Consider the following 72,089-nt stretch of genomic DNA (forward strand, 5'->3'; position numbering starts at 1 on the left):
CCTGTCATTGATTACCCCCCTGTAAAGCTCCATTCAGATGTCCGCATGATTTTTACGGATGCACTGATAGATGGATCCGATCCGCAAAACGCATCCGGACGTCTGAATAAAGCCTTACAGGGGCATGATCAATGACTGTGGTGATCACCCCCCTGTCATTGATTACCCCCCTGTAAAGCTCCATTCAGATGTCCGCATGATTTTTACGGATGCACTGATAGATGGATCCGATCCGCAAAACGCATCCGGACGTCTGAATGAAGCCTTACAGGGGCATGATCAATGACTGTGGTGATCACCCCCCTGTCATTGATCAACCCCCTGTAAAGCTCCATTCAGATGTCCGCATGATTTTTACGGATGCACTGATAGATGGATCCGATCCGCAAAACGCATCCGGACGTCTGAATGAAGCCTTACAGGGGCATGATCAATGACTGTGGTGATCACCCCATATAGACTCCCTGATCACCCCCCTGTAAAGCTCCATTCAGATGTCCGCATGATTTTTACGGATGCACTGATAGATGGATCGGATCCGCAAAACGCATCCGGACGTCTGAATGAAGCCTTACACGGGCGTGATCAATGACTGTGGTGATCACCCCATATAGACTCCCTGATCACCCCCCTGTCATTGATTACCCCCCTGTCATTGATTACCCCCCTGTAAAGCTCCATTCAGACGTCCGCATGATTTTTACGGATCCACTGATAGATGGATCGGATCCGCAAAACGCATCCGGACGTCTGAATGAAGCCTTACAGGGGCGTGATCAATGACTGTGGTGATCACCCCATATAGACTCCCTGATCACCCCCCTGTCATTGATTACCCCCCTGTAAAGCTCCATTCAGATGTCCGCATGATTTTTACGGATGCACTGATAGATGGATCGGATCCGCAAAACGCATCCGGACGTCTGAATGAAGCCTTACAGGGGCGTGATCAATGACTGTGGTGATCACCCCATATAGACTCCCTGATCACCCCCCTGTCATTGATTACAGGGGGGTAATCAATGACAGGGGGGTAATCAATGACAGGGGGGTGATCAGGGAGTCTATATGGGGTGATCACCACAGTCATTGATCACGCCCCTGTAAGGCTTCATTCAGACGTCCGGATGCGTTTTGCGGATCCGATCCATCTATCAGTGCATCCGTAAAAATCATGCGGACATCTGAATGGAGCTTTACAGGGGGTTGATCAATGACAGGGGGGTGATCACCACAGTCATTGATCATGCCCCTGTAAGGCTTCATTCAGACGTCCGGATGCGTTTTGCGGATCGGATCCATCTATCAGTGCATCCGTAAAAATCATGCGGACATCTGAATGGAGCTTTACAGGGGGGTAATCAATGACAGGGGGGTAAAGCTCCATTCAGACGTCCGCATGATTTTTACGGATGCACTGATAGATGGATCGGATCCGCAAAACGCATACGGACGTCTGAATGAAGCCTTACACGGGCGTGATCAATGACTGTGGTTATCACCCCATATAGACTCCCTGATCACCCCCCTGTCATTGATCACCCCCCTGTCATTGATCACCCCCCTGTCATTGATCACCCCTCTGTAAGGCTCCATTCAGACATTTTTTTGGCCCAAGTTAGCGGAATTTTTTTTTTTTTTTCTTACAAAGTCTCATATTCCACTAACTTGTGTCAAAAAATAAAATCTCACATGAACTCCCCATACCCCTCACGGAAACCAAATGCGTAAAATTTTTTAGACATTTATATTCCAGACTTCTTCTCACGCTTTAGGGCCCCTAGAATGCCAGGGCAGTATAAATACCCCACATGTGACCCCATTTCGGAAAGAAGACACCCCCAGGTATTCCGTGAGGGGCATATTGAGTCCATTAAAGATTGAAATTTTTGTCCCAAGTTAGCGGAACGGGAGACTTTGTGAGAAAAAAATTAAAAATATCAATTTCCGCTAACTTGTGCCAAAAAAAAAAAATTTCTATGAACTCGCCATGCCCCTCATTGAATACCTTGGGGTGTCTTCTTTCCAAAATGGGGTCACATGTGGGGTATTTATACTGCCCTGGCATTCTAGGGGCCCCAAAGCGTGAGAAGAAGTCTGTATCCAAATGTCTAAAAATGCCCTCCTAAAAGGAATTTGGGCCCCTTTGCGCATCTAGGCTGCAAAAAAGTGTCACACATCTGGTATCGCCGTACTCAGGAGAAGGTGGGGAATGTGTTTTGGGGTGTCATTTTACATATACCCATGCTGGGTGAGAGAAATATCTTGGTCAAATGCCAACTTTGTATAAAAAAAATGGGAAAAGTTGTCTTTTGCCAAGATATTTCTCTCACCCAGCAAGGGTATATGTAAAATGACACCCCAAAACACATTCCCCAACTTCTCCTGAATACGGCGATACCACATGTGTGACACTTTTTTGCAGCCTAGGTGGGCAAAGGGGCCCACATTCCAAAGAGCACCTTTAGGATTTCACAGGTCATTTACCTACTTACCACACATTAGGGCCCCTGGAAAATGCCAGGGCAGTATAACTACCCCACAAGTGACCCCATTTTGGAAAGAAGACACCCCAAGGTATTCCGTGAGGGGCATGGCGAGTTCCTAGAATTTTTTATTTTTTGTCACAAGTTAGTGGAAAATGCAGATTTTTTTTTTTTTTTTTTTTCATACAAAGTCTCATATTCCACTAACTTGTGACAAAAAATAAAAACTTCCATGAACTCACTATGCCCATCAGCGAATACCTTGGGGTCTCTTCTTTCCAAAATGGGGTCACTTGTGGGGTAGTTATACTGCCCTGGCATTCTAGGGGCCCAAATGTGTGGTAAGGAGTTTGAAATCAAATTCTGTAAAAAATGACCTGTGAAATCCGAAAGGTGCTCTTTGGAATATGGGCCCCTTTGCCCACCTAGGCTGCAAAAAAGTGTCACACATCTGGTATTGCCGTACTCAGGAGAAGGTGGGGAAGGTGTCATTTTACATATACCCATGCTGGGTGAGAGAAATATCTTGGCAAAAGACAACTTTTCCCATTTTTTTATACAAAGTTGGCATTTGACCAAGATATTTATCTCACCCAGCATGGGTATATGTAAAAAGACACCCCAAAACACATTCCCCACCTTCTCCTGAGTACGGAGATACCAGATGTGTGACACTTTTTTGCAGCCTAGGTGGGCAAAGGGGCCCATATTCCAAAGAGCACCTTTCGGATTTCACAGGTCATTTTTTACAGAATTTGATTTCAAACTCCTTACCACACATTTGGGCCCCTAAAATGCCAGGGCAGTATAACTACCCCACAAGTGACCCCATTTTGGAAAGAAGAGACCCCAAGGTATTTCGTGATGGGCATAGTGAGTTCATAGAAGTTTTTATTTTTTGTCACAAGTTAGTGGAATATGAGACTTTGTAAGAAAAAAAAAAAATCATCATTTTCCGCTAACTTGTGACAAAAAATAAAAAGTTCTATGAACTCACTATGCCCATCAGCGAATACCTTAGGGTGTGTACTTTCCGAAATGGGGTCATTTGTGGGGTGTTTGTACTGTCTGGCCATTGTAGAACCTCAGGAAACATGACAGGTGCTCAGAAAGTCAGAGCTGCTTCAAAAAGCGGAAATTCACATTTTTGTACCATAGTTTGTAAACGCTATAACTTTTACCCAAACCATTTTTTTTTTTACCCAAACATTTTTTTTTTATCAAAGACATGTAGAACTATAAATTTAGAGCAAAATTTCTATATGGATCTCGTTTTTTTTGCAAAATTTTACAACTGAAAGTGAAAAATGTCATTTTTTTGCAAAAAAAATCGTTAAATTTCGATTAATAACAAAAAAAGTAAAAATGTCAGCAGCAATGAAATACCACTAAATGAAAGCTCTATTAGTGAGAAGAAAAGGAGGTAAAATTCATTTGGGTGGTAAGTTGCATGACCGAGCAATAAACGGTGAAAGTAGTGTAGGTCAGAAGTGTAAAAAGTGGCCTGGTCTTTCAGGGTGTTTAAGCACTGGGGGCTGAGGTGGTTAATGATGTGCATATTTTTCGTAATACGTGCAACTTGTGACATCACAGCACTATGTCTGTAGCATGTATGTATGGACAGCAGAACCTATCACACTGCCTAACACCCTGCATTGGAACCAGAGGCGTAGCTAGAGTTTTATGGGCCCCGGGGCAAACTTTGAATTGGGCCCCCCCCCCCACCAGTCATACACAGGGGACTGGCATGGCATCAAATCCTTCATAGAGGCCCGGCCTCGGGGGCAAAATCATGAAATATATACAGAGCGGGCCAAAATTTTTATATATACACAGGAGACAAATGTAATATATACAGAGGGGGCAAAATGTATATATATACCCTCTGCGCCTGCGATCGTTACGCCCCTGCCTTTATATAAATCCATTTTGCCCCCTCTGTATATATTACATTTGTCCTCTGTGTATATATTTAATTTTTTGCCCGCTCTGTATATATTTAATTTTTTTTCACTTTGCCCCTATATATGTCATTATTTTGTCCCCCAGGCTGGGCCCCTATAAAGGATTTGCTGCCATGCCAGTCCCCTGTGTATTACCACTGTGCCATGCTGCCAGGTGCCCCTCTGTGAGTTATGAAGCCAGCGGTGTGTGCACATTTACACACCTTCTCTGAGGAGACTGCTCCACTCCCGTCATCCGGCGTGCGCCGCGGGCCCGAGGGATCCGGCGAGATCACAGCAAGAAAGCAGTGCCGGATTGGTGGAGGCGGGGCCGGGGGTGGGGTGGCATGTAATTCACTGAGAGCGCAGTGCTGTGCCGCCGGTCAGGCATGACCTGACTGGCCATTTTTAAAGTAAGATTAAAAAATGTTAAATCACTTGCGTGCGGGGCTGTGGAGACCGCGATCATTAGGACTTGCAAGGGGGGCCCTCTGGGCCCCCCTGGCTTAGGGGCCCGGTCGCAACTTTGACCGCTGCGACCCCTATAGTTACGCCACTGATTGGAACCTATCAGCTACACTATAGATCAATCTAACCTACACTGACTATCTCCACCTAACTATCTGAATTATATATATGTTAACTATCTAATGTAATACAACAAAGCACAGAGCATAGCAATGACACTGCTGTCTCTTTCATAACTGCAATAAACTTTGGAAAATAGCTGCTGGGGAGGTTCTTATATAGTAAGGGGTAGGCAACTTTCCTATTGGTTGCTAGGGATGTTTCTAAGCTGTGACAAAGCCTTCTCATTGGCCCACAAGCTAGAAGAAGGGAGGGATGATCACCTGATGTGTACTGTGTTAAAAAAAACAAAAAAAAAGAATATTTGATTTTACGGATTTATAGCACTATATTCTAAATATTCGCTAATTCTCGAAGTGCCGATATTCGCCATTAAAATTCGCTATTCGAATATTCGCACTCAACACTAATCTTCAGTGTTGTCCCATAAAAAGATATAATAAAGAATTTACAAAAATGTGAGGGGTGTACTCACTTTTGTGAGATACTGTGGATGATGCAATTGAAAGGCTTTTCTGGAGCCGCAAGGAGGAGAAGCAGAAGGAATACTTTGACTCTTGGCTCCAAAGCACATTGTCAGACTCAGAGAGGAGTGATCCATCCAGTCCACAATGTCATCATCTTTGTCCTCATTAAAAATGTGTCAGAAGTCAGTGAGAACTGTGGCCTACTCCTACTATTACTACTATTACTGGCCAGATGTCTGGTGCTGCTACTACCCAGATTATGACTGGCATCAGATGATGAGGCAAGGGTCTTTCTTTTTCCACTATAAATGAAAAGTCACATGTTTGGTACTCAGATTATCAAATGATAATAGCAAAATTGCAAGTCTTCTTTCTGTAATTTAAAGACAGAACAAACACATTGCACAGTGGTATTGACAATTTTGTTTAGTAATAATGTAAAAATTTGTTTAAAGTACTCAGTCTGAACCAGTAATGTGTTTACTAACATGGGTGTAGCAATGTAATGTTTGAGGTAGAACTATGTGTTCACCAACATTAGTATAAGAATACAATTTTTGCAGTGAAATGTCTTTGAACAACACGGTGTAATGCAGTAATGTGTTCACTAACACAGGTATAACTGCAATTAGGGACAAGCGAATCGATCCGAAGTCTATTCGCATAAAACTTCGTTCTAATACTGTATGATCCGGAGCTCCGTACAGTATTAGAATGTATTGGCTCTGATGAGCCAAAGTTATTGCTTCGCGAAGTCTCACGAGACTTCGCGCAATAACTTCATAAATTAATTTGTACTGTAAAAAAACATTTCCCAAACTTGGGTTCGGTTCGGAACTGAATCCGAGTTCGGGAAATGTTTTTTTACATTACAAATTAATTTCATGAAGTTATTGCGTGAAGTCTCGCGAGAAGCAATAACTTTGGCTCATTGGAGCGAATACATTCTAATACTGTATTAATATGAAGTTTTATGCGAATTGACTTCGGATGTTTCATACGAAATTGATTCGCTCATCCCTAACTGCAATATTTGTGGTAAAGTCTTTGAACTATGCATTCACTAACATTAGTACAACAATGCAATTTTTTCAGTGAAATGTCTTTGAACTAGATGGTCTGATGCAGTAATGCATTCACTAACAATGGTATAACAATGCACTGTTTGCGTTAGAATGTATTTGAACTATGCATTCACTAACATGGGTATAACAATGCAATTTTTAAAGTAAAATGTCTTTGGACTACACAATCTGATGCTGCAATTGGAGATGAGTGAAGCTTTAAAAAATTCAATTTGGCAACTTCGCCGAAGTTCACAGAGAAATTTTATTTGTTCCGAATTAATTTGTCAAGAATGGCTATAAATCATGTATACCCAGGCCACTCTGCCTTAGGCCCCTTTCACACGGGCGAGAATTCCATGCGGGTTCAATGCGTGAGGGGAACGCATTGCACCCGCACTGAATCCGGACCCATTCACTTCAATGGGGTTGTGCAGATGAGCAGCGATTTTCAAGCATCACTTTTACGTTGTGTGAAAATCGCAGCATGCTCTATATTGTGCGTTTTTCGCGCAATGCAGGCCCCATAGAAGTGAATGGGGCTGCGTGAAAATCACAAGCATCCGCAAGCAAGTGCGGATGCGGTGCGATTTTTCACGCATGGTTGCTAGGTGACGATCGGGATGGGGACCCGATCTATATTATTTTCCCTTAGAACATGGTTATAAGGGAAAATAATAGCATTCTTAATGCAGAATGCTAAATAAATTAGGGATGGAAGGGTTAAAAAATTATTAAACTCACCTCATCCACTTGTTCGGGCAGCCCGGCTCGTCTTCTTTCTTCTTCTTTGAGGACCTGGGAGGAAAAGGACCTTTGGTGACGTCACTGCGCTCATTACATGGTCCATCACCATGGTCATTGCGCATTTTCCCTCAACGCAACCGCATCTTTTCCCGCAACGCACCCGCAACGCCTGTGTGAACCCAGCCTTAGGGTATGGCCATATAGTCGTTCTTCATTGTTAATGGTCGCACAGACCCTTTAATGCACCTTTAAGGCCTTGTTCACACTCCAGTTATGTGATCAGTTATTTCCATCAGTTATTGTGAACCAAAACCAGGTGCAGGTCAAAAACACAGAACAGTTGCAGATCTTTTCATTATACCTTATCTATGTGTAGCCTCCACTCCTGGTTTTGGCTCACAAAAACTGATGGAAATAACTGATCAAATAACGGACGTGCGAACAACTGTTGCTGGTATGTGGATTGGCTGGTTAGGTGGGGGCGCAATATGCAAATTTTTGATGTTCTGGCCTGCAATCTCCTGCAGGTTATTTGACAGTAAACACAGAATATTAATCAGCTCTGGCATTCCCACTTCTCCAATCCCAGCGCTCTCCTGCCGTTCTCCCGCCATCTGCTTTACCTCCTTTTCCACATCATCTAATATCGATGAGAATATGTCATCTGCAATATCCAGCTCCTCCTATCTGTGCATCTTGCTGACTTTTCTAGGACATGGAAACTTTGAAGGATGATTAGAAGAAGATAAGCTAGCAAAAGATGAGGATGGTCATTATTGAGACCTGGCCCCCCTACAGGGGTGCAGACTGGATGGTATTGGTTGGCACACGCATTGGAATAATAAAAGCATCCATCTTGTTGGTATTGAATTACATATCCTAGTTTACTGATGTCGGAATAAGTAAATATAGGGATCAACAAATAAAACTGATGCAGAATAAGTCTCCCTGCACTCTCCCTCTCCAATATTCTTCTATTAATCGTTTTCAGCAACACTGTCTCTAGCGCATGAGTGCTTGCCACATCTCCCCCTATGCTCAGCTGACAGGACAATGGCAGAGACTGCACGGGATGAGGGTTTTATAGGGCTGTGACATCACAGGGGATGGCTATCTGCAGATTGGCTGGCTGTACGGCATTATGGTTGATCTTGCGTTCCAGGGCTTGTCTTCTCTACACTTAGTTTCACTTTGTAACACCTGCAGCCATCATTTTAGGAAAACCTGATTCATTACCACGAAACGTGATTAAATTTGGATTCATTTCGCTCAACACTAGCTGTAATGCAATGTGGATTTTTTCAATAAAAATTAAATGCTTTCAATAACATGAGTATAAAAATTTCTTTATTGCAGTATTGCTATTTCTGTAACTACCTGTTAAGGCCTCTTTCACACGACCGTATGGCTTTTTCAGTGTTTTGCGGTCCGTTTTAAACGGATCCGTTGTTCCGTTTTTTGTTTCCGTTGTGTTTCCATTCCGTTTTTCCATATGGCATATACAGTATACAGTAATTTCATAGAAAAAAATTGGGCTGGGCATAACATTTTCAATAGATGGTTCCGCAAAAGACGGAACGGATACGGAAGACATACGGATGCATTTCCGTATGTGTTCCGTTTTTTTGCGGACCCATTGACTTGAATGGAGCCACGGAACGTAATTTGCGGGCAATAATAGGACATGTTCTATCTTTTAACGGAACGGAAAAACGCAAACGGAATGCATACGGAGTACATTCCGTTTTTTTTGCGGAACCATTGAAATGAATGGTTCCGTATATGGACCGCAAAAAACGGCCCGCAAAACGGAAAAAAAAAACGGTTGTGTGAAAGAGGCCTAACTTGCACACATAGGCAAAGTGTTTAATAACAAGGGTATACTAATGCTGTTACTGCCATAAAATGCTTGTCACACTCAAGTTTTAGTGGACATGTGTTATTCTATGAAAAAAGCTTTCAATAATTCTACAGCATGTCATATTCGTGATGAAAATTATAACTGTGTTAGTGAAGGCATGCTGCATCACAGCCTCTAGTTGAAAAGACATGTATCATTAGTGCAAAAATATTGCATTGTTACAATCAAGTTTTAGTAAACCATGTTATTCTGTGAAAAAAGCGTTCAATCATTTTACTGCAATTATACTTACAGCAGTCAGTCATAATGCCATTTTCATAGCTGTGTTACTGAATGTGTTGAACATTGCTGCAAAATAACGGGTGGGTTGAAAAACAAAAAAACAAGTTTGTGAAGACATACTGCATCACAGCGTAGTTGAATAGATGTTTATCATCACTGCCTAAAAATTGCATTGTGAAGGGCCTGCATTAGAGCGTTTAGTTCAAAAACGTTTCACTGCAAAAACTGCTGTGAAATTCTCAATATCAGAATGCAATGTGTTTGTGGAAGGGAAGGAAAGGCACCTCTGTCTTATATTTAGAGCATTTTTTTTTTTGCTAGTACCATTTAAAAATCTGAAACCGGTAAATTTTCATAGACATCATAAAAAAATGTCTGGAAAATGGAAGAGTGCAAAATGAAAGACTCATGTTTCGTCCTCCCAGAGTGAGAAAGTGGGCAGCACCAGCCATCCAGCCAGTAGTTGTAGTAGTAGCACTTTTAGCTACAGTGGTGGAGTTAGGGGCAGTAGTAGCAACAGTGGCACTTGAAGCAAATGCAGAGCAGGGAATCGGGCAGGAGGAAGCCCACAATGGCATATACAGTCTATAAAGTGAGGGAGCTGGATTAGTGTGCTGAGGAGGAGGTAACATCAGAGGAGAAGGGTGATGGGAGAGGCAGCAATAAAAAGCAAAGGAAGTGTACAGCAAGAACCTCCTAAAAACTAGAAGGGCCAGATTTGCTTTAATTGTTGTCAGTTTGGGAACTGTGGGGTTAGCTTGTATGCTAGTGGTGCAGTTGCTGCTGTAAAACAGCTGTGGAAATTGTAGTGCACTGCACTTCAGCGCCTTTACCAAAATTATATTTTTCTGGCCCATGCAGTGTATGGACTTCTGGCCAGGCAAGCAAAATTTTATTTTGCTGTATAATATTTGTTTTTATGGCTAGCTGTCCATTTTTTTAAATTTAAAAAACTGTTTAAAATTACAGCATCTTGTCCTCTAAGTGACTGTGTGGCCTTTCCCCATTGCATACCGTGTTCCCTGACCCCATCGGCTTCTGGGCAGGCATACTAGAACAGTGGCCCGAACTGGCCCTGTAGGCTCTCTGTTCTCTCTTGCTCAGCCTCCAGTGTCATTTTAGAGAGTTTTCAGTGCAGCAGGGGGTGTTTTGACACCTAAACTGACCAAATTGTTCTCTGCCAGTGTTCAAAATATCACATGTGAAAAGAAACAAGGCAAGGGTCCATGGGGATTTTCACACTGCTATGGTTGAGGTCAATGAATAGATCTGCCCTTGCTGATGGTGCCACATCTTGACACTGACACTGTCTGCCTGCCTACCATCATGTTTTGCACATATGGCTGCTGCTGCCGCCATCATGCCATTGTGCTGTCTGCCTGCTAACCATCATGTTTTGTATCATATGGATGCTGCTGCCATTATGCCACTGTGCTCTCTGCCTGTCTACCATCAGGTTTCATACCATATTGCTGCTGCTGTTACCACCATCGCAGCTACTATTTTCTGCTGCTAATCCCCTACTTCCTCTTCCGTTACTCCTACTGCCATTACCATTACCGCTACACAGTCTCCACTACTACTGCTACACTAATCTACTACTACAAACATCTACTGCCTGTTCCATGCTGTGCTGCTACTGCTGCCACTACTATTGCTGCCACATGCCATGATTGCTCTATTAATGGCCAATGTTCAGAACAAGCCACTCTTTTTTTTGACCATTACCGTATTTTTCGCTTTATAAAAGACGCACTTTCCGCCCCCCAAAAGTGGGGGAAAATGGCAGTGTATCTTATAAAGCGAATGCTGCCATTTTTATTTTTCGGACACTGATACATCGCCGGCCGCTATGCTGCACAGAGCAGCCTGCGATGTATCAGCGGGGAGGGATAAGGGGCTGGAGGCCGGCAACTCGCAGTGGGGCCCGGTGCAGTCACTGTACTCTATTACACCGGGTCCCACACAGCAATCTTCATATGTAAAGTGTAGTCATGTAATCCTAATTAAAGTAGCACAATCCTCTGCAGTAGTACTTACTATCAAACTACGGCAGTCCGGCTGGCAGCATAACGTCACTCGCTCCGTCACGTGCCTGCTCCTCCTGCTTCATTAATAAAGTGGGAGGAGCAGGGGCGTGACGGAGTTAGTGATGTTACGCTGCCGGCCGGCCTGCCTGTTACGGTAGTTTGATAGTAACTACTACTACAGAGGATTGCTGTACTTTAATTAGGATTACATGACTAAACTTTACATATGAAGATTGCTGTGCGGGGCCCGGTGTATTGGGGTCACTATTTACACAGGGACACTTATGGGGGGATCTGTGGATGATACATGTATAGCATAAGATGCTATATATGTGTCATCCACAGATCCCCATAACAGTGTCATCCACAGATCCCCATAACAATGTAATCCACAGATCTTACATAACAGTGCGTCATCCACAGATCCCCCATAACAGTGCGTCATCCACAGATGCCCCCATTACAGTGTGTCATCCACAGATGCCCCCATTACAGTGTGTCATCCACAGATGCCCCCATAACAGTGCGTCATCCACAGATGCCCCCATAACAGTGCGTCATCCACAGATGCCCCCATAACAGTGCGTCATCCACAGATGCCCCCATAACAGTTGTCACGGATGGTGTACAGAAAACAAGACAATGCAATATAATCAAAGACTCACTGGATCCACAACTAAGGAACAAAAGTGAGAGCCCTGAATGGACCTGGCAGACTCTCCCTGACTGCTCAGCCTATGCGAACACCCCAAAGGTGAATGGTCGCATATCCACGTACCTCGACTATCTAACACCTGAAGACCCTACAATAGTGAGGGGACACGACCACTGGCTCCCTACACAGACACGGAGGGAGTCAGGGTCACCTGGATCCAGCAGACAGAAAATCACAAATACATATACAGCACTTATCTTGCAGACGACTGGGAACTAGGAACAGCAAGCGCACACACACTCTCCAGGAAGTTGTATAAGCCGCAACCTAATGCATTATGGGGAGGAATTTAAAGGGATGCAATCAGTCCAAACACATGACAGCTGAGAGAGGCCAACGAGGTGATGAACTGAAAACCAAAACAAAGAAACTCAAGGAGGAAGTTCTGAAAGGTTTCTGTCAGAGCTTCTCAGCTGTCTGGTTGTGACAACAGTGCGTCATCCACAGATGCCCCCATAACAGTGCATCATCCACAGATGCCCCCATAACATTGCATAATCCACAGATCCCCCCCATAACAGTGCATCATCCTCAGATGCCCACATAACAGTGCGTCATCCACAGATGCCCCCATAATAGTGTCATCCCCAGACCACCATTAGTTCAAAACCCACCAAAAGCACACCTAACAGTGTCATTCACAGATCCCCCAGTGCGTCATCCACAGATCCCCCATAACAGTGCGTTATCAACAGATACCTCCATAACAGTGCATCATCCACAGATCCCCCCATAACAGTGCGTCATCCACAGATGCCCCCATAATAGTGTCATCTCCAGACCACTATTAGTTCAAAACCCACCAAAAGCAAACCTTTTGGTTAAAATTTTTTTTTTTCTTATTTTCCTCCTCGAAAACCTAGGTGCATCTTATCATAAGGTGCATCTTATAAAGCGAAAAATATGGTAATACAGAATTTTTGCGAATTTGCACATATATATATATATATATATATATATATGCACACACACACACACATGTAGGGCGTTCTGCCCTCAATAATGCATAATTTGTTAAAAGCATAACACATGTGATGGCACAGTGTTATTTTAAGTGTGCCGTTTGCAAAAGAAGCCTCCTAACCGACAGAAGGGGGAATATGCAATACCTAACGCGACATGAAACGTTTCTGTCCACAGTCACTGGACTCATCATGGGCTAAGAGAGACTGAAAATCATATATGTCAAAGTATCATTAATGGAGATGGACTAAGAGCAAAAAGGTTTCTGATGGTGGAATCTAATGGCCATGAACTCCTGTATCACAAGCCAGTAGGCCACAGTGAGCAGGAGAGAGGAACACCAATAACTGGGCTAACTACTCACATACATCCTGTTTGTCCATAGCTATATATGTCAGGGACATTATTTGCTGTCATTGTGTTCAAGAGCTTAGAGTTGGGAGAGTGAGGAGTAAAAGAGCAAAAATTCCTAATTTTTTTTTTACAAAACGAGATAACATCTTTCCTAAAAAGTGCTAGGAGACTATGGAGTTCTGAGAACAGCCAAGCAAGTGTGCATCTTGGAAGTTGTAGTTTTACCACAGCTGAATTTCAAGAATATTGCTCATCCCTATTACAAAGATCAGATCAGATCAGCTCAGAAGAAATCAGACAGTTATATGTGCCATGAATGGGAGTTTGAATATGCAGCTACGAAAGGAAGGTTCCAGCAAGCACAACTTCAAGATTTGCAATGAATCGATACCTGTATGAAGAGAAGAGAAATGGCTGATTCATGGCATTTTTTTTACTGCACTTTTAACACTTAGCGATGACACCTTGCACAAGACGACTTCTGCCCTTGTGCTACCCCATTACAAGGTGTGCAATCCACCTTCAGTTACATTAACTATTTTTGTGGGGTTAATCACACTATGTAGCACTGTGTATTTATGTCTATTTCACAATCAGGTAAAACAAGCATCAGACATGTTAGGGCTCTTTCACACTTGCGTTGTCTGGATCCGTCGTGCACTCCATTTGCCGGAGGTGCCCGCCGGATCCGTAACACCGCAAGTGAACTGAAAGCATTTGAAGACGGATCAGTCTTCAAAATGCGTTCAGTGTTACTATGGCACCCAGGACGCTATTAAAGTCCTGGGTGCCATAGTAGTAGTGGGGAGCGGGGGAGCAGTATACTTACAGTCCGTGCGGCTCCCGGGGCGCTCCAGAATGACGTCAGAGCGCCCCATGCGCATGGATGACGTGATCCATGTGATCACATCATCCATGCGCGTGGGGCGCCCTGACGTCATTCTGAAGCGCCCCGGGAGCCGCACGGACGGTAAGTATACTGCTCTCCCCCTCTCCTCACTACACTTTACCATGGCAAACAGGACTTTAGTGTCCTGGGAGCCATGGTAACCATTCAGAAAAAGCTAAACGTCGGATCCGGTAATGCGCCGAAACGACGTTTAGCTTAAGGCCGGATCCGGATTAATGCCTTTCAATGGGCATTAATTCCGGATCCGGCCTTGCGGCAAGTGTTCAGGATTTTTGACCGGAGCAAAAAGCGCAGCATGCTGCAGTATTTTCTCCGGCCAAAAAACTTTCCGTTCCGGAACTGAAGACATCCTGATGCATCCTGAACGGATTTCTCTCCATTCAGAATGCATGGGGATAATCCTGATCAGGATTCTTCCGGCATAGAGCCCCGACGACGGAACTCTATGCCGGAACACAACAACGCAAGTGTGAAAGGGGCCTTAGATGTCCACTGGGGATGTCTGATGGCTTATTAAAGGGGTTGCCTAGACTTATGGTAGTTTTTCACTAACCACAGGCGTGTGCTGCATCTAGTGAAAAAAAATCATACTTATCTTACTCTGTTCTAGTGTCTTGGCTGTGTTCTGCAATCTCCCAGTCCGTGGCCTGTAAACTTCGGGATGGGGGTCACATGTGCCAGTGTAGCCAATGACTGGCCTCAGCGGTCACATGCTTCGAAGCAGCATGTGACCCAGCAGTGATATGTAGCTTAGGCACAGTCATAGGTTACAGAGACACAGGCCAGGAACTGGAAGATCACAGATCAGAGCTAGACAACCGCTACCACTATCAAAATAACAATGCACATTTAGCTTATGCATGCATGTACGTTTATGAGGCAGCTAGTGGAGATAGCTGTCATATGACTATTAGAAATAAATACTGCAGTATGGCAAATACATTTTTTAGATTATATATTAATATTCTATATTTTATACAAACATTTAAAATAAGGTGTTTTTTTCTTTTTTTCACAGATGCAAAAATATGCAGTGATTGCAACTCAACTAATGCAAATTGCAGTTTGAAACAAGGCTACGTTATGTGCTCTTGTAAAAATGGTTTTGTTGGAAATGGTCTAAACTGCACACCAATGGTGTTTTGTGGCACTACTACATGCTGTCCTCCAGGATACACATGGGATAATACAAACAAATCATGTGTGGATATTAACGAATGCCTAAATAGTTTATTGCACACATGCCTTAAGGAATCTCAATGTATAAATATGAAAGGCCTCTACCTTTGCAATGCAGTCCCGAACCCGACATGTCCTGCAGAAGTCTGTTCTACTGATAAAGACTGTATAAGAGATGGAACAATCCTTAAATGTATTGATCCTTGTGAGAATTACCAAGAGATAGATGGATCACGTAGGCTTTACACTTTGAATTCTGTTGGAAGATTCCCCACTGACAGGTACTTAATTGGCTGGTACCGCTACAAAAATGGCCTGAGACTAAGAGAAGGATATGTCGGCCCTCTAAAATGTGGTTCTGTTGAGCCCTATTCTTTAAGTAGCCATCCAACTGTTAGTGAAGGTGTGAAATCAGTTGCTCTGTTAACAAACGGACTAACATCAAATTCAACTGGACCATCTATTCTGGTGAAAGCTTGTGCTGCAGGATATTATGTGTACAAGTTTAAAGGGCTGTTGAAATCTGAGGTCTATTGCTCAGGTGAGTTAATAGGGTTGAATTAGAAAAAGGCTTCCTAGTATATATAATTTTATGTACATAATGATATACAGTTTAGAATATTAATCACTACATTGTGGAATAAAAAAGTATATGCAGAGAAGGGGAGCAGTAACAATTTAAAACTTAGCTTTTAATATGTCTATTCTCCCAAAATAGGGAGTAAAAGACCCCTTACAAACAAAAAAACACACAAAGAGACAGACAAGACCCCTGGAGGGTTGCGCCGTGTATGTAGCGCTGCGCACCAACACAGGTGTCGTCCTCCCTAGGCCTATAGTGATTAACACAAGGGCCTATGGTGGAAGGACCGTATTATCCCTAGTATCTGGAACCTTAAAGGTAGTATAAGGATCAAATGGATAAGAAATGGAAAGGTCTTACCAGTTCTAAAGAGGGCCTCACTTAATAACCGCGTGTTATGGGTTAGTACAGGAGGTGGTCACAAGCAGTAGGTAGGTACTTCATCAGATGTCCATAGGGGGGGGGGGAAGGACATCCGAAGTGTCCATACGGCCTGGTATTAGAGTAGCCTCAGAAAAGAAACTCACCCTAGTACCTCCCTACTTGACCTATCCGGCCCTAGTGACCTAACACGGGGTCCGTGCCCCGCAAGGGGTGGCCCCGTCCGGAACCTTGCCCTGATGCGTAATCCCTAGGTAACCCTATCACAGGGTGACTCAGGGCAGAGTCCTGTATATCAAGGCAGGTAGAGATATAAATTGTATAAGTTGCATATATCTCAAAAATCAATAAAGTGAAGAAAATAATAAGAACAATTGGAGTGCGTGTCTAATGATATGTGAGCGTGTCCCGACGCGTTTCATTAGTATGACATATCCTAAGTCCACTTTCTTAAGCCTAAGGCCCCATAAATCGTCAGGGGACACGGGGCTTAGTATTGTGGCTCCTGTCAGTCTAACTATTGCCACTGTATTAGGTATTCCAGTGTAGCAAGTATATGGGGGTATTTACTCAAGGAAATTACTCCTCATCAAAGTAAACCTTTGGCAGAGTGAGGCATGTGGGATGGTGTACATAACTACTGGAGCGGTGTCACACGATGTCCAGAAGTGGCGGCATGGAGGTTCTCTATGTCATCCATCACAGGGTGCACGCCTGGATGTCAATGGTCTACTTTGATGAGGAGTAATTTCCTTGAGTAAATACCCCCCATACCCCTTAGGCTTAAGAAAGTGGACTTAGGATATGTCATACTAATGAAACGCGTCGGGTCACGCTCACATATCATTAGACACGCACTCCAATTATGCTTATTATTTTCTTCACTTTATTAATTTTTGAGATATATGCAACTTATACAATTTATATCTCTACCTGCCTTGATATACAGGACTCTGCCCTGAGTCACCCTGTGATAGGGTTACCTAGGGATTCCGCATCAGGGCAAGGTTCTGGACGGGGCCACCCCTTGCAGGGCACGGACCCCATGTTAGGTCACTAGGGCCGGATAGGTCAAGTAGGGAGGTACTAGGGTGAGTTTCTTTTCTGAGGCTACTCTAATACCAGGCCGTATGGACACTTCGGATGTCCTTTCCCCCCCCCTATGGACATCTGATGAAGTACCTACCTACTGCTTGTGACCACCTCCTGTACTAACCCATAACACGCGGTTATTAAGTGAGGCCCTCTTTAGAACTGGTAAGACCTTTCCATTTCTTATCCATTTGATCCTTATACTACCTTTAAGGTTCCAGATACTAGGGATCATACGGTCCTTCCACCATAGGCCCTTGTGTTAATCACCATAGGCCTAGGGAGGACGACATCTGTGTTGGTGCGCAGCGCTACATACGCGGCGCAACACTCCAGGGGTCTTGTCTGTCTCTTTGTGTGTTTTTTTGTTTGTAAGCGGTCTTTTACTCCCTATTTTGGGAGAATAGACATATTAAAAGCTAAGTTTTAAATTGTTACTGCTCCCCTTCTCTGCATATACCTTACCTTCCTGAGCGGTACCCAGGTGAACTGCCCCTGCAGTCAAATATCCTGGGAAGACACCATATATATTTTTCTATAAAAAAGTATAGCCATCACCAGCAAAAAAACGCTGTCTAATCAGGTCAGTTGACACAGTAGTTCCACACCCTCTTCCATAACCCCTCTCTTCTTTGATAAATAGAACATGATGCTGATCACTGGAGCTGAACCATTTCCTTGGCATAATCTAATGTTGTTGTATGGTCCTCCCAAAGAAAACCAAGAAGTTTAATCCTCATGCAGCATGACCATTTGAGAAATGAAGCATTACCTGGTGTCTGTTAAAAATCATTGGGCTGTTTATGTATTGGGTGACATGCTGTCTGGAGCCTTTCTTTTGTAGCTACTCTTCTGGTTGCAATTTATGAATGAAGGAGGTCCTATTTGGCTATAGAAACATACTTGTTCTTAACCAGACAACCTCTTTAAAGGGGTTGTCCGAGTTATTTTTTTGTTCTATGTTCCTAACTAAGCAAATGTAACAGCTTTCCAATTAACTCACTTTATCTCCAGTGGCTGGTTTCTCAGATTTCACTGAGGGTCACATGACCTGTGATGTCAGCTTCTCTCCCTGCTCTGATAAAGGTCATTTACAAGCCTGTAAACGAGACGTCACTGTGCTGGCCACGCCCCCTTCACTGCAGTCTGCTCTCTCCTAAGATTCTTAACCCCTTCAGCTGCACATACTGGCTAGCTGCAGCAGTGACAATTCTGGGCACAGGATTTGACAGACTAGAGAGAGCATTGCACAAGAAGGTAGGGGGAAGATCCTGTGTGTATTAGCAGCATCATTATACAGGTGGGACTTGTAGTTCTACACTTACAAGTTGCTGTTGATTCTCCCAGCACTCAGGGCAGTGTCTTTGTACAGCTGGGACTTGTAGTCCTACACATACAACATGCTGCTCAGTGTCCCAGCAGGCTGACAGGTCACTCAGGGCAGCTCCTGTATCCACTCCCTTAGCAGTGTCATTATCCAGCTGGGACCTGTAGTCCTACACATACAACATGCTGCTGATTCTCCCAGCAGGGCAGCTCTTGTATTCACTCCCTTAGCAGAGCAGGGGGAGGGGCAGAGATTGTTTTTATTGCATGTAAACAAAGGGCCAGAAAAGAACCAGGGAAATTAGGAAATATATATATATTTTTTGCATAAAACTTGCTTAGCTTAGTTATATATTGCTGCCCATCAGATTTTCAATGCTATGGTATTTTTTTTTCATAACTCGGACAACCCCTTTAATTATATGTACGTATGTGGATGCAGTTGGACAAATATATATATATATATATATATATATATATATCTCTAATACTACAGTATAATACACTAAAACTGTAAAGCATTGCACAATAATTCAGTGGTAATGTATGGCAGAACAGCTCCATTAGAATGACACTTGAGAAAAGAGAAATGTTAATCTAGCCCAGAATTTCCTTGTGATAAGAGATGATGTGGAACCTCAAAGTAACCACTGTTACACAGGACATGTATACAAGTGATCCCTCAAGATACAATGCCCTCAGGATACAATATTTTCAACATACTGTACAATGGTCTTTTCTGACCCATCGAAAGTTAAAACTAGACTCAACATATAATGCCTCAGACTCAGATTCAACCACTTCTCTGGTAAAATAGCTGTATTAGTTGCTAGTTAGCCGCTATTCCTGACTATTATATGTAAGAATTTGGTTTATGTGCCTTAGTTATCGGCTTATTTTTCTTAAATCTTCAATTTCTCTTATCTTGGAGGTTTGGAACCGATTACTCAACTTACAATGGTTTCTACATACAATGGTCATCCCGGAACCAATTAATATTGTAACTTGAGGGTCCACTGTACATCCGTTGGCCCTAGAGAATTCCTTAAAATAAGAATCTATACTGTAGATAGATTGATAACCATATCCGAATTAGAGTAGGCATACTCAAAGCATTTCCTTATATCTTTTACATATGATTGACTTAATGTCAACAATTGTATGAATGTTTATTACCTTGATTCCAGTACTACTGCTTAGAAGATTGACCAAATTAAAAAGGATTGTTTATTAAGGAGGCTTGCTAGAGGAAATGTATAAGGGGATAATTAATATACATTTGTCATGGTCTTACCTTCTTGCTGTTCTCCTTCGTTTGACATGTGCTGGCGGCCATCTTGGTTTCTGGGTTTCTTGTAGCCTTCCACCCTGCGGCTCCTCCTTCCCACTGGGAGGAGCTGGATGCCTAGCTCATATATATAGGGAGGTCTGTGGCTTCAGTTCCTTGCTTGGTCCTCCTGTGTTCACATGCTTCTAAGACTGCTGCTGCTTCTGGTTCCTGATCCTGGCTTCGTCTGACTACCCTTCTGGTTCCTGATCTCTGGCCCCTCAAAGACTCTGCTTCGGTTTCACCATTCGTTTGGACTTTTGCTTTACAGCTTTATTTTCAATAAAGCCTTCTTATTTTCACTTATCTCTTGTTGTACGTCTGGTTCATGGTTCCGTGACATTAGGACCAAGCCATGAGTTCTGACGGTACAGGGCCATCCTCGCTACCCATGCTGGTTGCCAGACTTGATCAGCAGGATCACCTGTTGGGTCGGTTCGCTGTGGCGTTGCAAACCCTGCTTGAACGCACGGCTCATTTCGCTCCCGTTGCCGATGGGTCGGTTGTCGCTCCTACTGCCGCTCCGGTTGTTGCGCCAGAGTCTACCCCGACACCTGTTGTTGCGCCTGCGGTGTTTCGGGGTATGACCGGTTCTGCCCCTCTTCCACAGCGCTTTGGGGGAGAGCCAACTCAGTGCCGAGGTTTCCTTAACCAGGTGGGCATTTATTTCGAGTTGCTGCCACATGCCTTTCCTACTGAGAGATCAAGGGTGGGCTTCTTGATCTCGCTGCTCTCGGACAAGGCCTTGGCCTGGGCCAGCCCTTTATGGGAGAACAACAATCCGATGGTTGCCGAGTTTTCCGGTTTTGTTGCTTCTCTTCGGAAGGTATTCGATGTGCCGGCTCGTGCTGCCTCTGCTGCGAAGCTCCTTATGTCCATCAGACAGGGTTCACGATCCGTAGCTGAATACGCCATTGAGTTTCGTACCCTGGCAGCAGAGGTGGGCTGGAATAATGAGGCTCTGGTCGCTGCTTTCTCTCATGGTCTCTCGGATGCCTTGAAGGATGAGGTTGCAGCTAAGGACCTACCAGTGGAGCTCGAGTCTCTTATTTCTTTCCTGATTTTGATTGACACCAGACTCAGGGAGAGACCTTCCTTTAAGGAGAGCCTGCGGAGGTCTTCTAACAGATTGGCGCCTACGTTTGCTATCCCACCCGTGCCTCCCTCTCCTCCCACGCCTCCTGGGGATGACTTGTCTGGGGGTGAACCCATGCAGCTGGGGTTTGCTCGCCTGTCCGAGGGGGAGAGGGTACTCCGGAGACGCGAGGGTCGATGCATGTACTGTGGTCTCGGTGGGCATTTTCGGTTGGCATGTCCGAACCGTCCGGGAAACGCTCGTACCTGAGATCCTGTCGGGGGCAGATCTTGGGTGGAGTCTCCTCGTCCCCGTTTTCCCGTGTTGACAAACCACTGATCACTGTTGTCCTCTCCTGGGTCGTCGGGGGCTCGGTGACGACCCAGGCGTTGGTGGACTCTGGTGCTGGTGGTTTGTTCATTGATAGTGTGTTCGCTGCCGCCAATTCCATTCCTCTGCAGGCTCGAGGTTCCCCACTGGCTCTTGAGGCGATAGACGGCAGACCCCTTCTGTCGTCACACGTGACTCATGAGACCCTTCCAGTGGGGATAGCCATTGGTGCCGTTCACAGAGAGTCGGTCTGTCTCCAGGTTATTTCGTCTCCACACTACTCGGTGGTCTTGGGGTACCCCTGGCTCCAGAAGCATAATCCGACTTTCGATTGGAGATCGGCCGAGATCCTCTCGTGGTCACCGCAGTGTGGGGCTAGTTGCATCCATGGGTCTGTCAAGTTGCTGTGTACTTCCTCGGACTCTCTGTTGCCTCCTGAATATGAGGAGTACCGGGATGTATTCGATAAGGTGCGCGCGGTTGCCCTACCTCCGCACCGCCCATACGATTGTGCCATAGAGTTACAACCTGGTGCCGTTCCTCCTCGTGGCAAAGTCTATCCACTGTCGGTAGCGGAGAATGAGGACATGGAGGAGTACGTGAGGGAGGCGCTTTCACGCGGACACATTCGCAAATCCTCGTCCCCGGCAGGGGCTGGATTTTTCTTTGTGAAAAAGAAGGGCGGTGAGTTGAGGCCTTGCATCGATTACAGGGGTCTCAATCGCATCACGATCAAGAACGCTTACCAGATACCCTTGATTTCCGAGCTGTTCGATCGCCTTAAAGGGGCCACGGTCTTTACCAAACTCGACCTGAGGGCGGCATATAACCTGGTAAGGATCAAGGCGGGCGATGAGTGGAAGACCGCGTTTAACACCAGGACCGGTCATTATGAATCCTTGGTTATGCCCTTTGGGTTGTGCAATGCGCCCGCAGTCTTTCAGGAATTCATCAACGATGTTTTCCGTGACCTGTTGCAGCAGTGTGTGGTGGTCTATTTGGATGACATCTTGGTATATTCTGAATCCATGGAGGCCCACATTCTGGATGTCAGACGAGTGTTGCAACGGTTACGAGAGAACAAGCTGTTCGGTAAGCTTGAGAAATGCGAATTTCACCGATCCCAGGTAACCTTCTTAGGTTACATCATTTCCGCTGAGGGGTTCTCCATGGATCCTGAGAAGGTTTCGGCTGTCTTACAGTGGCCCCAGCCCAGTGGTCTTCGTTCCCTGCAGCGCTTTTTGGGCTTCGCCAATTATTATCGGAAGTTCATCAGGGACTTTTCCATGCTGGCCAAGCCTCTCACGGATCTGACCAGGAAGGGCAGTAATTCCCAGGTCTGGCCGCTCGAGGCCACCCGAGCTTTTGAGGCCCTAAAGTCCGCTTTTGTGTCGGCTCCGATTCTGTCGCATCCCAACCCTGGGTTGCCCTTTGTCCTCGAGGTGGACGCGTCTGAGACGGGAGTAGGCGCCCTTCTGTCTCAGCGTAGAACACCAGAGGGTCCTCTGCTTCCTTGTGGGTTTTACTCCCGGAAACTGTCTTCCGCGGAGTGCAACTATCAGATTGGTGACAGGGAGTTATTGGCCATCGTGCAGGCCCTTAAAGAATGGAGGCACTTGCTCGAGGGTTCGGTGGTTCCGGTTCTCATCCTGACGGACCATAAGAATCTGACCTACCTTTCTGAGGCCAAGAGATTGACACCACGTCAGGCCAGATGGGCTCTGTTCTTGTCACGTTTTAATTACGTGGTCTCCTACCTACCTGGTTCCAAGAACATCAGGGCGGATGCCCTATCACGGCAGTACTCCGAGCTGTCCAGGGAGGAGTCGATTCAGACTTCGGTCATACCTTCGAATCAGATCCTGGCCGCCATTCGCACCAGCCTGACCTCTCCCCTGGGTGAGCAGATTTTGGCGGCTCAATCTGGTGCTCCCCCTGGGAGACCCAACGGCAGATGTTTTGTGCCTGAGGAGTTGCGCACTCGGTTGTTGCGAACCTACCATAACTCCAAGACCGCGGGGCATCCTGGAAAGAATCAGCTGTCCTGGGCTGTTTCACGTCTGTTCTGGTGGCCTTCCCTACGTTCCGACATCGCCGCATATGTAGCGGCATGCTCCGTTTGTGCCCAGAGTAAGTCCCCTCGGCACCTTCCGTTGGGCCTTCTGCAACCCATAGCCACCGGGGAGCGCCCATGGTCACACCTGGGGATGGATTTCATTGTGGACCTCCCTGCATCCCGAGGCCATACGGTCATTCTCATGATTGTGGATCGGTTTTCCAAAATGTGCCACTGTGTTCCTCTCAAGAAGTTACCCTCTGCACAAGAGTTGGCCACGATTTTTGCCAGGGAGGTCTTCCGGTTGCACGGTTTGCCCAAGGAGATTGTGTCGGATCGGGGGAGTCAGTTTGTGTCCAGGTTCTGGCGCGCCTTTTGCTCCCAGTTGGGGATTCATCTCTCCTTCTCCTCGGCCTACCACCCTCAGTCCAATGGGGCCGCAGAACGATCCAATCAGGCCTTGGAGCAATTCCTTCGTTGCTATGTCTCCGATCACCAAGACAATTGGGTTGACCTTCTGCCTTGGGCTGAGTTTGCCAGGAACACGGCGGTGAACTCTTCCTCTGGGACGTCTCCCTTCATGGCCAATTATGGGTTCCAACCTGCCGTGTTACCGGAGGTATTCAATCCCCAGGATAATCCGGCTGTGGAGGATCACCTTTCCGTCCTACGTGCTTCTTGGGTACAGATCCAGAAGTCCCTTGAGGCCTCTGCGCAGCGCCAGAGACTCCAGGCTGATCGCAGACGAGCGCCTGCTCCTTCCTACCAGGTCGGAGACCGTGTATGGTTGTCCACCCGCAACCTCAACCTTCGAGTGCCCACTCCCAAGCTGGTGCCTCGCTTTGTTGGTCCCTTCCGAGTGCTTCGCAGGGTAAACCCGGTAGCCTATGCCCTTGCGCTTCCTCCTGGCATGCGGATCTCTAACGTGTTTCATGTCTCCCTGTTGAAGCCACTGGTGTGTAATCGTTTCACTTCCTCGGTTCCTCGGCCTCGTCCGGTCCGAGTGGGCAATCATGAGGAGTATGAGGTGAGCAATATCCTGGACTCACGCCTGGTCCGCGGTCGGGTGCAGTTTTTGGTCCATTGGCGTGGTTATGGTCAAGAGGAGCGTTCCTGGGTTCCCTCCGCAGATGTCCATGCTCCTGCCTTGCTCCGAGCCTTCCACGCACGCTTCCCTCAGAAACCGTTTTTTGCTCCGCGGAGGAGGGGCCCTTGAGGGGGAGGTACTGTCATGGTCTTACCTTCTTGCTGTTCTCCTTCGTTTGACATGTGCTGGCGGCCATCTTGGTTTCTGGGTTTCTTGTAGCCTTCCACCCTGCGGCTCCTCCTTCCCACTGGGAGGAGCTGGATGCCTAGCTCATATATATAGGAGGTCTGTGGCTTCAGTTCCTTGCTTGGTCCTCCTGTGTTCACATGCTTCTAAGACTGCTGCTGCTTCTGGTTCCTGATCCTGGCTTCGTCTGACTACCCTTCTGGTTCCTGATCTCTGGCCCCTCAAAGACTCTGCTTCGGTTTCACCATTCGTTTGGACTTTTGCTTTACAGCTTTATTTTCAATAAAGCCTTCTTATTTTCACTTATCTCTTGTTGTACGTCTGGTTCATGGTTCCGTGACATCATTCAGATGTAAAAGACATATTAATATAGGTATTCTAAATATTTGTTTATATAATAGGAAATCATACAATTTTCAAATATACATATATTCAAAATTCTGCATAGGTGCATTAGATGATATGGTATAGCCAATGCATCAGTCCTGTGTAATATATCCATGGCCGAACTAAAACATGGCATCAGTAATGTCATAGTCTTTACATCATATAATCCCTGACATTCAGTAAGCAGCAGTGCTACATGACATTCATGTCCTGGCTAAGTAAACAGGACACATTCATGTGATAAGTAAACAGGACTAGTGTTGGAATAATGTAGAAATTTTTATTGTAGTTATTACAGTAACTACATTGTTGTGTGTATTTACATGGCCGTCTGCCTCTAGGTGATGGTGTAAAATGGCTGCCAGTCTCTAGGTGATGTCGTAATGTTGTTAATAAAGTTTAACATTAAAAAGCAAACACACAGATCTTCTTCTGCGCAGATACTGAGAGACATGTGATGCTGCTGCAGGTAGCTATACTGTATATACTGTACACGTTCTGCTCTCAAATATACTACTATTCACCTGTTATATGTATGGGCAGTTTACTGAAAGCCGGGGTCACATGATGGCTCACATAATTGCTATGTTTAGTCCTATCCAACTCTCCTATGGATGGCTTTAACAGGACTAAAATGTCTACGAGCCAAATTTTTAATAGATGTATGTTAGAAAATGGTTCAATATCCTATTTTTTACATAAATAAATGGAATACCTTGCTCAGATATGAATGCTCGATATTACAGGTCAAACTTTGAGGCATTAGTAATGTCAGGTTCTGATGACAAAATGTCTCCTGACAGATGGAATAAGCCACTCAAGTCACCATCCACTTTAAGCCCTTCACAATCAACAGTTCTCTCTAACATGACATGTAGTACCTGCACCATGATGATTATCTTGTGGACACTGTACACTGTCCCCACGAGATGATAGCATGAGCAATAATAAGAGGCTAGACTTCTGCTGCAGCTGTTGGAATCAGAGCTAGTGCTAATTCTGTCAGGTTAACCTCTTAGATACCATAGTTAATAGTTACTGCAGCATCTAATCGGACATTACAAAGGGATTTATTTGATCTGGCCATCGGCAGACATTATCATGGAAGGTCATCAGGACTGCCACCAGTATCTGCATATAAGGCAGATGAGCCAGTGGCAAGGCTTAATAGTTTGTCTGTCAGTGTACCACTGACAGGCTGTACTGCTTTGAAGTACTATGTATTCTAAATCATTACACAAAAGACCAAAAGATTAAAAGATTGCTCATAGGAAGTCTCGTAGGAAGACGAAGAAGTCAAATTATGTTCAAATACCCCAAAAAATAAAATAAAACCTTTTTTATCATTTTTTAAACTGGTATAACACACACACACACACACACACACACATACACATATATATATATATATATATATATATATATATATATATATATATATATATATATATATACACACACACACACACACACACACACATACATATACAGTGTCGGACTGGGGCACGTAGGGCCCACCAGTAAAATTTATTCATTTGAATATAATAAATAATTTAACAAGTTTTTTATATGAACATATGCTGGTTGAGGTGCTGTACATTGAATATATGTATGTAGTGCAGTAAATCGAATGGGTTATGTGCCGCTTGTGCAGGGGGTGGGAGACTAGGGGCCCACCTTACTTACGGGCCCACCGGGGGGATTCACCTGTACCCCTGTGGACCAGTCCGAGTATATATATATATATATATATATATATATATCTATATCTATCTCCACTGTAAATGTAGCAATACATAGAATAAACATAATTTGCTATTTATTTACATTCCCTTCCGCAAAAATTGTGTTTCCATAAAACATAATTTTTATTGTCCAACAATACGGACATATTTGGAGTCACCACATTCGTACTGACTCATAAAAGGTAATGATATTTTTACCGCATTGCCCAAAATTGTGCCATTGAAATGTAAAAAACAAAACTCTTGTACATGTTACAAAGCAGATGTGGATCAGCTATGTCACTTCAACAGATATAGCTTGAAGCTACTCCTAAGGAAGTTTTTTAAGTTATCCCCCTGGTCTTCACCCATTAACCCACATACAGGCAGTTAAACCACTGGGCTGCTATCTATTAGTGTAGTCTCTGTTCAAGTGACGGCTGACTCACTGTGGTCAAGAGACAGTGGCACCAACGGTTAAGGCAAAAAGATAGTGAGGGGCAGGGTGTGGTCAGGACTGGCAGAGTTTGTCAATCTGCTAAACAGTCTGAGGTCATGGCAGATGGTTCATTGTCAGAAAGAAGATCAGGCACAGGTTAGGTCAAACAGTAAAGGGTCAAATCCAGGAAACAGGCAGAAGTTGGTACAAACATAGAAATAGCACACCTTTGCAGAACACTAACAAATTAAAACCCACAGGGAGCAGAGTGGCAGTGGGCATGGTCGCCACTATAATAATATTGTTACATCAATGGAGAAATTAAAAGTTATGGGTTTTGGAAAGTAACAATGAAAAAAACAAAACAAAACTACCGTATTTTTCACCCCATAAGACGCAAAAGTGTGGGAGGACCAGCAAGCGATGAAGGCTCTGTACTCACCGCTTCCTGGTCGTCGGCTGTCGGCTGTCGGCTGTCGGCTGTGAAGGCTGCGCACAGTGTGAGGGTGCTCTGTAACCTCACGCTGTGCGCGCCAGTTCACAGCATAGCCAACAGCAGGAGGAAAAGGATCGCAATGTAGGTAAGGAGCGGTGGCATCCCGGAGCAGGAGAGGTAAGTGCTTTTTTATTTTATAAAACATGAGACTGCTGGGGGCTGAGTGGCATAATGGGGGCTGAGAGGCATAATGGGGCTGAGGCATAATGGCTGATAATGGGGGCTGAGAGGCATAATGGGGGCTGAGAGGTATAATGGCTTATATGGGGGCTGATGAGAGGCATGGGGCTCTTATCAGAGGTCTGATTGGGGGTCATTTACATTGGGCTCTGAGCTGAGGTGTGATTGGGGGTCTGATTTGAGGTCTTATTGGGGTCTTAGTAAAATTGGGGGTCTGATTGGGGCTGTCAGCTGAGGTCTGATTAACATTGGGGGGGGATCTAATTGGTGGTCTGACCTGAGGTGTAATGAAGAAAAAAAAAAATTCTTATTGTCCTCCTCTAAAACCGCGTCTTCTAGGGCAAAAAATACGGTACTTGGTCATAAATGACAAACAGACCCAGTCAACCTAGTTTCTAAGGGTTTACATGGGTTGCCAAGGATAACAATAAGTGATCAACTATATTTATTTTAAAAAATACATATACATACATACTCTATACATATACATACATGTCTTTTCGATAGGGTTGAAATGCTATACCAGGCAAAAACTGTCAGAAAAGCTTACAGGACTTATTTAATGTTTATTTTTACATAATATTCAAAATCATACAAGAAAATTGTTTGTTTTAAAAAAATTTATCAAATTTGTATCTTTTGCAGATTATCCTTCAACTACTACTTCAACAACGACAACTACTACTACCACCACCGCAATTATACCAACAACCAATGCTACTACTTCAACGTCAACTGCTGCAACTACAACATCAACAACTACTCTCACTGCTACCACTACCACACCTATTACTATACCACCAATTACTACAATGACAACACAAACGACAACTACACCAACAGTCACTACTACACCTATTATTACTTCAAAACCAACAGAAATCACAATTGAACCTCCCACTAGCACCACCACAAATACAACTCTTACACCTATTACTACACCACCAATTACTACAATGACAACACAAATGGCAACTACACCAACAACAGTCACTACTACACCTACTATTACTTCAAAACCAACAGAAATCACAATTGAACCTCCCACTAGCACCACCACAAATACAACTCTTGAAACTATCACCACAACCCCATTTCCATCCTCTAATACCACATTGACTGGAACTACAATTCAAACATCCCCTTTAAGTACAACAACAGTATCATGTAAAAACAAAACTGCACAATCAACTGTGCTGCCAACAACACATTCTCCAGTTGAAGAGAATATAACTGTCACAACTGTGCAAAGTAAAAGCATATTAAAGGTCCGGATTTTAACCCACTTAGTAAACAACAAAGAAGTAAAAAGCCTGGAGATAAATGAAACAACAACTGTAAATATTGAGATGAGGACAATTAGTTTTAGTAAAATCTACATTAAGACAACAAAATCCATTACCCCATCTTCAATATTAATTTACATTGGTAGTGATGGTGTCCAAACTTTAACCAATGCTACTGACACAGTAATCACCACAACTGAAAATACAGTCCCAAATACTGATATTATTAATCCAGATACATACTGTAGTAGGCCAGCAAAGACCAACACTGTTACTGACACTTCTGCAATAGCTGGAAACACTTGCTCTAAGGTCACATCAGCCACCACCACAACCACTATTACTACCACTGAGGAAGTTATTGTGCTAGGCCCTCACGGATTTTCCAAAAGTTGTGGATACGACTAGCATTTTTAAAGTCTTTATTGACACTGTTTTTCTTCCTTTTTTTAAAAAGTGAAACAATTGCAATCTTGCACCTTAGTCTTTCTTTCTAAAATGTATCAATGTATCTAAATCTGTTGTATTCAATTATCTATTCACTGTAGTATCAAAACTATCTTGCACAACTTCTATTTGTATATTTTTTATTTATAATAACCATGCACATGACAGATTCTGTATGCTGATTCACAAGTCACATACATCTACAAACTACACAGCTGTAGGCACTCCATGTACCACCATACAATGTTCCATCAGGTGGCTTATAAAACCATCGATATATAAAAAACCTGAGCCGAAATAGATAGACCGTGTAGGATCTAAGTATACAAAATTAAGCACCTATCAAAAAGAAGAACTTAATACACTATAGTGTACTTAAACCAATTCAACTGTTTTCACAAAATACGTCATAAATCAACTTAAAATGTGGCAATACATAAGCAATAAAAAGGGGGAGCTAGTCACAAATTATCAATTAATAAATAATATCATATCATTTAATGCAGGCCCATACAAAAGGACAATCACATATAGTACAGGGATTTTTTTCCTAAACAATTATAGACATCCATCTATGCTAAAAGGTAATATAGTATCCATACAGACCAAAGGACTGAACCCTCATGCCCCACGCTCACAGTCCTTTGGTCTGCATGAATACTATACTACCTTTTAGCAAACCTGGATTTCTATAATTGTGTAGGGAAATGCTTTGTACATGTTTGGTGATCCACTGTACTTTATGTGATCATTGTCACAGGCCTTGCATAGACCTGCAATAAATATCATGATATATTTATTGATAATTGATCATTTTGGACTAGGCCCCTTTTAGGGATGAGCGAACCCATGAATGTTCGGGTTCGGCCAAACTTTAGTTCAAAGTTCAGTTCGGGAACTCAAATATGACCCCGAGCCCCATAGAAGTCAATGGGGACACGAACTTTGGTGCGGTAAAATGGCTGTAAAATAGTGGTAGTAAGGGCTGCAAAAGGAAGCAAAATGGGGGTAAGAGCAGGACAATTGCCCTGCAAACAAATTTGATAGGAAACTGACTTAAAATAACATAGAATATAAAAAATTATAATAATCTTGAGGAGGTCCAAGTGGAGTAGGAGGTTGAGGAGGCTGTGGACATGGTGGTATATGTGGAAGAGGCAATTTCGTTTTTTTATTTTTTTATTTGGGGAGGTCCCAAAACATTAGGAAATGGCAAACAGAATGAACAAACTGCGTTGGAGTATAACAATAGCTGTGTGTGGCCGGTATACCTCTCTACTCTACCCAAGGTATGGACAAGTCCTGTGGTATCCATGCCTGGTTCATTTTAATGAACGTGAACTTGTCCACATTGGTTGTGGATAAGCAGATACGCCTGTCCGTGATCACACCCCCTGCCGTGCTAAACACACGTTTGGACAATACACTTTCAACAGGGCACTGGCTGTGCAGCTGGCACAGATAGACAACGTCCTATCCCTGCAGCAAGAGCTCCACCATCACCAACACTTATTAATCACAGACTAATTTACTCTCCTGTTACAGTAAGTAAGATGTAAATGCGGTGTTATGAACCTCCAAAAATGGCTGTATGTCACAGACACAAATAACAGACTGATTAACTCTCCTATTACAGTAAGACGGGTGAAAATGCAGTGTTAGAACTCCCAAAAATTGGGTTTTATGTCAGCAACACAATTAACAGACCGATTAACTCTCCTATTACAGTGAGATAGATGCAAATGCAGAGTTTGGAACCCCCAAAAATGGCTTTATGTCACCGACACAATAACAGACTGATTAAATATCCTATTACAGTAAGATGGATGCAAATGCTGTGTTATGAACCCTCAAAAATGGCTTTCCCAAAGACCTGTTTGAACCAAGTCTTACTGGACATTAAAAATGAAAAACAAAAAATATTTTATTGGTAAGTATAGTAAAATTGGGGCCCACAGCCCACAAAAGTAGACATCAAAATCAGACTGTAGGGCACAATAGAAGAGGCTAGAGGTCTATGTATTTATATGACCTAAACATCCTCCGTGGATATAATATATGGGGAGGTGATGTGATGAGAAGAAAATCACCTGCACCCCTATGTAGAGACCTACATTAAAAAAATTATATAGTTTGAGGAACCCTATCCTTCCGTTGTCTCGGATACAATCGTCCGACTTCCTTAAAAAGTGGGAGAAGGAATCTACAGAATCATCTCTTAGACTGATGAAACTGCTCCTAGAGGAGGAAAAAGATTTACTGTTGAAGAGTGAAAAAGAACTTAAAACAGGGGTAGAGCAGGCAAAAAAATTGCCATCAACCCTGAATCCAATTGCAAAGAACTGAGCCTACAACAGACAATAGAAAGATTGCTCAACTTAAAGAAAGGAAGAATTCACTTTTCAACAGAGACATATAAAACTTCAGAGAAGGAAGAATCTTTGACTACAACTCTAGACAGACGAACATACTAGAGGCAGATACAGACTTATCCTCTTCTGAATGTGAGCCAGAGCCAGATCAGTCCACGACGAGAGGGAGGGGTACCAACACATGACAAACAGAAAAGTATACTATGGGAGAAACCGTGGGAGGTGAGGAAGAGGTGGGAGAGGGTCTTTTTTAGAGAGAACCTCACCAGTCTCAGAATATGTTCTGAGAAACAAGATAAAGCACCCCCCCCACCAACCTAAGTAAGGCCTCTTGCACACGAACGTGTGCTGGCCGTGCAAATTGCGGTCCGCAATGCATGGGCACCGACCGTGGGCCAGCCACATTCGGATTGCGACCCCATTCACTTGAATAGGGCCCGCCATCCGTCCGTTCCGCAAAAAGATAGGACAAGTTCGATCTTTTTGTGGAACGGAAGCACGGAACGGAACCCCACAAAAGCACTCTGTAGTGCTTCCGTTCCGTGGTTCCATTCCGTTCTGCATCGCATCTCCAGATTTGCAGACCCATTCAAGTGAATGGGTCCACATCCGTGATGTGGAATGCACATGGCCGTGTCCCGTGTATTGTGGACCCGAAGTATGCAGGCCGCAATACGGCCACGGGGATATACAGTCGTGTGCAAGAGGCCTAAGAGCGAGGAACTGCAGGTGGTTTACCTGAGCGCCTGGTCTTTGACTTCAGCCAATAATGACTTTTATTTGTCTCCCTGCAAAAACTTTACTTATTTTCTTGGGTAAAAGACCTATATCTGTTTCCCGCAAGCTTAAGTGGCAAAAGTTTCTTATCACGCATGATCGACGTAAATGTGAGGAATTAGGAATAGATGAGGGAGATCTTCCTGGTGTGCAGATGTTGGCCCATTCACAAGTTTGAAGACACAATCCAGAAAATGTCCCCCTCTTAATGACACCTTTGTAGCAGTAGTCACTGTTAAACTACCCTGCATTGATGACACACTAAGGCTACTTTCATACTAGCGGCACAGACCTCTGGCAGTCTGTTCCATCCTGCCGCTAGGCCCCCGGACTGCTGCTCTGTCCCCATTGACTATAATGGGGTCGGGCGCTGAGTTCTGTCAGAGACACGGCAGCGCACCGCGAGAGGCTGCCGGAATAAAACTACGACATGTCTGACATTTAATCCGGCAGCCTCTCGCCGTGCACTGCTGTGCCTCGCTGAAACTCCACCCCCACCCCATTATAGTCAATGGGGACGGAGCGGCAGTCCGGGGGAACGCGGTCACTAGTGGCAGGACAGATCCGGCAGGCTGTTCACCCGACGGAACAGCCTGCCGGAGGTCCGTGCCGCTAGTGTGAAAGTAGCCTAAGTACATGGAATAACCTGCAAAAAGATGAGAGGTAAGCAACCAGACAACTTGAGCGGGATACTAACATCATTATTAAACCATCAGACAAAGGGGGGAGTATCATTGTCCTCAGTCATGATGATCAATATCAAGAAATGTGAATGCATTTCGAATGAGAAACAAACTTAGACGTCTCTCTGGAGATCCGACATCTGCATTTAAACAGGAACTGAATAACATCCTGTGAAGAGCACTTGAGCATAATCTTATTAGCAAAGCTGAAATGGATTTCCTATGACCAGACCACCCGAAATTAGCTATCTTTTATAGTCTACCCAAACTCCATAAAGGCACTACGCCGTTAAAAGGGAGACCAATTGTCGTGGGGATTGGTAGTTTGACAGCGAACATCAGTACATATGTCGACATCATCTTAAGACTTTTTGTCACCAGCTTACAGTCATATGTCAGAGACACAATGGATGTTCTAAAAAGGCTGGACAGAATATACTGTGAGGAAGGTACCTGGTTGGCCAGTCTGGATGTTAAAGCTTTATATAGCTCCATCCCGCATCTCACTGCCTACCGGGCAATTGCCTTTTTTTCTGCGATAAAGAGGTGAACATCTCCAACGGCATAATGCCTTCATCATGGAACTGATTGAGTTTATGTTTGACCACCATCTCTTCCATCAGCTGAAAGGGGTGGCAATGAGCAGCCCTTGTGCCCCGACGTAAGCCAACTTCTATTTAGGCTGGTGGGAGAAAGAGGTGGTCTTTAACAGGACACTAGATCAATTCACGTAATTGATTTTACTATGGATGAGATATAATGACGTGTTCTTCCTATGGAGAGGAGAAGAGGGCCTATTTCATGATTTTGTATCAGAACTCAACTCTAATGATCTAGGGCTCTACTTTACCTCTGAAATTAATGCTGCTTGGATATCCTTCTTGGACCTTTCTATTATGATCAGTCCTTCCAGAAAGATTGTCACAAACATTTATAGAAAAAGCACGGCAACAAATAGCCTGCTAAGGTGGGATAGTGGACATCCAGTAGCCCTGAAAAAAGGTATCCCCAAGGAGGAATACCTTAGAGCGTGCAAAACAAGCTCAAGCTGATCGATTTTAAAATGGCCACCCTGAACTACGTTCACAGATCGTGGGTATCCACAATATGCGATAAAACAGGTATACCATCATGCCTTCAGTCAGAATCGAGAACAATTACTATGCCACAAGGATACGGAGGTACAGAAAAACACAATCAGGATCATTGGTACATTTGACAAGGCCCATCGTAAAGTGCGAAAAATCCTTGCTGATAACTGGTGCATCTTATAATACGATCCCGATATTGGTGACTTAGTAACAAGTGTTTACTGCCTAACTAAAGTACGTTAAAAAACACTTTATTTCATTATATTAAAAAATTGTCTCCACACTTATAGGCTGATAGGGTGAACTGGAACTATACAGACCAATAATATGCTGGTTCCTAAGTGCACCCTACCACAAGAACTCCTTATGTGTATAGGAGTATGAAAAACAAAGGAAAGCTCCTATTGCAGTCCTAAAAGTGTATGTGCACTAATCCCTCAGGGCTGTAGACCCCATAGACAGTGCTGTATAGGACAAAATATAGAAGGGGTATTCCCTATTGGGGCTCAGTAAGGGGAAGAGAGAGTCAGCCTGCATGTATCAAAACTATATTGCAGTCTAATGCTCGACGCGTTTCCCTTCCGACTACTGTCGGTAATTCATCAGGAGCATTGATCCAAGTGTATGGCCAACACTATGTACTGCGACCCTGATGGTGGGTACGCAATAATCACGCCAAACACACTTCGATCTAATTACTGACTATAACGCTGCACGCCTCTGATGGCGTGCGTGCAGCAAACAACGAGCCTCCCGGCACCGTAGTGGCCGTAGTGCGCGCAAAGTATGCGCTGATTAAATGGAGATATCTCCTCCCCTCTCACTGCCAAGCCTCTGACAGGCATCCAATAGGCGTTCGATCGCTACCACCGGCCACGCCTCCTACTGCCGTCATCACTAACTTCTGACAGGCAGCCAATCCACGCACAGCCGCTCTCGTCGGCAACACCTCCTCCTGTCGTCATTCTTCGCTATGGCAGTGGGGAGTAAGTATATTCGTGACGAATGCTAGGGTTATAATCTAAACGGGGACATGAGGCCCATAAGATATCTCCAAATTCAGATAAACCTTATGTCTATGAATCGGAACAGATGAAACATTACCTGCGATAGACAGTGGCCAATATTGAACAGAAATGTCAGTCACTGACACTCCTGCTAGAAACATAATGGATCCAATTGGATCCAATTGGATCCTGTATCATGGGTGGTCTCTATGTCTGGCAGGTAGAGGGAGATCATAGGTAGGAGAAACAAACATATCAATTGGACAGTAAGGCAGAGGATATATAAAATACACTGCATAGTGAAGGGCAACGCTATTCATTCAATAAAACATGCAGATGAAATAGCATAGTTAAGGCCCTTTGGTTTCACTGTATTCAGTGTGAAAATCCACTGCGCTTCCTTTCTGAGGAGGAGTGTGTCAACATCTCCTCCCCTGAGAGGTGGTCGCACATGTTCTATCCCCTGAAATTTGAAACAGTCTGTTGTCATGGGGTGATTGGTTGCCACATGTTGCGCAATAGGGGTATCACCATAACTTGTGATCTTCAGTAAGTGCTCCCCTATGCGTTTCCTAAACTCGCGCTTCGTTTTCCCTACATATTGTAATCCACAAATGCAGGTCGCGAGGTACACCACCCCTACTGTCTTACAATTAATACAGGATTTGATGTTGTATCTGTGTCCTGTGGTTGACTTAGTAAAGTGTGCACCCTTCAAAATAACTTTGCAGGCTATACAATTCCCACATTTATATGTGCCATTCGGTATATTTGCAGCTAACCAGGTAGGGGAATTAAAAGCACTATGGACCACCTTATCCTTTATATTTCCACCACAACGGTATGTTATCATAGGATATCCTCCTACTAGATGCCCAACATCCGGGTCCGTTTTTAGAATCTCCCAGTGTTCAGTCAACAACGCACGTATCTCCTTGTGTGCCATGTCATAGGTCCCTATGATACGTAGTTGAGCATCCTCAGATACCCTATCCTCAGATACCCTATTTTTTAATATAATGAAATAAAGTGTTTTTTAACGTACTTTAGTTAGGCAGTAAACAGTATTCAATTAGTACGTCCATCTACTATCATACTACAGTTAATCAATCTGACTTAGTAACAAGACATCTTTTGGTCTCATATCTGCGCAACCGTAACATACGTGATTTTTTTTGGTGCACAGTTACTATGAGGATCCAACCAAAAAATCTTGGTTGAAGAGTAACATCACGGGCACTTTCAAATGTGGATCCTGTAGCTTTTGCAAATACATCATTAAAAGCAAATGTTTTGCCCCAGTACATCCACAAAGAAATCATTTTATTGATTCATTCATCAATCATAAAATGGTTGGCGTAGTATATCTCCTCACTTGCAAATGTCTGAAGCAATACGTGGGTAAGACCAAACGCGAACTGAGAAAACAGAGTGGTGAACATTTGTCCAATATCAGAAATTTCGCAGATACACCCATTGCACACCATGTGAATGACCATCATGATTGCAGAATGGAAGCCATCAAATTTCAGGGCATTGAACATGTGAGATATTCCAGACATGGGGATTGATTGATTGATTATTGATCTAACTTTGTTGCGAAAGGAGGCGCAATGGACCTTTGTGCTTGATACAGTCAACCCGACTAACTTCAATGATGCTATTTTTTACACTTGTTTTATCTGATGTTCACCTGCCCCTTTTGGCACTTGCCTATTTAAGGTAGTAGCCCTGTATTAATTATACATTTTTCTGTTTGTGATCTATTTCTATATTGAATGTTCTTACTACATGGTTGTATATTTCTGCTGATGTAATGTCTAATGACACCAGCAGACCTGCATGACATATTGTTTATACCCTATTTGATGGACCTGATACCATCTGTTGGCACATGGTAACCAATGACTGCGTATAGTTGTACTCATTGGTTTTACTCTCTGCCCCACTAGCAATATGAATTATCCATTTGGCTATTTGCAACTAGTGATGGACAAACATCTGCCGGGACGGTTCTCGTACGCGAATGCACGTTCGCGATCAAATGTTCGCGAACCACGCGTTCGCAGAAGGCCCCATTGACTTTAATGGCAGACGAACCTGAAAAACCTTCAGATCATATTTGCAGCCACCAAATACTTACTAGAAGTGCACAAATAGTCCCACAACAGGGACAGTGACATACCGGAGGTGGATCATTGGCAAAAATTCCCACATAAAATATGTATTTTAATCAGGGGCCATTATTATGCGTCTTAAAAGGAAAACTCTCAAAAATGTGCCCTGCTGGAGCCTAGAAATTTTTTATTTTAGGCCACGGGAGTACAGGCCTCAAAAATTAGGCATTCACCTGACAGAAAAGCACTTAAGATTATGTGGCTGGACCATATGGCTTTAATTCCTAAGGAGGGGAAGGACTCTAAATTGTGTGCTAATTATAGGCCTATATCTCTCCTTAACATTGATCTTAAGCTATTAGCGAAACTTCTGGCCAATCGCTTGGCAGTCCTTCTCCCTCTTTTGGTACATATGGACCAGGTAGGCTTTGTTCGCAACAGGGAGGGCAGAGACAACACTGCCAGAGTCATCAATGCACTCTGCCATGCCAGACACACCTCCTCTCCTCTAGTACTTCTCAGCACCGACGCTGAAAAAGCGTTTGATCGCATAAATTGGAACTACTTAAGTCATGTTTTAGAGTTCTTTGGCCTGCCTGGTCCATATATTAAAGCAGTATTCGCCATGTACGATCAGGCTACAGCACGTGTCATGGTTAATGGTGATCTCTCCCTTTCAAATTCATAACGGAACGCGGCAGGGATGCCCCTTATCTCCCCTCTTATTCATCCTAGCAATGGAACCCCTCCTAACAAGACTTCGGGCAGACACTGGGATTGAAGGAGTATTCTTGGGGGGCAGAAGTCATAAACTAGCTGCCTTTGCGGACGATGTTATGATCATGACCTCCAATCCCAAAGTCTCCCTCCCTTTAATTCAGGAGCATTTAAAAAATTACAGTGATGTTTCTGACTTTAAGATCAACGAAAGTAAATCTATCATAATTAGCACTGGCCTATCCCCACAACTTAAACTCTCCTTAATGGAAAATTCCCCATTTAATTGGTCCTCCCCAACCATTACCTATTTAGGAGTAAAAATCTGCCCAAACATCTCTGATCTCTTCTCACTCAATTTTATTCCCTTAAAATCTTCCCTATTCGCAGCTCTGGACAAACTTAACAAATCAGCTCCGACCCTTTCGTGGTTTGGTAGGAAAAATCTCCTTTCTTCCCTTATCATCCCCCATCTCACCTACCTCCAACAAGTCCTCCCAATTCCTATCCCAAAATCTTATTATGCTTCCTTAAAACAAAGATTTAGCACATTCATATGGAATGGTAAAAGAGCTAGACTCTCCTATTCCTTCCTGTCTCGTTCACGCTTGGCAGGCGGAATTGGTCTCCCAGACCCTGAACTTTATGGGAAGGCCATATTAATGTCTAGAGTCATCGATTGGCTGAGAAACTCGAATAGCAAATCCTGGGTAGCCTTAGAACAAAGCATCATTGGAATGCCAGCACGTGCTTTATGCCTAGGCTATTATACCCCTCCCCCCACCAGCCTTCAACCATACCCAATAATCAGAGCTACTATTGAAGCTTGGAAATGGCGGAACCGCTCTCATTGTTCAGTCCCTTTTCCTTCTCCTCTTACCACAATCAGTGATATTTTGGGATCTGCCTCTACTGGACCTCGTAACACCTTCTCTAAATTAATCAGATCCTCACCGGTGCTAATCTCACATTTTTTGGAGCCCCAAGGCTTATTGCCTCTGTCTGACTCTATTAAAACCTGTCTGAACCCGCAGCCCTGTGACCTTACCCTCATTCCACTTATCAAGGCCTTCATTCGTAAAAACAATACAAAAGGTGACCTCCTACGACCCCTTACCTGGTTTGAAGCTTTAATAGCAAATCCAAATCCCTGAAAAAGCCTATTTCACTTATCTACAACAAACTGAGATCCCCTCCCCTAATTACCAAACCAGCCTTTATCCGTTCTTGGGAGAAGGAAACAGGACTAGACCTCCCTTTTCAAATCCTTCCTTCACCATTTGAATCCCCCCATAAGTCATCCAGGTGCGTTAGAGCCCAGGAAAATGGCTATAAAATTCTGTCACAATGGTATATTACGCCAATCAAGTCAGCACGCTTCACTAGACCCTCCTCTAATAAGTGCTGGAGATGCCAAGAGGACATAGGCACCTTCCTCCATATCTGGTGGTCGTGCCCCCCTATTAACAAATGGTGAAAGAGATATTTCAAATATGCAATCAAATTTGTTCCTCAGATGTAACTATCTCCCCATATGGGGCCTTGCTTTCCCTTTTTATTAATAACACCACACCTTCTCCCTCTTTCCTCTTTAAACAACTCTTGTTGGCGGCCCGCCTTTTGATTCCCAAATTCTGGTTACAAACAAATTTACCCACGATAGAACAATGGAGGCTTAAGGTCGACCAAATTTACCGATTTGAGGAATTAGCCTCATGGGAATCACGAACACACTTGACATTTATGAAAAGATGGGCTCACTGGACAAAATACAGGTTTCTTTAAAACTAAGACAATCCACTCCTCCCCTCTCCATCTTTCTCTCCAAAGTTGGGCTAGATGGGGGAATTAAAACATCTGGTGTTTTTCCAGATTTTCCATCCGGATTAGAGCTAATGAATGACTCATAGGATTTGTGTCTGCACTTTAATTCACTCTTTCAAGTAGGTCAATAGTGTCTAGCCTTGTAGAGTCTCGATTGCTCTGTGCTAGTATTGCCTTGCCAGGTATAATATTTATGCTATGATCTTCACCTATTGAAATTGATTATGTGGCTGGAGGTACATTAGGGGGTCACCGTCTAAAAATTTTACTGTAGGCCAGTACAAGCCCCAAAGATTAGGCATTCACCTGACAGAAAAGAACTTATGATGATGTGGCTGAAGGTACATTAGGCGGTCACTGGATAAAAATTTTACTGTAGGCCACTGGAATACAGGCCCCAAAAATTAGGCATTCACCAGACAGAAAATAACTTTTGATTATGTGGCTGGAGATACATTAGGCAGTTACAGGCTAAAAATTTTACTGTAGGCCAGTAAAAGCCCCAAAAATGAGGCATTCACCTGACAGAAAAGAACTTGTGATTGTGGCTGGAGGTACATTAGGCGGTCACTGGATAAAATATTTACTGTAGGCCACTGGAGTACAGGCCCCAAAAATTAGGCATTCACCTGACAGAAAAGAACTTGTGATGATGTGGCTGGAGGTACATTAGGTGGTCACTGGATAGAAATCTTACTGTAGGCCAGTACAGGCTCCAAAAATTAGGCATTCACCTGACAGAAAGAACTTGTGATTATGTGGCTGGAGGTACATTAGGCGGTCACTGGATAAAATTTTTACTGTAGGCCACTGGAATACAGGCCCCCAAAATTAGGCATTCACCAGACAGAAAATAACTTTTGATTATGTGGCTGGAGATACATTAGGGCAGTTACAGGCTAAAAATTTTACTGTAGCCAGTAAAAGCCCCAAAATTAGGCATTCACCTGACAGAAAAGAACTTGTGATTATGTGGCTGGAGGTACATTAGGCGGTCACTGGATAAAATATTTACTGTAGGCCACTGGAGTACAGGCCCCAAAAATTAGGCATTCACCTGACAGGAAAAGAACTTGTGATGATGTGGCTGGAGGTACATTAGGTGGTCACTGGATAGAAATCTTACTGTAGGCCAGTACAGGCTCCAAAAATTAGGCATTCACCTGACAGAAAAGAACTTGTGATTATGTGGCTGGAGGTACATTAGGCGGTCACTGGATAAAATTTTTACTGTAGGCCACTGGAGTACAGGCCCCAAAAATTAGGCATTCACCTGACAGAAAAGAACTTGTGATGATGTGGCTGGAGGTACATTAGGTGGTCACTGAATAAAATTTTTACTGCAGGCCAGTACAGGCCCAAAAATTAGGCATTCACCTGACAGAAAAGAACTTGTGATGATGTGGCTGGAGGTACATTGGATAACATTTTTACTGTAGGCCAGTAGTGTTGAGCGCGAATATTTGAAAAGCGAATATTGTCTGCGTTTTCGCAAAAGCTAAGTTATGTTCCATGACAATCAACCGTGCCGTGAATTCCCATGACATTTCAAAAACCATTCAGTACTCATTTCATTTTAACACTGTAAATATATATTGCATTGTATGTGAAAATTCGCTGCTAGCACATTTGCAAACATCTTTTTGTGTAATGGTTTTTGCTCCTAAACTACTGTTAGCGAGTACCGTATTTATCGGCGTATAACACGCACTTTTTCCCCCTGAAAATAGGGGGCAAATCATGTATGCGTGTTATACGCCGATATTCATTGCGCTGTATGAGCCGGGAGAGAGGAGGGGCTGGAGTCCGTAACTAGGGGCGGGGCCCGGTGCAGTCACTGTACTCTTACACCGGGCCCCGCCGCTCACCAAAGTATTTATAAACGTGAATCCTTATCCTGTTATTAAGCTGCCCTCTCCCATGTTCCCATGTCCCCCCTGTATCCCCACAGCACTTACTTAAGCTTCAATAGCAGGCAGAGCAGACGGCAGCAGTAACGTCACTCACTGACGTCGAGCGCCTGCTCCGCCCCCTTTATAAATGAAGCAGGCGGAGCAGACGCGCGACGTCAGTGAGTGACGTTACTGGTGCCATCCGCTCTGCCTGCTATGGAAGCGTGTGAATCGTAAGTGCTGTGGGGATACAGGGGAACATGGGAAAATGGGAGAGGGCAGCTTAATAACAGGATAAGGATTCACGTTTATAAATACGGTACTTCGGTGAGCAGAGGCCCGGTGTATTGGGGGACACTGTTATGAGGGGGATCTGTGGATGACATATAGCAGTGTCATCCACAGATCCCCCCCATAACAGTTCCATCCACAGATCCCCCCACCCCATAGCAGTACAATTTGAAATGGACACTGTTATGAGGGGGATCTGTGGATGACATATAGCAGTGTCATCCACAGATCCCCCCCATAACAGTTCCATCCACAGATCCCCCCACCCCATAGCAGTACAATTTGAAATGGACACTGTTATGAGGGGGATCTGTGGATGACATATAGCAGTGTCATCCACAGATCCCCCCCATAACAGTTCCATCACAGATCCCCCCCACCCCCATAGCAGTACAATTTGAAATTTAATTTTTTTTCCTGAAATTTCCCTTAAAATGAAAGGTGCGTGTTATACGCCAGTGCGTGTTATACGCCGATAAATACGGTATTTCCCATACAGTGTATATTATGAGAAAAATTGGCACTTAAATATTACCACACATCCTATCGTGTACTGACTGAGTGACCCTTGAAATACCATTCCATGTAGCCTATTTTACAACGGTTCCTGTTATGCGAAAAATCGATCATTAAACATTTGCAGAATTCTATTCGTGTAAGGGCGTTAGGCTATTTGAGTCTGCTTGGGCGAATAGTCGATTATGGCGATATATTTGCAAAACGAATATTCGATTATTTTTTTTTCTTCCATTCCATGTGAGGTGATTGCTAACCCATCCCTATTCTTGCTTTAACCACCTCAGCTCCCCTAGCTTAAACACCCTTAATGACCAGACCACTTTTTACAATTCTGCACTTCACTCCTTTTCACGGTTTATTGCTCGGTCATACAACTTACCACCCAAATTAATTTTCCCTCCTTTTCTTCTCACTAATAGAGCTTTCATTTGGTGGTATTTCATTGCTGCTGACATTTTAACTTTTTTTGTTAATCAAAATTGACTGAAATTTTTGCAAAAAAATGACATTTTTCACTTTCAGTTGTAAAATTTTTCAATTAAAACTACATTTCTATATACATTTTTCTCTAAATTTATTGTTCTACATGTCTTTGATGAAAAAAATGCAATAAGTGTATATTTATTGGTTTGCGCAAAGGTTATAGCGTTTACAACCTATGGTACAAAAATGTGAATTTCCGCATTTTGAAGCAGCTCTGACTTTCTGAGCACCTGTCATGTTTCCTGAGGTTCTACAATGCCCAGACTGTAAAAACACCCCACAAATGACCCCATTTCGGAAAGTAGACACCCTAAGGTATTCGCTGATGGGCCATGTGAGTTCATAGAAGTTTTTATTTTTTGTCACAAGTTAGCGGAAAATGATGATTTTTTTTTTCTTACAAAGTCTCATATTCCACTAACTTGTGACAAAAAAATAAAAAAACTTCCATGAAACTCACTATGCCCATCACGAAATACCTTGGGGTGTCTTCTTTCCAAAATGGGGTCACTTGTGGGGTATTTATACTGCCCTGGCATTTTAGGGGACCTAAAGCGTGAGAAGAAGTCTGGAATCCAAATGCCTAAAAAATGCCCTGTGAAATCCTAAAGGTGCTCTTTAGAATTTGGGCCCCTTTGGGCACCTAGGCTGCAAAAAAGTGTCACACATGTGGTATCGCCGAACTCAGAGGGAAGTAGGGCAATGTGTTTTGGGGTGTATTTTGACATATACCCATGCTGGGTGAGAGAAATATCTCTAAAAGTCAACTTTTCCCATTTTTTTATACAAAGTTGTCATTTTAGAGAGATATTTCTCTCACCCAGCATGGGTATATGTAAAAAGACACCCAAAAACACATTGCTTAACTTCTCCTGAGTACGGCGATACCACATGTGTGACACTTTTTTGCAGCCTAGGTGCGCAAAGGGGCCCAAATTCTAAAGAGCACCTTTAGGATTTTCACAGGGCATTTTTTTACGCATTTGGATCCAAATTACTTCTCACGCTTTAGGTCCCCTAAAATGCCAGGGCAGTATAAATACCCCACAAGTGATCCCATTTTGGAAAGAAGACACCCCAAGGTATTCTGTGAGGGGCATGGCGAGTTCCTAGAATTTTTTTTTTTGGCACAAGTTAGCGGAAAATGAAGATTTTTTTTTTCTTACAAAGTCTCGTATTCCACTAACTTGTGACAAAAAATAAATTTTACATGAACTCACCATACCCCTCACGGAATACCTTGGGATGTCTTCTTTCCAAAATGGGGTCACTTGTGGGGTATTTATACTGCCCTGGCATTTTAGGGGCCCTAAAGCGTGAGAAGAAGTCTGGAATCCAAATGCGTAAAAAATGCCCTGTGAAATCGTAAAGATACTCTTTGGAATTTGGGCCCCTTGTGCACCTAGGCTGCAAAAAAGTGTCACACGTGGTATCGCCGTACTCAGGAGAAGTAGGGCAATGTGTTTTTGGGGTGTATTTTTACATATACCCATGCTGGGTGAGAGAAATATCTCTGTAAAAGTCAACTTTTCCCATGTTTTTATACAAAGTTGTCATTTAGAGAGATATTTCTCTCACCCAGCATGGGTATATGTAAAAATACACCCCAAAACACATTTCCCTACTTCTCCTGAGTACGGCGATACCACATGTGTGACACTTTTTTGCAGCCTAGGTGCGCAAAGGGGCCCAAATTCTAATGAGTACCTTTTAGGAGAGCATTTTTAGGCATTTGGATTCGAGACTTCTCACACTTTAGGGCCCCTAAAATGCCAGGGCAGTATAAATACCCCACATGTGACCCCAATTTGGAAAGAAGACACCCCAAGGTAATCCGTGAGGGGCGTGGCGAGTTCATAGAAGTTTTTTTTTTGGGCACAAGTTAGCGGAATTTGATTTATTTATTTTTTTCTCACAAAGTCTCCCTTTCCACTAACTTGTGACAAAAAGTTCAATCTTTCATGGATTCAATACGCTCCTCAGAGAATACCTTGGGGTGTCTACTTTCCAAAATGGGGTCATTTGTGGGGTGTGTTTACTGTTCTGCCATTTTGGGGGGGGGGGGCTAAATTGTGAGCAACCCTGTAAAGCCTAAAGGTACTCGGACTTTCGGCCCCTTTAAGCACCTAGGCTGCAAAAAAGTGTCACACATGTGGTATCGCCGTACTCAGGAGAAGTAGGGCAATGTGTTTTGGGGTGTATTTTTACATATACCCATGCTGGGTGAGAGAAATAACTCTGTAAATTGACAACTTTGTATTAAAAAATGTAAAAAGTTGTCATTTACAGAGATATTTCTCACACACAGTATGGGTATATGTAAAAATACACCCCAACAGGCCATTGTCAGATATTTAGGCCCTGGCACCCAGACAGAGGAGAGAGGTCCCATAGCAGAGAATCAGGCTTCAAGTCATATCAGAGAATCAGGCTTCAAGTCATAGCAGAGAATCAGGCTTCAAGTCATAGCAGAGAATCAGGCTTCACGTCACCCGACACTGGAACAGGCCATTGTCAGATATTTAGGACCCGGCACCCAGACAGAGGAGAGAGGTCCCATGGCAGAGAATCAGGCTTCAAGTCATAGCAGAGAATCAGGCTTCAAGTCATAGCAGAGAATCAGGCTTCAAGTCATAGCAGAGAATCATGCTTCATGTCACCCAACACTGGAACAGGCCACTGTCAGATATTTTTTAGGCCCCGGCACCCAGACAGAGGAGAGGGTTCATTCAACTTTGGGTTGCCCTGCAATATAATGGTAAAATGAAAATAAAAAAAGGATTGAGTGAGGAAGTGCCCTGGAGTACAATAATATATGGTTAAGGGGAGGTAGTTCTAAATGTCTAATCTGCACAAGGGATGGACAGGTCCTGTGGGATCCATGCCTGGTTCATTTTTATGAACGTCAGCTTGTCCACATTGGCTGAAGACAGGCGGCTGCGTTTGTCTGTAATGACGCCCCCTGCCGTGCTGAATACACGTTCAGACAAAACGCTGGCCGCCGGGCAGGCCAGCACCTCCAAGGCATAAAAGGCTAGCTCTGGCCACGTGGACAATTTGGAGACCCAGAAGTTGAATGGGGCCGAACCATCAGTCAGTACGTGGAGGGGTGTGCACACGTACTGTTCTACCATGTTAGTGAAATGTTTCCTCCTGCTAACACGTTCCGTATCAGGTGGTGGTGCAGTTAGCTGTGGCGTGGTGACAAAACTTTTCCACATCTCTGCCCTCAGAGGAGCTGGCCGTGACACAGCTGCGTTAGCGACCTCTTGCTCCTCCTCTGCCTTCGCCTTGGGCTTCCACTTGTTCCCCTGTGACATTTGGGAATGCTCTCAGTAGTGCGGTCTACAACGTGCGCTTGTACTCGCGCATCTTCCTATCACGCTCCAGTGCAGGAAGTAAGGTGGGCACATTGTCTTTGTACCGGGGATCCAGCAGGGTGGCAACCCAGTAGTCCGCACACGTTAAAATGTGGGCAACTCTGCTGTCGTTGCGCAGGCAATGCAGCATGTAGTCGCTCATGTGTGCCAGGCTGCCCAGAGGTAAGGACAAGCTGTCCTCTGTGGGAGGCGTATCGTCATCGTCCTGGGTTTCCCCCCAGCCACGCACCAGTGATGGGCCCGAGCTGCGTTGGGTGCCAGCCCGCTGTGAACATGCTTCATCCTCATCCTCCTCCACCTCCTTCTCATCCTCGTCCTCCAGTAGTGGGCCCTGGCTGGCCACATTTGTACCTGGCCTCTGCTGTTGCAAAAACCTCCCTCTGAGTCACTTCGAAAGAGACTGGCCTGAAAGTGCTAAAAATGACCCCTCTTCCTCCTCCTCCTCCTCCTGGGCCACCTCCTCTTCCATCATCGCCCTAAGTGTTTTCTCAAGGAGACATAGAAGTGGTATTGTAATGCTGATAACGGCGTCATCGCCACTGCCCATGTTGGTGGAGTACTCGAAACAGCGCAACAGGGCACACAGGTCTCGCATGGAGGCCCAGTCATTGGTGGTGAAGTGGGTCTGATCCGCAGTGCGACTGACCCGTGCGTGCTGCAGCTGAAACTCCACTATGGCCTGCTGCTGCTTGCCAGTCTGTCCAGCATGTGCAAGGTTGAGTTCCACCTGGTGGGGCACGTCGCATATGAGGTGGTGAGCGGGAAGGCCGAAGGTTACGCTGTAGCGCAGACAGGCGAGCAGCGGCAGGATGTGAACGCCGGAAGCGCGCACAGACGGTCCGCACTTTATGCAGCAGCTCTGACATGTCGGGGTAGTTGTGAATGAACTTCTGCACCACCAAAATTCAGCACATGCGCCAGGCAAGGGATGTGCGTCAAACCAGCTAGTCCCAGAGCTGCAACGAGATTTCGCCCATTATCGCACACCACCAGGCCGGGCTTGAGGCTCACCAGCAGCAACCACTCGTCGGTCTGTTGTTCTATACCCCGCCACAACTCCTGTGCGGTGTGGGGCCTGTCCCCCAAACATATGAGTTTCAGAATGACCTGCTGACGTTTACCCCGGGCTGTGCTGAAGTTGGTGGTGAAGGTGTGTGGCTGACTGGATGAGCAGGTGGAAGAAGTGGAGGAGGAAGCTGAGTAGGAGTAGGAGGCAACAGGAGGCAAAGAATGGTGCCCTGCGATCTTTGGCGGCGGAAGGACGTGCGCCAAACAGCTCTCCGCCTGGGGCCCAGCCGCCACTACATTTACCCAGTGTGTCTCCCAGTTAGGGAGATATAGCGTCCCTGGCCGTGCTTACTGGTCCACGTATCTGTGGTTAGGTGGACCTTGCCACAGATGGCGTTGCGCAGTGCACACTTGATTTTATCGGATACTTGGTTGTGCAGGGAAGGCACGGCTCTCTTGGAGAAGTAGTGGCGGCTGGGAACAACATACTGTGGGACAGCAAGCGACATGAGCTGTTTGAAGCTGTCTGTGTCCACCAGCCTGAATGACAGAATTTCATAGGCCAGTAGTTTAGAAATGCTGGCATTCAGGGCCAGGGATTGAGGGTGGCTAGGTGTGAATTTACGCTTTCTCTCAAATGTTTGTGAGATGGAGAGCTGAACGCTGCCGTGTGACATGGTCGAGATGCTTGGTGACGGAGGTGGTGGTGTTGGTGGTACATCCTCTGTTTGCTGGGCGGCAGGTGCCAACATTCCTCCAGAGGCGGAGGAAGAGGCCGAGGCGGCAGCAGCAGAAGAGGTAGCAGGGGGAGCCTGAGTGAGTTCCTTGTTTTTAAGGTGTTTACTCCACTGCAGTTCATGCTTTGCATGCAGGTGCCTGGTCATGCAGGTTGTGCTAAGGTTCAGAACGTTAATGCCTCGCTTCAGGCTCTGATGGCACAGCGTGCAAACCACTCGGGTCTTGTCGTCAGCGCATTGTTTGAAGAACTGCCACGCCAGGGAACTCCTTGAAGCTGCCTTTGGGGTGCTCGGTCCCAGATGGCGGCGGTCAGTAGCAGACGGACTCTCTTGGCGGCGGGTGTTCTGCTTTTGCCCACTGCTCCCTCTTTTGCTATGCTGTTGGCTCGGTCTCACCACTGCCTCTTCCTCCGAATTCTGAAAGTCAGTGGCACGACCTTCATTCCACGTGGGGTCTAGGACCTCATCGTCCCCTGCATCGTCTTCCACCCAGTCTTTCTCCCTGACCTCCTGTTCAATCTGCACACTGCAGAAAGACGCAGCAGTTGGCACCTGTGTTTCGTCATCATCAGAGACGTGCTGAGGTGGTATTCCCATGTCCTCATCATCAGGAAACATAAGTGGTTGTGCGTCAGTGCATTCTATGTCTTCGACCGCTGGGGAAGGGCTAGGTGGATGCCCTTGGGAAACCCTGGCAGCAGAGTCTTCAAACAGCATAAGAGACTGCTGCATAACTTGAGGCTCAGACAGTTTCCCTGATATGCATGGGGGTGATGTGACAGACTGATGGGCTTGGTTTTCAGGCGCCATCTGTGCGCTTTCTGCAGAAGACTGGGTGGGAGATAATGTGAACGTGCTGGATCCACTGTCGGCCACCCAATTGACTAATGCCTGTACCTGCTCAGGCCTTACCATCCTTAGAACGGCATTGGGCCCCACCAAATATCGCTGTAAATTCTGGCGGCTATTGGGACCTGAGGTAGTTGGTTCACTAGGATGTGTGGCTGTGGCAGAACGGCCACGTCCTATCCCAGCACCAGAAGGTCCACTAACACCACCACGACCATGTCCGCGTCCGCGTCCCTTACTAGATGTTTTCCTCATTGTTACCGTTCACCACAATAAGAAAAAAATTATTTGGCCCAATGTATTGAATTCAAATTCAGGCCTTTTTTTTTTTTACAGGCACCTAACACTTTCTGGCTATCTATTTAGGTACCGTATTAATAATACAGGCACAGCAGTAACGACAGATTTAGCTGAATATAAATTGTAGGCCTATAATTTAGGCGCTGGATGACAGGTATACGTTTACGGATAGAATTAGACTTGGAAATGCACGTTAGCGTGTAAAGTTATTGAGGATGACCCTATCCGCACCTTCAATGTAATATACCCTTTTATGGAAGGATTTAAACTTGGCCTGATACAGCAGAAACCACTGATTTAGGGAATTGCTAAGTTGGGAATTGTATTTCAACCCAGAACAAAAACTGTGCTTCGGCAGACAGCAGACAGTATTACAATTGGCTAGCCACAGCTGAAACACCAGATTTAGGGTACTGCTATTTTGGCAATTGTATTTTACCGCTCAATAAAATAGCAAGCACAGCCAAGCCCCTGATGTAGGATATAGCAAAAAAAAAAAAAAAACACACTACAAGACACAAAATGGCCACACTACAAAAAAAAACACACCACAAGACACAAAATGGCCGCCGATCACCCCAGAAAAAAGTGACTGAAAAACGATCTGGGCAGCCTTAAAACATTGAGCAATTGAATAGCAGAGGTTGTATATCGATCACTTCAGTAAGTAAATCACTGCCTAATCTCGCCCTAACAGCAGCAGCTGCATCTTATCCCTACACTGATCAGAGCAGAGTGACGTGCGGCGCTACGTGACTCCAGCTTAAATAGAGGCTGGGTCACATGCTGCACTGGCCAATCACAGCCATGCCAATAGTAGTCATGGCTGTGATGGCCTCTTGGGGCAAGTAGTATGACGCTTGTTGATTGGCTAGAAAGCGCCGAACCCGAACTTTTACGAAAATGTTCGGGTTCGGGTCCGTGTCACGGACACCCCTATACAGTTCGGGTTCGCTCATCCCTACTTGTGACCAAAAAAAATAATCTTCTATGAACTCGCCATGCCCCTCAAAGTGATCTTTATAGCGCCGCAGCGATTTTACAGTGTTTTTGCAGTGATCAGAAAAAAATAAAAATTCTGTCACTGCGGTGGGGCGGACTGAACGCAAGTGTGCGCACAAGATCAGGCCTGATGGGGCGAACACTGCGTTTTTTGTAGAGCCTATAGAACATGTCCTATTCTTGTCCACAATTGAACAAGAAAAGGCATTTTCTATATTGTTCTGGCAATGTGCAGATCCGCAAAATGCGGAAAGCACATTGCCGGTATCCGTGTTTTGCGGATCCGCGGTGTCCGTGTTTTGCGGATCCGTGGATGCGCGGATTCGCAAAACACATATGGATGTCTGAATGAAGCCTTACAGGGGGGTGATCAATGACAGGGGGGTGATCAGGGAGTCTATATGGGGTCATTGATAAACCGCATCTGATTGTCCGCATTTTTCAGTGTTAGTTTGAAAAAAAAAAAAAATTTTTTTGTTTTTAGTTTAGCTACATCTGTCTTGTCTTTGCGTCTGATTGTCTGCATGTTTCTGTGTTAGAGTTTTACAAAAACTAAACAAAAAAATGGTTCAGTTTTAGTGTTTAGGTTAGGTTTATTTGTGGTCAGGACCTAAACGAGTGGAAGATGCCCAACCACCACCCCCCCTACCTAATTGGCCTGAGGTGTGCCTTGGCCTCACTAGGTCGGTATGCCTGAAAAAGGGGGCATACCCTGAATGTGATGGTTGAATGACTGAATGAAGAATGGGAATGGGTGGGCAGGGGACGTCCGAATGCCGACGTGCTGCCTGGGAGAGCCAGACTGCTTAAGACAGGTACCGGCCCCTCCCACAAATCCAGGGTAGCCTGCGGCCAGCCTTAACACTTGTGGTCAGGACCTAAACGAGTGGAAGATGCCCAACCACCACCCCCCTACCTAATTGGCCTGAGGTGTGCCTTGGCCTCACTAGGTAGGTATGCCTGAAAAAGGGGGCAAAACCCACCAGTGAGGGAAGGATTGGCCTGAGGTGCTACTCTGCCAATGTACTGAATGCTTGGCCCACTGAGTGCCCACTGAGTCTGCTTCTGGGTTCTGTAAGAAAAAGCGAGAAAAATCAAAACGAGATAAAGCATCAGCTGCAACGTTACTGACCCCGTACAAAAACAGGGCATGAAAATGAAACCCCTGTTCCAGAGCTATCCAGGTCAATCTACGCATGAAAGACATGATGAGTAACGATTTAGATCTGCCCTTGTTAATGATCTCTGCGGTCGCATGTTGTCAGTGTGGAAAACCACCGTGTGACCCGACCACCTATGCCCCCAGACTATAGCAGCTGCTACGATAGGATAGATCTCGAACAATGCCGACATCTGAGAAAACCCCGCAACTGTAGCACGTGTGTGGGCCATGAGCCGGCGAACCAATGTGAGCCAAATATGGCCGCGAAACCTACCGAGGCAGCCGCGTCTGAAAATACGTGTGGAGAATCAGAAGTGGCCCTCGGAATAAACATGGAAATGCCGTTCCACCCACTGAGAAATCTGTCCCACATGAACAGATCTGCTCGGGCGTTCGCATTAAGATGCACTGATGCGTCCAAATCACTGGTCTGTTGTAATAAGACTAGCAATCTTGAAATGAATGATCTACTCTGAGGAATGATCTCTCATGGCAAAGTATAACATGCCCAACAGAGACTGCAATTCTCTCTTGGTGCAAACCTGAGACATGAGCAAGGGAAGGACACCTGATTTGATTCTGTCGAGTTTGTCTTGTGGCAGAGTGGCTGACATGGCACGTGAATCCAGAGAGATCCCCAAGAACGTGACAACCTGCGCAGGCCCTTCTGTTTTGTGTTCGGCCACTGGAATGTTTAACTCCCTCAAGACCTGCAAGAGAACCTGCAAGTCAACAGGTGCCTGTGAGGGTTCTTCGATCAACAGAAAATCATCCAGGTAGTGAATGACATTCTGGCAACCCTGTTCCAACAAAATCCATTCCAGTGCCTGCGCTAACCTGTCAAACAGACTGGGGCTGCTCTAGGAACCAAACGTCAACTTGGTGGCGAAATAGTACGCATCTCTCCATTTGATGCCATGCCACTGCCAGAGAGATGGGCTAATGGGCAGCAGTTTGAACGCATCAGAGACATCTGCTTTGGACAGCCAAGCCCCCATGCCTGTCTGAAGAATGACCTGGATAGCCTGGTCTACGGAAGTATACTTCAAGGAAAATTCCTCGGACGGAATCAACGAGTTGAGACTAGGAACATGGGAAGAATGTGGAGCAGACAAATCATAAATCAAACGAAATTTATTGGAATATTTTCCCTGCACCACCCCCACCGGGCTCACCCTCCAAGTGCAGAAAGGAGGGGACTGGAAAGGACAACGATGAAACCCTTGTCCAGCTCAACTGCCAAGAGTGAATCCACCAGATCAGCATGTTTAGAAGCCGACTGCAAGTTGGGGCATTCATGAGTCTGCTGGGGCAAGGTGATGAGCCCAGTGTGAAACCCCCGTGAAAACCCTTCCACCAGGAATGTACAGAACGGCTGAACCGGATGAAGCCGCAGCAGCTGGTCTAGTGCCTCCACATTCACCCGGCTCAGTCACGCCGGCTTCAATGTGCAGACCGTGACCGGATGTGCCCTAAAACATGTGGCACAGACATGCAGGAGCCTGCACTGGCTGAAGTTGCAGATGGCGTAGACCACTGCAAACACCACAACAAACACCACAAACAAAAACAAAAACAAAAAAACCTGCTGCCCGTAAGCTGACAAACAAGATGACGGAATCTAAGCCCCTCCCCTTCCCCCCCCCAGCAGCGTGAAACGATTGAACGAAAAGCCTTCGAGGCTGACAGGGAGTATGATAGTCGTTTCCACTGACGTATGAAGCGAGCCCGAGTTTGTGTGAATCTGTGACGTGGCAGATTAATTAAAAACGAATACTGCTAAAGAACCTACAGACATGGTAGGTGATGTATGTAAGTATAGGATTTGTGGAAAACATGAAGAAGGCATTGGCTATTCGTTCAGTCCTATAAGCCTACCCATCCCTAAACCCCACCCCTTACCCTAACCCACATAAATAAACACACCACACCACTGCTTGGATTTAATCGGCCACAGCAGCCGTTTATTAAATAAATACAACATAAATATAACATGAGTTAACCCATGACGAGGGAGGTCCTAGAAGCCCCAATAACTTTATAAACACTGGAACACCTGCGTCTCCATCTTGCCCCCAGCCGTTGAACCCAGCTCGGAGGCAGCAACTGATGGACGCGTAATTAGTTCCTACCAGCTCCTCAATGAGAGTCCAGCCCCTCCCGCGGGGCCCTCCCATCCTCAGGTACCACCATATTCCACCACTTCAAGGACCTCCCCCGCCTCCACGACTGCCGCGACATATAACAACACCAACCCCCACAACTTCCACTTCCAATAGGGTCGGGCGGGTGGGCGATTCAGTCTCCTGGCCAACACTGCTCCTGGTTCCGCCTTCTTCCTCAGTCTCGCCTCTGGCCACGCCCCCCGCCGCCCTAGCAACTCGCGCCTCACCTCGGCTCCCACCCCCACTCACCATTAACCCTTTCCTCACCTAGTCCTGCACTGCCAAGCCTCTTCATGGACGTCCTCCCCCACCGCTGCGCTCCTGTCCGGACTAACTTGAAGAAGGCATTGGCTATTCGTTCAGTCCTATAAGCCTACCCATCCCTAAACCCCACCCCTTACCCTAACCCACATAAATAAACACACCACACCACTGCTTGGATTTAATCGGCCACAGCAGCCGTTTATTAAATAAATACAACATAAATATAACATGAGTTAACCCATGACGAGGGAGGTCCTAGAAGCCCCAATAACTTTATAAACACTGGAACACCTGCGTCTCCATCTTGCCCCCAGCCGTTGAACCCAGCTCGGAGGCAGCAACTGATGGACGCGTAATTAGTTCCTACCAGCTCCTCAATGAGAGTCCAGCCCCTCCCGCGGGGCCCTCCCATCCTCAGGTACCACCATATTCCACCACTTCAAGGACCTCCCCCGCCTCCAAGAACGCGAAGCTTGACCACCTCAACCCTGCGCGTCCCTCCACATACGCAAAGCTTTCTCCACTCCACTCTGGAGCCCCAGAGCCCACAAATCCGTACCTACCGCATTCAGGTGCACTCCATCTGCCCTCCAAAACGCACCCTCACCCTTCTCCAATACCTCATGCCGCACCACCACACCACCATTCCTCGCCATAAAACGGCCCACCGCTCTGTTTACCTTTATCCTAGCCTTGTTAAGGCTCTCCACTGACCTCGCACCTCTCCACGCCTTCCGCGGCACAATGTCAGACCAGACAATGATCACCCCCGGAAACAACGCCCAAATCCTGAGTAAGTCAAACTTGACATCCTGAACCAATTCCCTAAATGGACGCTTTCCTAAATCATTCCCACCCACATGCAAAACCAACACATTAGGAGGACGATCCAAACGAACGAAATGATGCACTTCCCGCAACACTCCGCCCCACAACATACCTCTGACGCCTAACCACCTAACCGTAGCCAACTCCGGACTCACACCCAACTGCCGCCCACTCGGCCTCACATCCGCTCTAATCGCACCCCAGAACACATAGGAGTGCCCCAAAATCCACACCAACGCCGCCATCATTCGACCTGTGAACACAAAAGAACAAAATAAACATCACCTACCTACATCCTTACTCTACAACAATGCAGGCCGCACATACGATTTAAAACGAACCGACTCCCAACGCCCAATCCTCCTAATCACCTCCTCACTGGCGCCCAACCTGGCTGCCTCCGTCGCCGCCCCAATTCTGAATGAATGCCCAGAATAATCTTTGACCGGCACCCCCAAAACCTTTAAACATTTTTTAAAGACCGCCAGAAACTGGAACCTAGACAAAAAGGAACCGTCCTCATGCCTCAAAAACGGGACCTCGTTCCTCTGCAGACCCGCGCCATACGATCCCGCACACCTCACCGGGCACATACTACACCCCGGCACTGTAAACAACGTAAAACGCTGCCCCCTACCTTCCTGATCCGTTTTTGACCTACGAATCCGGACATGCAACCTATCCCCCACCAACTCAATATCCTCACTCCTAAGGCCCCCCGCTCTCCTAACACTATCACACACCAACTCCCCCAAGCGGAAAGCCCCAAAAAATGCCAAAGCAAACGCAGCCTTAAACAGCCCTAGCTCCCACCCTGAACTACAAACACCACTCAGCTTATCACCTATTTGCACCAACAGCTCAAAAGACACCGGCCTACGACAGTCCGGCACCCTGCCTGCCCCCCTACGCCAACCCTTCAAAACCTGCCGCACCAAAAAACTCTTAGTCAAATCAGGTAACCCCCGCCATTTAAAACCAAACGCTATACCTGAAATAAGATGAGTCACCTTTGACACCGACCACCCCTCGCTCTTCAACTGCCCCAACAACATCAATAACCGCACATCACCATCCCCTCCACCAGCACCCCAAGACCCATTCCACGCCTCCCAGGTCGTCCACGCCTTACCATACTCCCTCCAAGTACCCGGACTCAATGAATCCCTCAACAAACCCATCACTTCTCCTCCAGGATCGCCCACAGCCACGACGGACACTCCAGACCCTCCACCTCCGCTTCTGGCGCAAGAAGCCGGAACCGCTCCCACTGTAAACGAGAAAGAGAATCCGCCACTGAATTAGCCACTCCAGCCACATGTTCCGCCACCAACCACACGTTAATCGACAAGCATCGCAATACCAAAAACTGTAACAGCCTCACCACCGGCGGGGAAGATGCGGACAAACTGTTGATAGCCTGAACCACCCCCAAATTGTCACAATGAAAGCGCACCTTCCTGTTTTCAAATTTTTCGCCCCACAACACCACCGCCATTACAATGGGAAAGAGTTCTAACAAGGCCATGTTTTTCACCCACCCACGACTTACCCACGACTCTGGCCACACGCCTGCACACCATTGTCCCTGGCAATAGGCCCCAAAACCCACCCCTCCTGACGCGTCTGTATATAACTCAAAATCCACGCTATCACACAACTCCGCCATCACCAAAGACCTACCATTGTACTGACCCAAAAACTCCGCCCACACCCTCAAATCCCCTTTTAACTCTTTACGTAACCTGATAAAATGATACGGCGCCGATACCCCCGCCGTAGCCGCGGCCAATCTTCTACAAAAAATTCTACCCATAGGCATAATTTGACACGCAAAATTCAATTTACCTAACAATGACTGCAACTCCTGCAACCTAATCTTCTCCCTCCCAATGGCCCTATCAATCTCCTGACGTAAATCCACCAACTTATCCTGCGGAAGCCTACACTCCATCAGTTCCGTATCTATAACAATCCCCAAAAAACACAATTCCGTCACCGGACCCAACGTCTTCTCCTGCGCCAACGGTACCCCAAAGCGCGCAAAAACCGACTGCACTGTATGCAACAACAAAGAACAAACCCGAGAATTCGCCGGCCCTAAACAAAAAAAATCGTCTAAATAATGGATAACGGATGAACAACCTGAAACTTCCACCACTACCCATTCCAAAAATGAGCTAAAGGTCTCAAAATACGCACACGAAAGAGAGCAGCCCATCGGCAAGCACCTATCCACAAAATATTCCCCATCCCAACAACAACCCAACAATCTCATGCTCTCTACATGCACCGGAAGCAAGCGAAACGCCGCCTCCACATCAACCTTAGCCATCAATGCCCCCCGCCCCAACCGCCTCACCCATTTTACAGCCGCATCAAATGAAGTGTAGACCACCGAACAAAGTTCAGGATCTATACCATCATTGACCGACGCACCTTTCGGGTAAGACAAGTGATGAATGAGCCGAAACTTGTTCGGCTCTTTCTTCGGCACCACCCCCAGCGGAGACACCCTCAACCCCCCAATCGGCGGCTCCTTGAATGGACCCGCCATCCGCCCCAACTCCACCTCCTTCCTCAATTTCTCGGTTACTACTTCCGCGTGAACAAGCGCAGACCTAAGATTCTTAGGAACCATAGGCCCCGCCGTAACCACCGATGGAATCCGAAAACCAAACCTAAAACCATCCCCCAACAAACCAGCCGCAACCCGATCCGGGTATCTATCTAGGAACACCTGCATCTCTTCCACCCGCACCGGCGTCCGTCCCTTTTCCAGAACCCTCACCCCCCCTTATTCCTTCCCCCTTTGAAACAACGGTTAGCTCCATGGGCTCCCCCACACCCCGTGCACTCGTGCTTAAATTTGCACTTGGCCCCAAATCTGCAATTTCCTTCGTTGAAAAGGAAACACAACCCTTTTGCCGATGCCGCTGCCAACGCCCCCGGGGATGATCCCCCGGACTCCCCCCGAAAGGACTGCCCAGCCCTAGGAGGCGCCGTCACCCTCAACCACAACCCAATATCCTTATGATCCCACCGGATATCAGGCCTCACCGCCTTACGCTGCCGGAACTGCTCATCGTACCTGAGCCAACCCATCCCACCATAAACCCTATAAGCCTCCCCAATAGCGTCCTGGTAGCAAAACAGCGCCGAACAACATTCCGGAGCCCTTTCCCCAATGACACTTGCTAATATGGCAAACGCCTGAAGCCAATTAGCAAAGGTACGTGGGATCAAACGGTGCCGCCGCTTCTCCTCCTCCTCCTTTTTTCCCTCGTCCTTCTTACCCCTATCCAAATTAAACCTTTCTAATGGGAGCAGCGAGAATATCTCCACGTACTCACCTTTCCAGATCTTTTCCCTCACTTCTTGCTTCAAATGAGCCCCCAGCGGCCCCTCAAAGCACACATACACCTCACCACGAGCCCTATCATCTAACCTCTGCCCCTCCCCTTCTCCACCAGCCTGCGTCTCCACTGACACCGACCCCAACCCCGCCGCAACCCCTTGCACACCAGCCCCTGACCCCGGCACCACTCCCCACTAAGGCAACGGAGACCCCCCGCCAGCTCCCATCCCTGACAACCATCCTGCCAATCCCCCCAAAAACTGCCCCAAACCCTTACTAAAATCCACCATGGTCCCCCCCCCCACCAACCGGGAGACCCTGCGCTAACATGGAACCCCAAGCAATCTCACCAGGCACCACGGGCGCTGTGACTCCCGCTGCCGTAGATCCCGACTCCTGCCGCACGGACACCGCACCATCATAGCTCCTGGACGTCGACGGCTGCTCCTCCTGGACCGCTTGCACGACCCTCTGCACCACACTGGCCGGACACCGGGACGAGACCGCGGCCTCCACCACCGCAAGGGGACCTTCTTCCACACTGCTCAAATCTTCTCTGGACCTGCGCTGGTATTCGTCCACCACCAGCGCAGTCCGAGGAACCCGGACCTCATCAAACCGCCGAGTGGACCGCCCGCTGAAGGAGGGACTGGGCCGGTCCACCGTTCCTGGTCCCGAATCCAGCTGCACAGCCGCAGGGAGCGGGGGAAGGGGCGTCCCACTCCTCACAGGGCCCCGCCGCTTATCGGGATTCCTCCCACGGCGAGAGCGGCTCGCAGAAGGCTGAGCGCCCGCTCTCCGCCGCCGAGGGTCCACAGGGGGGCTCCCTACTCGGCGCCGGGCCCGGGGGTTGACTTCAGGGCTTAGGCGCGCCGGTGGAATACTCCGCCGCGGCCGGGCAGCCCGAGCATTAGGGGTAGCCACAGGAGCAGGTGAAACCATGCATGCACCAACCTGCTCCTGCAGCCAGCCAGGCCCCCGCACCTCCGCTTCTCTCCTCAGCCTCTCTAACATCTCCTCCACCGTCATCACAGGCGCCGACATGCTGCCGATTCAGTCTCCTGGCCAACACTGCTCCTGGTTCCGCCTTCTTCCTCAGTCTCGCCTCTGGCCACGCCCCCCGCCGCCCTAGCAACTCGCGCCTCACCTCGGCTCCCACCCCCACTCACCATTAACCCTTTCCTCACCTAGTCCTGCACTGCCAAGCCTCTTCATGGACGTCCTCCCCCACCGCTGCGCTCCTGTCCGGACTAACTTACCGTATGACGTATGACACTAGTCTACGAGATGAAACGGGGTGTGTATGTCGTGCGAGCGTGTAGCTGTATTAGCGGATGTACCTATGCTAGAGGTGTATGGATGAAGCTTGGTGGATAAAGGTTTTTTGTTTGTTTTTTTAATCCCAAAAAATATTTTTTTTTTTTCTTCTTTATTTAAACAACCCACTCTTTTTTTTTTTTTACTTTATTTAACAAACCCCTTGTACCCCTTTTTTTTTTTTTTTTTTTCGTCAAACTGCCTGATGTGCGAACTATGTGTCTAAGGTATGTATGTAGTGTATGTGATGAGTGTCAAACATGTGCACAAGCAGCAACCTTGTAAGTAATCAACTCAGTAATGGCACCAGGACCCAGCTGCCAGAGTTTAACCTGCTGAGCCCAGATGACTCGCAGCCCCTGTATGAACTTAGATACAGGTTATGCTGAGACAGGCAATGAGCTCCAACTATGTGACATAGCTGCCCATTGGTGCCAAAACTTGAATTGCATGTGCCTGAACGCAGTGAGGAGAAGCGATCCTCCGGCACACTTCCCCCTCTCTACACACCCTCCTACCCTCCTACCCTCCTCCACGTTGCCACGCTCCCCAAACAAACCAGTTATCTTGGAAAACGATTTGAACAGCTTGCAGACTGAAGGGAAAGGTACACCCGGCTTCTCTGAGATCCGACTCGTGCAGGACGCTTGCTGATGATGTCACACCCGGAAGTAGCAGACGTCCGAATGCCGACGTGCTGCCTGGGAGAGCCAGACTGCTTAAGACAGGTACCGGCCCCTCCCACAAATCCAGGCTAGCCTGCGGCCAGCCTTAACACCTGTCTTGTCTTTGCGTCTGATTGTCTGCGTGCTTCTGTGTTTGTCTTAGTTTAGTGTAAAAAAAAAAAAGGTTGTTTTATTTGCTTTGAATTACTTTGGGTTTTAAGTTAGGGGGTTTATTTATTTTACATGCAAGTGTTTAGAGAGGGCTCACCTGAATACTCAAAAATGGAAATGGGTGCTCCTACAAAGAGGATTCACCCAATCCTCTAAAAATATTGGAATCAAAAAGGAGTATAGTAGGGCACACCAATATCTGGTTCCACACGGACATACACTATTAAATACACATACATAAAATATCACACTATAAAATAGTAAAATACATAAAATACATGCAGTAAAAACCATATATCTATATAAATATATAAATATTTCTATTAATTTCTATAGGTTTTCTGCATTTTTAGTACAGTAGTGTCCTTCCAACTAATTGCCACACTCAATGTCCCAAAAATATAGTTATAGAGATGGGAATGACTGTTTAAGTTTTTGAATGCGGTTTTTGAAGTAGTCACTTGTATTGTTGCGACTTAATAGTCGTTGCGTATATATTGTCGCTCCAATCTCGCTGTCTGTTAGTAAAGATAAGCCAAAGCTGTTTTACTCACAGTTTGAAGTAGTATCGGCTTTTAGTAAATCACTGGTGGCGTCCCACGTGTGATGAACTTTTTACAGGCTGCGGTTTGTAGAGATGGTGTAACTTCGGGATCCTCGGTGATCATAGGCGGCGGTGCTGTCTTGGAGATCAGTCGGTAATATACTCTTTCTGCGTTTTGGATGTATATCGCAGGAGTGGACTTTGCCAAAAAAACGACTCTCCAGGAAAACAGATGTCCGGCTTGACTTTACTTTTAAAGATAAAGGTTCACCGATCCCTCACTTTTTTCTTTTCTTTCAGCGCTTTTGATCCTCCGGTAATAAACTGTGTTCCATGCGGTAGTTACCAAACGCGTTTCGGAGTGGGCTACGACTCCTTCTTCAGTGGCTAGTTTACCCATGGAATTGATTAACTTTTATACCCCTCAAACAGGTGCGGGCTAATTCATTTAATTTTGAATAGGAAGTGACGTGCATTCCTCTTCAATTAAGGATAGCAAGCATGTTGCCTACAAATTCAATCTAAAAACGAATTAAATAGTAGAATAGGTATATCACTTTGAAAAAACTATATAAAATATGTCCATATAAGATTACAAACAAAAATAGACCCATATGTGTATATATACACACATGGGACCACAAGGTCTTCCTAAAGTATTTAATATTTTTACAAAGTATCCTTACACAATAAAATTAATTCTCCTATAAATAGGGTTCATTCATGCACATAAATATAAAATTGCATAAGGATAGGGGAAATCAGAAGAAACGCATAAACTATGCGGTTGATATTTCCATACATTGCGGCTTCATTGCGTCTTTTCTTTCATTCAATTCTTTTTTAATTTTATATAAATAACCGGTATATTAATGAACATATAATATTAATACATATTATTTAAGTTACATGTAATTTAAAAAATTTATATATTATATAAAAAGGGGCTTATTACATAAAAAATAAAAACTTTTTGTAAAAAGTTAAAAGTTGTATATATTACCAACAATTACACATACTAATAAGAGATGGACAGGTGAGATTTATTTGATTCGACTGAAAGGAGATTTGTCGATTGAGGATATTGAGGAGGGAGTTTATCACCCGGGGAAGACCCGCAGATAGGAAATACTCACGGATCTCCCCCCGGTGAGGAACCCCCTCCCCTCTTAATATCTAGCTATAGAAATCCATATAGTTCGATTTCAGCATTTAATCCTGCCGGTAATAGGGTGTTGAAGTCAAAGATATGTCTTGATTCAATCCTTGACATTCTCTTAATGTGGTCTCCACCTCGCCAATCTACTTCTACTTTTTCAAGAGCCGAAAAAACAAGTCCTTTAGGGTTTTGATTATGTATATTTTTAAAATGATTAGACAGGGTATGTTTTGTATAGCCTTTTTTTATATTTGAGATGTGTTCCGCTATACGAACCTTCAATTGTCTTTTTGTTCTTCCCACGTACTGTCTTTTACAAGGACATTGTATAATATAAATGACGCTATTAGAATTGCACGTAAGGAAGTCTTTGATTGTATGTTGGTGACTGTTTGTTGTAGATTTTACTATCGATGTCTTTTTAGGGAACAAAGTGTTTCTACACCCCATACATTTTCCACACCGAAAAAAACCTGTGGTATTTGTCCATTTTTGTATGGACAAGTCTACTTTATTTTTATTAATTTTTGGGATAGTAGGTGCTACCATCAGTGCTAAGTTGGGTGCTTTAGTGAACGTAACTTGTGGGAATTGCGGAATTAACTGGCCTATTATTTTATCTTTATTTAAAAAATGCCAGTGTTTTTTTTAAAATATACCTCATTTGTTTGTGTTGGGTGTTGAACGGTAAAATTATTCTCATACCTTCATCTTTCTGTTCCTTTTTTATTCTTGTATCAAAAAAAGAATTCCGATCTAATTGTCTAACCGCATTTAAAGCGGTCTCTAAAATTTCTGTGGGATATTGTTTTTCAAGAAATTGGTTTTTCATAATTACAGCTTCTTCTTCAAAGACTTCCAATTTTGAGTAGTTTCTCCTAATTCGTCTGAATTGGCCTGTTGGTATATTTAAGAGCCATTGTGGCAAATGGCAGCTGTTATACAAGATATAACTGTTTTTTGATGTTGGCTTCCGAAATGTATTGCAAATTAGTTTGGATTCTTCTATTTTAATTTCCAAATCTAAAAATTCCACCATTTTTGACTGGTCTTTCCTGCAAACCGTAGGTTATAATCATTTTTATTAATATCCTCTAAGAATTTATCTAGTGATTCCTGATCATTTTTCCATATGAAGAGGACATCATCGATGTACCTCTTCCAGAGCACCAGGTCTGTCCCCAGCTTGGGATCGATGACCTCCTGCTCCCAATTAGCCATAAATAAATTAGCATAGCTGGGGGCAAACCTGGTGCCCATTGCAGTACCACATATCTGCAGATATATATTCGAATCAAACCAAAAATAGTTGTGATCCAAAATATATTGTGTAACTGTCTGCAGATATTCAATCTGTTCCATAGGTATCTGGCTATTTTGTTGTAATTGCTGTCCCATAGCTTTTATTCCTTGTTTATGATTTATCACTGTGTATAGGGACTGCACATCCAATGTTCCTATAATCCATCCAGGACTATACTGTATTTTCTCAGCCATTTCTATTATTGAAGTTGTGTCTTTTACATATGATTTAATTGTTTTGACTACAGGTTGCAGTAATTTGTCTATATAATGTGACAAATTTGCTGTAAGCGATCCTATACCAGAAATTATTGGCCGACCTGGGGGATTAATAGGGTCCTTGTGTAGTTTAGGGATACAGTAAAATACTGGTAATCTACACTGGCTATTGGTAATATAGTGGTGTTCCTGTTGGGATAGAATACCTAATTTTTGACCCTGTTCACATAAATTTATCAATTGTTTGTGAAATTCTATAGTAGGGTCAATACGTAGGCGTTCATATGTAGTTGTATCAGACAACTGTCTGATACATTCCTTATTGTAGTTATCTTTATCCCATACAACTATAGCTCCCCCTTTGTCTGCTGGACGTATTATTATTTGTTGATCCTTTTGCAATTGTTTAATTGCTTGTATTTCGGCTTTTGATAAGTTATTATCTCTACTATTATTGATTTTTATTTTCCTGATGTCGGATTCTACTGCTTGTCTAAAAGCTGTCATCTCCTCACTAATTTCTTGACGTGGGTATTTGACCGATTTGCTTTTCACATCTGTATGTACATATTTTTTCTTTTCTATTCGGTTACCTCCATTCAATATAGGGTTTTTAATGAAGTATTTCTTCAGGCATAATTTTCTAATGTATTTTTCTATGCCAATTAATGCATCAAACTTATTTAAATGGTTAGAGGGTGCAAATTTGAGTCCTTTATTTAATAATTTTATCTGTGAGGGAGTGAGGGTGCTCGTGCTCAAATTAACAATTGCATCTGTGTCTTCTAATTGTAGTGATTGTTGTGTTTTTTTCGATTTAAGTCCTCTACGTAATTTCCTTTTTCGTGTCTTTGTGATCTGTATTGGTGTCTTTGTGTATTCTGGGACTCCCCGTGTCGTGTTGTTTGTCGTGGTTGGGGTGACTTGTATTGTTGATAAGTTTTGTGATAGTGTTGATCCTGGTTGGTGTCCCTGTGTCTTAAATTGTATCGATGTGTTGGGGATTCTATCTGTGTTGGATATAACTGTGGTGATCGTCTTGGTGTTTTCTGTCGTGATCTTACTTTGTGATGAGGTGGAGTTTGATCTAAAAAATGATTCTCCGTAAATACTTCATATCTATTGGAGGTTGGTATATTATATTCCCCTTGGTCTAAATTCTCTCTTTCTGTAATTTGTTTTGTATGTTGACTATTAGTCTTTTTTTGTATTTGTTTTTTCGGCTCTTTTTTTGCATTTTTAGCATTCCAAATTTTCTTACTTTTTTTAGAGATTATATCATACTCAATTTTATCTATATTTTTACAAATCCTTTCCTGCCATAATTTGTATTCATCATTTTTAGGTAGATTTGTCATAGTTACTTTTAATTCCTCAATCTGGATTGTTAGTTGCTCCAAAATTTGCGATCTCCTCTTTATAACCATTTCCATTAATACAATGGATTGTGTATATAGGAAATCGTCCCATTCTTTTTCAAAATCAATATTATACAGATCGTGTGCTGGGGTTTTGGACAACAACAATCCAGTTGGTATTATTCCTTGTATGATATACTGTCTAAGGGCTCTAATTTCCCATCGTTGTCTTAACTGTTTCTGTAGTAAAGATTCCAGTTCTCTAAATGTTTAAAATTACAGATTTTAATGTAACAAATTACAGAAAGAGAGAATTTAGACCAAGGGGAATATAATATACCAACCTCCAATAGATATGAAGTATTTACGGAGAATCATTTTTTAGATCAAACTCCACCTCATCACAAAGTAAGATCACGACAGAAAACACCAAGACGATCACCACAGTTATATCCAACACAGATAGAATCCCCAACACATCGATACAATTTAAGACACAGGGACACCAACCAGGATCAACACTATCACAAAACTTATCAACAATACAAGTCACCCCAACCACGACAAACAACACGACACGGGGAGTCCCAGAATACACAAAGACACCAATACAGATCACAAAGACACGAAAAAGGAAATTACGTAGAGGACTTAAATCGAAAAAAACACAACAATCACTACAATTAGAAGACACAGATGCAATTGTTAATTTGAGCACGAGCACCCTCACTCCCTCACAGATAAAATTATTAAATAAAGGACTCAAATTTGCACCCTCTAACCATTTAAATAAGTTTGATGCATTAATTGGCATAGAAAAATACATTAGAAAATTATGCCTGAAGAAATACTTCATTAAAAACCCTATATTGAATGGAGGTAACCGAATAGAAAAGAAAAAATATGTACATACAGATGTGAAAAGCAAATCGGTCAAATACCCACGTCAAGAAATTAGTGAGGAGATGACAGCTTTTAGACAAGCAGTAGAATCCGACATCAGGAAAATAAAAATCAATAATAGTAGAGATAATAACTTATCAAAAGCCGAAATACAAGCAATTAAACAATTGCAAAAGGATCAACAAATAATAATACGTCCAGCAGACAAAGGGGGAGCTATAGTTTGTATGGGATAAAGATAACTACAATAAGGAATGTATCAGACAGTTGTCTGATACAACTACATATGAACGCCTACGTATTGACCCTACTATAGAATTTCACAAACAATTGATAAATTTATGTGAACAGGGTCAAAAATTAGGTATTCTATCCCAACAGGAACACCACTATATTACCAATAGCCAGTGTAGATTACCAGTATTTTACTGTATCCCTAAACTACACAAGGACCCTATTAATCCCCCAGGTCGGCCAATAATTTCTGGTATAGGATCGCTTACAGCAAATTTGTCACATTATATAGACAAATTACTGCAACCTGTAGTCAAAACAATTAAATCATATGTAAAAGACACAACTTCAATAATAGAAATGGCTGAGAAAATACAGTATAGTCCTGGATGGATTATAGGAACATTGGATGTGCAGTCCCTATACACAGTGATAAATCATAAACAAGGAATAAAAGCTATGGGACAGCAATTACAACAAAATAGCCAGATACCTATGGAACAGATTGAATATCTGCAGACAGCTACACAATATATTTTGGATCACAACTATTTTTGGTTTGATTCGAATATATATCTGCAGATATGTGGTACTGCAATGGGCACCAGGTTTGCCCCCAGCTATGCTAATTTATTTATGGCTAATTGGGAGCAGGAGGTCATCGATCCCAAGCTGGGGACAGACCTGGTGCTCTGGAAGAGGTACATCGATGATGTCCTCTTCATATGGAAAAATGATCAGGAATCACTAGATAAATTCTTAGAGGATATTAATAAAAATGATTATAACCTACGGTTTGCAGGAAAGACCAGTCAAAAAATGGTGGAATTTTTAGATTTGGAAATTAAAATAGAAGAATCCAAACTAATTTGCAATACATTTCGGAAGCCAACATCAAAAAACAGTTATATCTTGTATAACAGCTGCCATTTGCCACAATCAGACGAATTAGGAGAAACTGCTCAAAATTGGAAGTCTTTGAAGAAGAAGCTGTAATTATGAAAAACCAATTTCTTGAAAAACAATATCCCACAGAAATTTTAGAGACCGCTTTAAATGCGGTTAGACAATTAGATCGGAATTCTTTTTTTGATACAAGAATAAAAAAGGAACAGAAAGATGAAGGTATGAGAATAATTTTACCGTTCAACACCCAACACAAACAAATGAGGTATATTTTAAAAAAACACTGGCATTTTTTAAATAAAGATAAAATAATAGGCCAGTTAATTCCGCAATTCCCACAAGTTACGTTCACTAAAGCACCCAACTTAGCACTGATGGTAGCACCTACTATCCCAAAAATTAATAAAAATAAAGTAGACTTGTCCATACAAAAATGGACAAATACCACAGGTTTTTTTCGGTGTGGAAAATGTATGGGGTGTAGAAACACTTTGTTCCCTAAAAAGACATCGATAGTAAAATCTACAACAAACAGTCACCAACATACAATCAAAGACTTCCTTACGTGCAATTCTAATAGCGTCATTTATATTATACAATGTCCTTGTAAAAGACAGTACGTGGGAAGAACAAAAAGACAATTGAAGGTTCGTATAGCGGAACACATCTCAAATATAAAAAAAGGCTATACAAAACATACCCTGTCTAATCATTTTAAAAATATACATAATCAAAACCCTAAAGGACTTGTTTTTTCGGCTCTTGAAAAAGTAGAAGTAGATTGGCGAGGTGGAGACCACATTAAGAGAATGTCAAGGATTGAATCAAGACATATCTTTGACTTCAACACCCTATTACCGGCAGGATTAAATGCTGAAATCGAACTATATGGATTTCTATAGCTAGATATTAAGAGGGGAGGGGGTTCCTCACCGGGGGGAGATCCGTGAGTATTTCCTATCTGCGGGTCTTCCCCGGGTGATAAACTCCCTCCTCAATATCCTCAATCGACAAATCTCCTTTCAGTCGAATCAAATAAATCTCACCTGTCCAACTCTTATTAGTATGTGTAATTGTTGGTAATATATACAACTTTTAACTTTTTACAAAAAGTTTTTATTTTTTATGTAATAAGCCCCTTTTTATATAATATATAAATTTTTTAAATTACATGTAACTTAAATAATATGTATTAATATTATATGTTCATTAATATACCGGTTATTTATATAAAATTAAAAAAAAATTGAATGAAAGAAAAGACGCAATGAAGCCGCAATGTATGGAAATATCAACCGCATAGTTTATGCGTTTCTTCTGATTTCCCCTATCCTTATGCAATTTTATATTTATGTGCATGAATGAACCCTATTTATAGGAGAATTAATTTTATTGTGTAAGGATACTTTGTAAAAATATTAAATACTTTAGGAAGACCTTGTGGTCCCATGTGTGTATATATACACATATGGGTCTATTTTTGTTTGTAATCTTATATGGACATATTTTATATAGTTTTTTCAAAGTGATATACCTATTCTACTATTTAATTCGTTTTTAGATTGAATTTGTAGGCAACATGCTTGCTATCCTTAATTGAAGAGGAATGCACGTCACTTCCTATTCAAAATTAAATGAATTAGCCCGCACCTGTTTGAGGGGTATAAAAGTTAGTCAATTCCATGGGTAAACTAGCCACTGAAGAAGGAGTCGTAGCCCACTCCGAAACGCGTTTGGTAACTACCGCATGGAACACAGTTTATTACCGGAGGATCGAAAGCGCTGAAAGAAAAGAAAAAAGTGAGGGATCGGTGAACCTTTATCTTTAAAAGTAAAGTCAAGCCGGACATCTGTTTTCCTGGAGAGTCGTTTTTTTGGCAAAGTCCACTCCTGCGATATACATCCAAAACGCAGAAAGAGTATATTACCGACTGATCTCCAAGACAGCACCGCCGCCTATGATCACCGAGGATCCCGAAGTTACACCATCTCTACAAACCGCAGCCTGTAAAAAGTTCATCACACGTGGGACGCCACCAGTGATTTACTAAAAGCCGATACTACTTCAAACTGTGAGTAAAACAGCTTCGGCTTATTTTTACTAACAGACAGCGAGATTGGAGCGACAATATATACGCAACGACTATTAAGTCGCAACAATACAAGTGACTACTTCAAAAACCGCATTCAAAAACTTAAACAGTCATTCCCATCTCTATAACTATATTTTTGGGACATTGAGTGTGGCAATTAGTTGGAAGGACACTACTGTACTAAAAATGCAGAAAACCTATAGAAATTAATAGAAATATTTATATATTTATATAGATATATGGTTTTTACTGCATGTATTTTATGTATTTTACTATTTTATAGTGTGATATTTTATTTATTTTACGTTTATTACTTAAATTTTTTTTATTTAATATTTTTTTACATTACAAGTTAAATTCATATTTTTTCTCACACACGTCCCCACCCCAATAAAGTTTTCCCCAAATCACCTTTCTTATTATTTTTTTATTATTATTAGTTAATAAACTATGAGTGGATCGGGCCGTGCAGGCAGCCGCGGTCGGGCCAATAGAGGAGTCGGTTCCGGTGCTGGACTGCTGCCAGCACGGGGCCGCTCCTCCAGTCACAGACAGGCAGGCGCAGGTGGCAGGGGTGTCCGTCCGCCTAATAAGTGACTTTTTTAGTTCAAGCAGCCGTCCAAGGGCCATAAGATTGCAGGACGCCGAGTCAGTGATGGCTCTGGTGGCTGACTCGAGTGCCACGGAGTCCTCAGCCCCAGTTCACAGCAGCAGCAGCAGATCTACGCCTCCTTTTGAAGCAACCCCCACTCCCACAGAATTGTCCCCGCTCATGTTCGAAAACGAGGACACTGAGCTGGACATTCTGGGGGAGGCTATTCAGGAGGCGGAATTAGAGTTCAGCCCTCAAGATAGGCAGGACTTTTTGGAAGGGATGGGGATAATGAGGAGGAGGAGGGGGTAACGCCAATACATACCCCATTCAAATCCTTTCCAACAGGTGTGGGTGATTTGTGCCACACAACCCCCGCACCTAGTCAGACCCAGGCGTCAGCGAGGGGACAGCGGAGCCTGCTCAGGGGCTCCATGTTAGCTGTTCCCCTCAGTCCACCACGGTTTGGCACCGGGTCTGACATTGCAGATGAGGAGGAGGGTGACGCCGAATGGGTGCCACCTACTTTGTCAGGTGACAGCCGCACTGAAGAAGGTAGGCACCCAAGGCAAACGGTGCGGCAGGTCTCCAGGGAGCCCATTGGCAGTGGCTCTGCTGTTGACAGGAGCAGGCAGCAGCAGCAGCAGAATGCTCCACCTGTGCGCACCGAGCCCCAACAGGCGCAAGGCAGCACCACCCCATCGGAAAGGAGGTTGGTGCGGAAGTCGCCTGTTTGGGTTTACTTCACCCTGGCAGCAGATGATGTTACAGTTGCCATTTGTAACCTCTGCCATGCCAGGGTGAGGAGAGGGAGGTCAGTGGCTCGGCTGGATACCACAGCCCTCAACCAGCACATGCGACTGAACCACTGGCGGGAGTGGGAACAGAGTAAGGGTGGTAGTAGCAGCAGTGCAACCAGCAGTTTGCAGGGGACAGCAGCTCCTGCCACTGTACAGCAGCTCCCCCTCTCTATTGCAACTACTGATTTCCACTCCCCAGATCCTTCTAGTAGAGGTACTGGTACCGGCAGCCATCCCTCTGCAACCAATGCACCCTCATCTATCTCCTCCTCCTATGCTGTTCGGCACCGGGGAGTGATCGGCGGCATCTGAGTTTGTGGTGCCGCCCCAGGGTGTCCATGGGAGAAATGCTCCTCTCCTGAAAATCACTGTCTCCACGGCTGCTGAGCCCCCAAGCAAGCGTCCCCGTAGCTACGCAAGTGTGGGGCACGTCCACTGCCAGGCCGTGCTCCAGCTTGTGAGCTCGGGGGAACGGAGACACACTGGACCTGATGTTCTGGCCGCACTACAGGCTCAGGTCCAGAAGTGGCTGACACCCCGAAGGCTCCAGGCATGTATGGTTGTCTGTGAGAATGGCAGAAACCTACTCGCCACCCTTCAGGCTGGCAGTCTTACACACGTGCCCTGCATGGCACATGTCCTCAACCTTGTGGTACAGAAATTCCTACACACTTACCCAGGGTTGAGTGACATTGTGCAAAGGGTATGTAGGATTGCCAGCCACTTCCGCCGATCCCCAACCGCCTCCGTGTCCCTGTCCAAACTGCAGCCGGATAACAGCCTGCCTCCCCCCCCCCCACAGGCGGATTGTGGACAGTGTGACGCGGTGGAACGCCACCCTAAACATGCTGGAGAGGTTGTGGGAGCAGCGACGGGCGGTGAGGGAATACCTGCTGGAGCTAGGCACTCCAGGGCCATCACACCCACTCCCCTACGTCACTAATGTGGAGTGGGGGCAGATACAGCAAGTGTGCCATGTGTTGGCCCCATTCGAGCAGGCAAAAAAGAT

General features: G+C 44.7%; 1 protein-coding gene across 1 annotated transcript; it reads left to right on the plus strand.

The window, feature by feature from the left end:
* Positions 1-12,499: 12,499 nt before the first annotated feature.
* Positions 12,500-29,150, plus strand: LOC120993761 (uromodulin-like). The gene is made up of 4 exons (XM_040422231.1): positions 12,500-12,575; positions 15,429-16,130; positions 16,579-16,603; positions 28,904-29,150. Exons 1-4 carry the CDS (start codon positions 12,500-12,502, stop codon positions 29,148-29,150), a joined length of 1,050 nt encoding a protein of 349 aa, XP_040278165.1.
* Positions 29,151-72,089: the final 42,939 nt, after the last annotated feature.

The sequence above is a fragment of the Bufo bufo genome, chromosome 3 (assembly GCF_905171765.1).
Source record: "Bufo bufo chromosome 3, aBufBuf1.1, whole genome shotgun sequence".
NCBI classification, from domain to species: Eukaryota; Metazoa; Chordata; class Amphibia; order Anura; family Bufonidae; genus Bufo; species Bufo bufo.

Excerpts from the sequence above, each read along its gene's own strand:
- LOC120993761 (XM_040422231.1), top strand. The coding sequence starts at position 12,500 with ATGACAGCTGAGAGAGGCCAACGAGGTGATGAACTGAAAACCAAAACA. Across the intron at positions 16,131-16,578 it reads ATCTGAGGTCTATTGCTCAG|TACAGGAGGTGGTCACAAGC; the intron begins GTGAGTTAATAG and ends GTTATGGGTTAG. Across the intron at positions 16,604-28,903 it reads GAGGTGGTCACAAGCAGTAG|ATTATCCTTCAACTACTACT; the intron begins GTAGGTACTTCA and ends TATCTTTTGCAG.